The following is a 70,431-nucleotide window of genomic DNA, read 5'->3' as shown; positions in this document are numbered from 1 at the left end:
TATTTACAAAAGCAGAAACTTTAGAAATCAAGGTAGAGGGAACGGAGCAGGAACTAAAATCTAGGCTGGTGGTCGGGGAGGGTCTGTGGAGATGGGAGAGACATGGTTAGAGAGGGTGGATGGACAGGGGCCATATGGATAGGTGTGGGTTGAGTGGATGTCTTACTTGCAGTCCAGGGAAAGGTACTTGAGAGAGGGGTGGTCAGAGGGCAGGCTGTTATCCGGTGGTACCTTGGAATGAGCAGGCAGGTTATAATCCAGAGAGAGGTGTTTACCAGAGTGAGGTGGCTGGCTGGGTGGACGAGTGGAGTTGGATCCATCTCAGCATAGAAACCAGAAAAAACCCACAGCCTGCCCGGACCCTGACAAAATCCTTTGCTTGGACTTTTGCAGGTCTTTGTGACTGCGTCCATGTAATTGTTCCTTTATGCTGCAGACTCTTAGTATTGTGTAGCTAATAGATATTCATTGTTCACTCAGTGAATATACAGACAAGCTTTAAATGTTATCATACTCTGGCTGATGATAAAGTACCTGCAAAAATGACTTTCCAGTCAATCTCAGCTAAACTTTAGTGTTAGTGCGCAGCAATTAGCAAGCAAGCCTTTAACTCAAAGAGCCCCACAGCCTCGTCAAGCTGCTAGCATGGCTTCAAACTCTTTAGCCCTTTTTCCATCTGGATATATTTTTTTTCCTTTTCATAGCCTGCAAAGTATTTTAAATAAATTATTTGGCACAAAAGAGAGCTTTCTTTGCACGGGGTTCGTCAGGCTGAAATTGTGGAGTTCATTGTTTTGGGTTTTTTTCCCTTTTTTTTTTTTGCTCTAGCTTCAAAGAGCGGAGCAGAAGAAAGCCGGGCTTCTAACTGCTAGAGGTTCCCTATCTGTGGACTGCAGATAATGAGGTGGTTGGTATCTGTTAGCTTGAAGAGAGCAGCCTAGCCGGACCGGAGCATCTGTCCGCAGAGAATTGACTTCTCGTCCGGTCACAACGGTAGCGCGAGGTTTTGTTAGGTATATCCTGAATTCCTCCAGGTTTAATGTCTCCATCAAAAGGAGATCAAAAGGATGGGATTAGAGCTGCATAACAGAGGTAAGTGCGGAGAGGAGTCTTCACTAAACTCCGGCGCGCTTTTGATACCACTCATCCCTGCCAAAACCGTAGCCATGGCAACAGTGGAGAGGGAAAGTGTGCAGCATTGATAAGAGTGCGACAGGGGATGAAGGGGTTGACAGATCATTTTGGAGGAGTCTGACCCTTCCGCGGAAGGACCGTCGTCTTGTCTGGGAAATTAATACCATACGCAGATGGTGTGTAGAGATTGACAGTCTTGGACCCAGTTCTCTCTGTGAGAGCAATTTAACACATATCATACTACAAAGTGTTAACTTCAGACACTAGTGAGGGTATTTTCACACTGTAAATGCCTGTGACTGTGGGTCTCTTCTTCAAGTCCTTTAGGATTTATCTGCTGTGCCGAGCTTACTCTGCCTCTCATTGTTAGGAAAATATGCACATAACTCCGCTGCCATGCCTTTAGCTGGGCTTTAGCACGCTGCCACGGTAACGAACGTCACGTGGAAACGGATGTTCGGCTTCTAGTTTAAACGGGATCAGGTAAAGAGACAAATTAAACATCAACGCTTTTTCCTTTCACCTAATTTTTTTTCCTTTTAAACTTACTAAGTTTGAGTTTGTGTCAACAAGGCCGGTACATGTATATGTGTATGTACCAGCTCTGGAAAACCGCGGGGAATTCTTCATTTCTTCTCTTCTTCTCTGAACACATGAAGACAGATAAAAAAGAAAAAACAAGAAGAAGAGAAAGAGCAATGTACAGTATAAGGGCCTCCAGCCTGCCTCAGGGGCAGCAAGCCGGATACAGCCTATGATTTGACAAACAACGTTTTTGCACCACTGATTCAGACGGAGTGTACTTAATTAGCAAAAATGGACACTAATTGAGCCCCAGCTGTATGTGTGGGGGGAGAAAAAGGAAAAAAAAAAGATGTGAATCTCTAAGCACACACCAACCCAAGAGCTCCAAGTCTCTCTGATCCTCTTCTCCCCCCCTGAGCTCCGTCTGTTCACTCACTGAGCGTAGCGGCTTGTTAGCACACTGGGAGATTTGTAAGGATAATGAAAAGTCGAGAGAAAAGCATGAAGAAGAGGGACTTCAGGATTTGTTCTTTGCTAAACAACACCTTGTCCTGCAAGTCTTGACGAAGCGCTAAAGAAAGAAAGAAAGAAAGAAAGAAAGAAAGGCTTCATTTTTCACTACCACTCTAGTGGATGATTTAATCCCAAATGTTTAGCCCTTTATATTGCAATAAAGCGTGGTATTGCATTGAGCATTTCATAACACGCGCAGAGATTGTTTTGCTGCATCATTTGCACAATTTTTTTTCCTCTGTGAAGGAGTGTCCGACTGTAAATGCGATTCCCGAATCTCAGCCAGACTGACTCGGGCGCTGCGGATAAATGAACGAGCACAACAAACTCAAAAGCAGACTTCACTAAAACATGTAAATGAGCTTTTCACTATGCTAATGAATATGTAAATTTCCCACCCTTAAAAAATAAACTATACAGCCAGAAGGCAAAGTGGAAAGAGTAAAATACAATAAATTTGTCCTTCTTCTTCTTGGGAATCCACAGGGGCAGGATTCATGTTTTTACACAAATCCCTGGAAATTATTTAAATCAGCTCCTGCTTCGCTCTAGCATGTAGTGCATGTTTGTTTTCACTTGACAGTGGGCTATACGTTTTAGGCTGGCAGATGTCGTCATGTTCACGCAGACTAATCATGATGATCTTTGCATTTGTGCCACAGCTGCTTGGTATTTTTCAGTCTTCTGTTTGTTGTGATCATGCACTACATAGCCTTATGTGTCCCTTTAGAGGCACAAACCAACAAGCAAATATATTATTACAGCATACACTTTGGACCAGGAAGAAAATACCAACAATACGACCTGTTCAAGACGTTTTGAGCCACCATTCATTTCTCCATATTTTCCTGCCAAGGAGCCAGACTTTCTTGTCTTGAGCAGTAGTTCTCCAGGATGCCTGAAGGTCTTTCAATGTTATTATTTGGACATTGGCTGCTTTTTCACTCATTTTCAGTGCACTCCTTCTGCCTGACCATGTTAAGAGGAATGTTTCGATATTTTTTAACCCATTTAACTCTGACCTATCACTCATCCAAGCATAAAAAGGCACCTAACTAAAAGTTTGAACCAGTTTTATGTACACACTTGGCAAAGAACCCGTTTTAAATGGTATCTTTAGGTGCTTTCTTAGCAGCCTGTTGTAAAAAGACATCATTTGTTCCCATTTGTTTTGTTGAATCTATGAGAAATGCCAAAGACAGCACAGTTTGACGGGCATAAAATGGCATTTTTGCACCAACAAGGTGATTCTCAAAGAGATGAAAACTCCTATACCTCTGCGTGGTGTGCAGTGTGTCCTAAAACAACATCTAGAGCTCATAAAAAGTCTCTGAAAGTCATAGTGGCTGTCAAGAAGATGTTCTTTAAGAAGGAAAGCAAAGAGAAAACGCTGAGGTATGCCAAATTACAGAAATAGTGGACTGCATTGTCAACATGTATGATGGAGGTCAAGAAACAGTACAACAGCGAGTGTCTAAAGCAGGGGTGGGGAACTCCAGGCCTCAAGGGCTGGTGTCCTGCAGGCTTTAGATACCATCCTGGGTCAGCACACCTGAATGAAATGATTAGTTCATTACCAGACCTCTGGAGAACTTCAAGACCTGTTGAGGACATAATTTAGTCATTTAAATGATCTATGTTCGATCAAGGACACATCTAAAACCTGCAGGACACCGGCCCTTGAGGCCTGGAGTTCCCCCATCCTTGGTCTACAGCAATCTGTAAAACACTGAGAAGCTTCTGGTTTGGATCTGCATTTCAGCCAGTGCTGCTGGAGAAACTCATGGAATTGTGAACATAAAATTCAATTCAATTCAATTTTATTTATATAGCACCAAATCACAACAACAGTTGCCTCAAGGCGCTTTATATTATAAGGTAGACCCTACAATAATACATACAGAGAAAAACCCAACAATCATATGACCCCCTATGAGCAAGCACTTCGGCGACAGTGGGAAGGAAAAACTCTCTTTTAACAGGAAGAAACCTCCGGCAGAACCAGGCTCAGGGAGGGGCGGGGCCATCTGCTGTGACCGGTTGGGGTGAGAGAAGGAAGACAGGATAGAAGACTTGCTGTGGAAGAGAGACAGGGGTTAATAACAGGTATGATTCAATGCATAAAAAAGTACCATCAAAATTTTGATTGACCATGTAATACATCTGGTCCAGATGAACAGAATCAACCTTTTGGGACTTACTTACCTGGATGATTGAACATGCATCAAGACCTAGTCATAGATTGGCCTCCCCAAAACCCAAACCTCAACAATACTGAAGCAGTGTGAGATCATCTTCACAGAGAACAGAACAAAAAGCAGCCAACGTCCAAAGAAGAGCTTTAAATGTCCTTGAAGAAGCCTGGAGGAGTATTCCTGAAGACTACTGGAAGAAATGACAAGAAAGCTGCCTGAGAGAGTTCAGGCTGTGTTGAAGTATAAAGGTGATGATACCAAATATTGACTCTCAAGTTTGTTGGAATGGCAAACTCTGTTTTTCTTTATATATTATATGTTTGCACAGATTTATTGCACCTCTTTCACATTCTTTTAGCGAAACACAGAGGAATGAGGAGCGGCTCGAGACTTTTGCACAGACGCCGTAGTCTTAAAAGAGCCATCTCTTTAAAAATCATCGTACAGATGTGTGCGTGTATAGGTCAACTAACTAATCTAATCAGTCCTAATAAGTTAAAAAGCATAATGCAAGACATGCTCACAGTTAATGATGTATTTTTTTGTTATTAAAGGAAAGTCCAATTAGTAATATCCCAGAAAACCTGTTAAATCTGTCTCAGTGAACCCAATTAAACTAATTCACATCTTTAAAATGAAATATTTATGGCAGATATTCAGTCCAGTAGCAGCGCCTGCTGTTTATTCTTTCAGTTTACTGAATGAAATATATCAGCGATGGCCAGTCTGGAGGACATCTTGATGCTAACTGTTGATAGCTTACAAGTTTCTCTCAACAATGCTGCAAAAGCAGACACTGTCTGTTCCCCCCCCCCCCCCCCCATAAGAGTCTAAAAAAACCATGTTTTCTTGTGAGTTTTCTTGTCTTCCTGTCATCAAAGTATTGGCAGGAATACAGACTCTGTAATCAGATTTTAGGAGGCCAGGAGAAGCGGAGACTTTCCTGCTGGTTTTGGTATAAACAATCAGAAGGAGAAACAGTAACTGAGACAACACAAGCCAGACTGTGCGTACAGACATGTGTTGGAGGAGGTAAAGATGCTTTTCATATGTGAAGATTTTGAGAAATTGTGAACATTTGGAGCTCTGTAGACACATGGTGTGTACATTTTTTTAAATACCTTGTTATATTCATCTTGATAAATGGTAAATGCTGATTAGGAACTAGGCAAGATTTCTATTTTAACTTCAACTTTATGTAGTAAATGTCACTCGACGGTGTAGTGGCTATAAATTAATAACATCTATAAGCCTCCTTTTAACTATTCACTTGTCTTTCTAACGGGCACTGAAGTCTCCTGAGATAGTGAAGGCTTTATTGTGCTACCTGAACAGGAAGAGGAAAGCGCTTCTGTTTTGCCCAGCAGCCATTTATATCTTTCCCCAGGTAGCTGAAACCGTGGACAGCAAAACAACTGGGGTACCCGTGGAAACACTGCCTGGAAAAAAAAAAAAGAAATCCATTGTCGGTGTGCCAAAAAAGGTGAGAGAAACTGAAGGTAAAACAAGAGTGAACTTCAGAGAGCTCAAGGACCTGTGAGGGCTCAGAAGCAGCTTTCAGTCAGCAATATTCCTCTCAGTAACAACACAAAGCTTTGTAGTCTTTGCAACAGGGTCAGTGGGGGGAACGATGTCAATCTACTAATCACAGAACAAGCCGGTGCCACTGATCTTGGAGGTCACTGCAAGTAACTGTACGCTGGAATCTGCCACTTGTATCTACATCATCTGGTTGGACATTAAGCTTTTCATATTTGATTCAGTGGGCTGATGCTTTTATCCAGACCAAGAGACAAGAACTGAAAAATAAACCCAAAGCTTGAGGCTGTCTCCTAAAAAAGAGTCACTCCCAATAGACTCCCATGTTAAAATGTCCAACTTTTAACCATTAAAAGCATTTTTACAGCGTAGATCTCCATGGATAGCTTCCCCTTCATAACAACTATGAGTGCGGTGATTTTCTTTCTTTTATTCTTCTTTTTAACTCCTCCACCTGGATTATTGATTTAGTGGGCGTGGCTGCATTGACCGACAGAACACAGGCAGCGGGAATCGACTGGTGTGCTCCACCACATCCATTAAAATAGATCGCTTCACTGAGCGACTAATGTTGTAGCTCGTTGGGTTGTGCTTCAGTTTTGGGGGGTAAAATTCTAATATCTTATCAGTCTTAGCACTAATAGCTGATATGTGTGTTTGTGTGTGTGTGCATTGCACCCATGCAGTTCATGGACGTATATCGCTAACCATGCAGGAGCGCGTTGGCTGATGAGTCACGACTAAAAACTTCGAGCTCTAAAAAGCATCACGTTGGTGGTCAAAAATGTGAAGTTCAAAACCAGTTAGGTGGCATCATAGTGGCTACATCTGTCTTTCTAAATCATCAATTTTAGAGTAAAACATACTGTAGTGTTTAAGATGACTCAGGATTGCACTTCTCCTTATTCGTCTCCAAATGTATGAGGTTAAATATGTGCCAAAATTATGTTCCCATGGACACTGGACCGTCTCACTGCAGCATTAAAAGCTACATTTTAGCTATTAGCAGTGGCTCATGGTCAAAGTAGCCATTCGTTTTACCTAAATCCCCTCTCTTCCTTATGATATCACTCCATCTATTATCCTACCCCCATCTCTTCCTTGCAGCTAACTGTAACAACAGCAGCCTCCTGTGACTGCAGGGCCTGTTTCTAGTTGTTTCTGGTAGTACTGTTGACGGCGCAGCAGCTGCAGCCCCAACAGCTATCAATGCAGGTTCATTCGAAACATTTTGCTGCATCTATTTTTAGTTTAGTTTATCTCTTTGCTTTTCAGCTCCACCTTTTTTGCTGTTGTTTGTCTATATTTATCAACCACCTCTTCTACTCTGTTCCATTAGGTGCATGAGTGCGGTAAAGGTAGGGGAGGGGCCAGCTCGTTAAGAGATTTGATTGGCCAATCCAGTGCCAGTAATGAAAATGAACGAATGGGCTATTATCAGTGCATACAAGGCCAGCGCATAGTGGCCCTTCAATTGATCAATGGTCCTAAAAGTGCATCGGCCCACCAGGCAAATGCCAGATCACCAGTCCAGCCCTGTCCCCATGTATCACCTGACTTATGTTTGCATTGGTCTCGATATTCGGCACTTATTCTTGAGTAGTTGATGTAATCGACTGTACCGTAGCAGTTGTACTAATTTGTGAATGATACCTGGCATCATGTTCATTCTATTGATCATTTCATACTATTTGTAAGATGTTATAACTAATCTAATATTCTTATTTCTGCCTGATCCATTGTGAGGTGTTGATTTTTGCGATGATGGTTTTTGTAGTTATGAAGAAGATTTTTAAACTTGTATAAATGTGACTCACAATTACTCACATTGATGTTTCTGCTAATATCATCACCCGACTAATCACATCACATGATGTTTATTGGGTTTATTAGGCAGTAACCTCTAACTGGATGATTGAAGGTTTTCCGGTGGATGTGTGGGAATACACAGATATTCCCATTATGCCCGATGAAGGTCAGTAGGAACAAAACATTTTAATTTAATAAATGTATTAGCAGGCTGTAGGAGTTACATTGAAATGCAGGGGTTTTTTCTGCAAATATGAGACACATGAGCACAACCTGCAGAGCAGCAAAGAAACAGTCAAACAACAGGAAGTGGAAGAAGACGACTCAAGTACTGACACAAAAGTGTTGTAAAGAATAGACAGTCTGGTAGTCATGAGTGAAAACGTACAGCTAAACATTAAAAATAAAAAGGTTTGACAAAATTAAGTAAATCAGAATCCCATTAAAAATTGTAACATTGTGTTCATTTATTCCCTGTCATCTTCTGTCTGGGTGTAAAATAACGTGAACTACATTTCCCACGTATAATCCAGCCTTGAACGCCGGGTTCGTCACTTTGAGCGCTAGAACTGTTTGACAGCTTACGTAGATGGTTGGAGACTTGATGAATGACTGACTTCCATATCCTCAGACTGAACACAAAGATAAACGCATGAGAAACACATGTTAAAGCAGCATTTCTGACTGTTATCAGAGATACATGATGAACACCTGCCACAGAGGGATGTTTTCTACAACCTGGAAACTTCTTCTCACTGATTGCCTGTAACAGATGGATAAATAATTAGTTAGTGTTTTAAATAAAACCAGGCTTTAGATGCTTAATTATAGCAACACTCCTCATAGGCAGATGTGCTGCTTATTAGAGGACAGAACTTTGATTAAATGCTCTAAATAACATTTTAATGTTCTCCTTTTAATGACTTTTCATAATGTGACGCTCTATATTTTCTAGAAGAGAATGAGGATCAATCTAGCATTTCCCTCCTTGCACAAAAAAGTGAAAACACGATTAATTAACTTGTTTTTAAGCCTTTCTGAGATTAGCTGGCTACGTTTATTTTATTTTATTTGAAGTCTGCATCTCATTGCCGCAGTTGCCAGTCTGAGGCCTCAGAGTAGTGGACCTTCTGTCTGCATCAAACCGAACCTTTCGCTCGAGTGATTTCCATTTAAGGACGCTGATGAAAACTGCGAGAAGCAGAGTTTAATCTAATTCAGGGACTTTATTTTTCAGACATCCTGTGCAGGTTACCAGCGGCCACCACGGGATCAAAACAAGATCTGGAAGTTTAGTGAAGTGAAGAGTACGCTTGATTTAATTAGAAGGGAGATTTTTTTTTTCTTCTGTTGCTGGCTTGTTTTTCCTCTGCTGCGCCTTCCCATTATTCGCCAACATACAGTAATGAAAGTCTGTGCTGATTGCAACCACATTGGTGGATCCTTTTGCTCGTTTTAACACATTAACATAGTTTGCAACAACTAGATGAGCTCTTGATGAAAGCGATTTGATTAGAAAATGCTGGATGGTTATGAAACGGAGGCCGAAACACCTCAGTTAATTCAGCTTTGAAGTGTTTTATTTGACAGTCACTGATTGCACTCATCTTAAAAAAAGGACCCTTTAACACAGACAAATTCTCTCTTATTATTCACATTACTCGCAAGTTACCTAAAAAAAAACACACACACATAGCAAATGTTGGTTTTAACAACATGAGCACCAAGCCAGATTTCCAGGAATTGTTTCTGATATAATTAGTGCCATTTCATGAGGAAAATAACATTTGGGTATTATCGCAGCAGAGTGGTCCATTAAATAGAGACCTGATAACTGTTCTGTCCTGAGCTTTTGTTTCTTATAGCACCCACTTGACCACACCACCAGAGGGTAATTGCAAATGTTCGAGGGAGGAATATCACCAGAAGTGGGAAAAGTAAACCTCAGGTGGGTTGACAACACCATAAATGTCACTTATGGCCAAATTTCTAAAATTTTGACACCAAGGGCAGAGTTTCTATAAACTGTTTGGCAGATGTCCACTTGAAACTGCCAGTCATAGGCAAAATACAGCAGTCCAGAAAGTTGAAATAGACGGTCCACATTAGACACTTTTAATCCTACACAGAATTCTCCAACATTTAGAGACAGAGAGGAGTTCTAGATAAATATAATTTAGCAAACCCCATAGGGATTGGGGGGGTTCGAATCTATAATATTTTGAAATAACACCCAATAAAAACGTTGACCATGTTGATTATGTTCATTCTAATCTGCAGAGATTGGCTAACCTGACCAGGGAGTGCAATAAACAGGACTGTCAGAACAGTCGGCGTTAAAGTCACTTTTGACAGTCCACAAATCCTTAATCACGGCAGCACATCAGTACATTTAGGCACGAGACAGGGTCAAGATGACCCGCTGAAGTTCAAATCTCACAAATCCCGATCTTGAAATCAAATCTTTAGAGGAAGAAAGGGGATTTAACTAATTTTGAACGCACAACTATCTCCACGGTTTAGAGAGAATAGTCCAAAAAAAGATCAGATACCCGTGAATGTAATGTTAATGTGGGAGCAGAATGGAAAGATGTTTTTGAGCTAACAGGAAGGCAGCAGTAACTCAAATAACTACTCGTTGCAACTAAGGTATGCAGAAGAGCATAGCAGATGGGCTACAGCAGCAGAAGACCACACAGAAATCTGAGGCTCTAATTCACAACTGGTCATTAAAGATTGGAAAACTGTTGCCTGGTTTGATGCGACTTGATTTCTTACACTTTTGGATGGCAGGTTCAAACTTTAGTCTAAACAACATGAAAGCATGCTGCTGGTGTGATAGTGTGGAGGATATCTTCTTGAGCATTGTTGCTGTCTGCAGTTTGTGTTTGTGGCCACAATTTACCCATCTTATGGGCACACTTGTGGGTACACTGAGTACTTCCAGCACGATAATGCACCATGTCAAAAAGTAATCATCTCAAACTGCTTTCTTGAACATGACAATGGGTTCACTGTAGTCAGATGGTCTTCACAGGAACCAGATATCAGAACAATAGAGCAGCTTTGGGATGTGACGAAACAGGAGATTCACTTCATGTTTCTCCAGCTGACAAATCTGCAGCAACTGTGTGATGGTATCAGGTCAATGTGAACCAAAATCTGTGAGGAGTGAAGTGACCTGTGAGTGGAAATGATCAGCATGGCCCACAAGGGATGCAGCTAATGTAAATTACAATTGCTTTTTCCACGCTTCCATTTTTCACACACTAAAACGTGCTTGTTATAAAGCCTTGTGTGAAGCGCTTTGGAAAACCGCTCTTAACTACATCTGCTGCTGCATAATTAATCCTGGTTAAAGTGCAGTTGGATCCTCGGAGAAAGACAGCCACGGCATTCAAAGTTCTTAAACATTCAGATTTTTTTACTGAAAGGTGATCAGAAAAGACACGGAACATTTTTCTTTTTACAAGTTGAGTCAAAATACTGAGCGTGACCTATAACCTCCCTGTGAAAGAGGGACAAGGATACCCTTGGGAGAGTATGGACACCAATAAAATTATCCACAGTGTAAATCAGCTGAAAGGGAACAAAACTATCAGTGTGTTGCTTCCAATTAAAATAAATTTTGTGGGGAGAATTCACTGCAGTCACTTAAACTAATAATCTAGTGATCAAAGTGGAAGATTTATATGAAATAATTGATTTTACAGTGATAAATAATCATCTCGAGGGCCTAGATGCTTGAACGGATCTTAAGTTTAACAAATAGTTTTTATTACTAGAAAATATCCCCTGATGAATGTTGTATTGTGCCCTAACACCGTTGTGTTGAAATTATTCAAGGACAAGGCAGCTGATACTCATTACTTTAGTCCAACATGTCCTTTAGTTTATGACCTGCAAATGTAATAGCATTCAGCGGTTTGTGCTTAGCATTAATTAACAAATGCTAACACGGTAGCACACTAAACCAAGCTGGTGAATCTGGAAAACATGATACCTGCAGCATGTTAGCGTTCTTCTTACTGTTTTTAGCATTTAGCTCAAAGCACCGTCTAATTACAACCTAACGGTGCCCCTAGCGCGCCTGCAGACACGTAGCTGCCAGTGTGCTACAATAAAAGCTAAGAGAAGGTCAGAAATTTGCTAAAGCGGCTGAGCGCTGAACTTTACAGGGTTTTATTTGAAGAGGCCACTTTTAATGAGTAACTTTTCACCTGTGGATTAACTTGTATTAGTGCAGTGGCTCTGTGGAACAACTAATTGCAAGTTTGCAGCTCCCACGAGAAGCAAAGGCGACAGGAACGAGGGACTGAAGTCGTTCACCTCAGCCTCCCGCCACCACAGCAGTCGACCTCCTTTGAGACTGAGCAGAGAAAAGAGTTACATTGTTTTTTATTTAAAGATTTCTTAAAAAAACACGACTTATCTGAGTATCTTTGGGATTAAACCTGGGTTTTCAGTGTTCACCTCTTACCAGGGTACATCGCCATGGTAACTTAAGCTCCAGGTTTAACCTTCTTGGCAGCAGGTTGTGTTCCAGATTAGAGATCAGTCAGCTGTCCAGAAAATAACATCACCAGTCCTGGAAGATTCCTGTGTCTGTGCACAGATAGCAACAGGATCTAGAGTTTTCTATTTCCAATTTATCAAGAAGAAATATCGATTCTTTGACACTAATCATTTCACTGCAGTTTTTTTTCTAAGCTTTAATATATTGTACTGTGCAAAAATCTTGAGCTGTTCCTCTATTCTTTATATAATATTTCCGGAGAGCCAGACTTTCTTCTAATTTTGCAAAAATAGTTCTTTCAGAGTTTTTCTTTGCAAATTGGCTGCTTTTTTACTCATTTTTATGGTGGCGTTAGATGTTGGATTTGTTATTGATCTAATTACAAACACAGAAACATACAGTCTGAATCTGATCTGATATGCAGAACCATGTGGAAAGCATATGATCCACGGTGGCTTCATTTTTCAGCATGAAGATGACCCCAAACACACTGCCAGTGCGTATCAATCATGCCTTCTCCTCCACAGAACCAGAGCACAACATTGCTGAAGCAGTGTGGGATCATGTTGACAGAGAACAGAACAAAAGGCAGAAACATCCAAAGAAGAGCTTCAAGAACTATTCCTGAAGACGACTTAAAGAAATGACAAGAAAGCTCTATCAAATGCACATTTCAAATGCTGTGACGACAGAGCATTGATCCTCAGACACTTACATGCACAGTCAGCGTTTTTGCTGGCTTTCCTTCCTGGTTTCAAAAAAAACTTTATTAGTGTAGTAGGTCTTGTCCAGTGTTACTGACCAAAGCACAAACATTCATATAGCTCTTTGAACACTAACACTTTCACTTTGTCAGTATGTATCATGTGTTTAAGCTCTTCATATTTTCCTCATATTATCTCCTTTAGTAAAATCAGCCGCTCGGCTGCCAGCACACTTATCCATGTTTGTGATTGGTCACATCCTGCCAGTGCCAACCCTTTTCATGTGAACGTGCTGCAGCTAGACTGATAAACCCTGGATTAGCCTGTTGAGTTTATAACCACCTTCGTGCGATGGCTTCATCTGATGGCTGATGTCAGGGAAAGTGAAGCCAGATTGTGTAAAGATACTTTGGGTGTACTCAAAACCCAACTTTTAGCCTAAATTTGAGAACAGCCCACCCAAATGACTTAAAACTCGACACTGCACTTACTGTGGCCTCCAGCAATATACCTGCCAAGGCTGAAGTAAATCATATCACCCGAACACACACGTTCAGAGATTCCTTCCTTTAGATTTAATGCCCTAGTGAGTATTTACAGCAGCATATGTGGGACCGACTTAAAATAAACAAAGGGTTCGTGGCGGTTATAATGAAGGAAAACGCGTCCCAGTGCAACAGCATGGCTCACTGGTGTGTTTTAATAGTTTTTGAACAACAATTAAGTTATGACACAGAGGAATAAGTAATATCAGGCTACTGCTACGCATACAGTACTTGCAAGGAGGCACAATTCTCCGTTGGTTTTCCTATTTTGGAAGGGATTTAATGACAATTAGAAAATATTTTTAATAATCTCAGAGCTTTTGAGGTTTCTGCACATGCATCCTTTTACTGATCGGGTTTGTGGGCAAAGGCCAGAGTATCTGCATTCTTTTCTGAGACTGAATTTATGCCTCACCATTCCTTTTCTATGAATCATAAGCAGAGCTAAAAAAAAAAAGAAGAAGAAGAATAAAAAAACGTTCTCAAGGCCCACAAACATGAAAACAGCAAGGTCAGTGTGTTTACTCTGCCGTTGGTAATATAAAGCTCATCTCAGCGCGAGTGTCTCCAATTACAACAAACCACTGGGCTCGCTGCTATTCCTTAATAGCTTCTTCCATATCTGACACTCTTCATTTCACGTAATGAGGGTCTTCAAGATGTGAATAAAGGTATGCATATGATTTGGTGCGAGGGCTGAAAATGAGACGTGCCTCGGGGTTCACTTCAAACAAGACAAAATTTGCAGCTCGAGAGAAACTCGGTGGCTTTAAAGCCGACATCTGTTCTTCGTCCCTCGTTTGGGGGCCAGAAAGGAAGCAGCCTGGGCTTCTGTGCCAAGGAGCCTCTTGTCTAAATCTCTGCCAACTTATTTGTCGCTGTGGCCTCATTGCCCGAAGAACCAGCCAGCCACTCCAGCCTAATGGTACGGTCATCTGTCGGTTCATCTCACAGCTCGCAGCTAAAACCTGGTGGCACAGAACATCAGAGAGCAGAAAGGAGGAGGAGGGAGGGAGGGATTGAGAAAGGGAGGGGAAAGTGAAACCAAATCCCCGAGACTGGAGTCGGTCCTCGCTGTTAACACCGTGAAGTCACCTAAAGTTTATTGCTTGTCCATTTGCCAGCAATCCAAAGAGAGGCTTAACTCTCCCAGGAAGCCACAGAAAGCTCTTTAACTGCCTGACCTTCCTGTGTTTTTATGGAGCCGGGGAGCAATTTAACATGTTTTAGTTAGTCTGCTTCACCTCAGCGGAGATGCTAGAAAGTGATACGATGCTCGGAAATCAGCATTAGCCGAGCCTGATAGGCCCAAAGCCCATATCTGCCTCGAACATCTCAACTGCATTCACATTTCCAGCAGGAATTCATCATTAGACTGGCCTTGAAGTGCATTATACCGCTACCTTGAAGTCTAATGGCCTGTAATAGAGACATGTAAGTATACAATGAAGTTAAGGCTGCGAGACAGAAGCTGAACGGATCCCCCCCAAAAAAGAAGAATAGACGGGGTGAAATTCTGCTACCTCTGGGATAAAGAAACTGTCACACAGGCACGGCTTCCAGTTTATCTTTTAATTAACGTCTCATACACCGAGACAAACACACCATCAATAATGCAGCGGCAACATGCTACAATATTAATGCCAGACGAAATGAGGTAATTAGACGGGGGGAACTATTTCCAGCGCATGTGTGCGCCCAGCTAGCTAGCATCACCGAGCGGGAATTACTCGGCGGGATACAAAAGGGATACCGCTACAATGGAGTCATGAGAAGAGGGGAGCAGCTGATCCCATGTGTGCCAGGGCCAAACGGGAGGGGACAGAGGGCCAACGTTTTGTTTGTCAGGATGAACAAATGGTGACAAACGATAGCAAATTGGAGTGAAGGCCCCCTGCTGAGCTATGGTCTGCCCACTGAGGTCTCAATAGAGCAGAGGTGCTATGGCTCGGGAGGATAAAGACACACATATATAAAGTTATCGAAATGTAATAAAGTTCTAAGGCGTGCCGCGCATACAGAAGCAGGCCCAGCCACGACAATAAGATGCCAGAGACAGGAGCCATTGGAAGCTTGGAGACGACACACAGAAACAAAGGGCTCCCCTGACTATCTAATCCAATGTTTCACATGAAAGGCTTGAGCCTCTGCCGAGGACTAAAACAGCATTTGGCCTAATCCTATAAATCTATATGATCGAGACAGATGGAAAGTAAGTTCTCTCAGTCTGTGCCACTGGGAAAGAAAGAGAAAAAGCCTCATACCTCTCACCCCCATAGCCCTTGTTTCCAGCCTCATCTGCGGCAAGCTGCATAGCATAGCAGGCGTATAACCACAACACGGTCTAAAATAGATTTCGGGGGCCAGCTCAAGCCACGTACAAAAAAAAAGTGTATTTCATTTAATTGGCTGGATAAGACAAAGATTTTTTAATTTCCCCTGAGATACGGGTTGCCAACTTGTGTTTTTACACTGAAAGAAGAAGAACTGTACTCAGAGCAGTGCCAAGAATTTACAATGTTCTCTCTCTGTTTCTTTTTTTTTTCCACGGGCGATGCTGCGTTTTTTTCTCTCTCCTCGGAGAGCTCTGCAGATATTGGATTAATTATGCAGATGTTTAAATATCAACCTCGATCAAAGACTCCTACTAGTCTGCGAACCTTAGTTTGTCTGCGCTCCGTCTCCTAAGACCTGTCGTGGCATATGCTCCGGCACGGAGGACACACTTTCAGCTTTTCCTCTCCGTTTCGTGATTCTCCTTCCCTTCCTCCCTCCTCAACACAGACAGGCCATTGTGTGCGGGCACAGATGAGATTTGCATGCATGTTAGACTGGATTACACATGCAGGCTCTGGGAACCCGGACCCCTGTGGTCTCCCTTCACCGTTTGGGCCCGAAAAACCGGCGAGTTCTCCTTTCAATCAGCAACTTCAAACAAATCTCACAGCTTAATTGGCTCAGGAAGATACAGAATCAAAGGTTACATTCCTTAAAATTTGAGAGAGTGGGAGAAGAAGAAAAAAGTTTTGCAGTCTCTCTGCAGCTGCCCGTTTAAATTTGTCTCAAAATCAACTGCAGTGAAGCGGGGCCCTCATCAAGTTTTACATCCATCAGCAGCCAGGTTCCTAACTCGGGGAGATAAGGGTTAATCCTCTAAGTGATACGTTTAATCCCCGATCTTAAGATGCTGTGTGTAAGAGGGTGGGAGATGCCAGATAAGAGAAGGCAAATCTCCTTAAAAATAGCTGAGAACGCAGCATCAATCTGCCAGGAGATGCAACAAACATTTGATGATTTGATTTTAATTTCATATTGCCTCTTTCGTCAATACATCCTTGATCATGCACGTGTGTGTGTGTGTGCATGCGCGCACGCTTTCCGGTCAAGCCTCTCCAGCCTCGTCAGTGTATTTATAGAGCATTTGTTGACACTGACACAGTATTAAAGTGGCTGCCAAACAGACAATGAAAACATCTCGTCTCCAAGCATTTGTGTGTCATTACATTTATTCATACGAACATTAAAGTAAATTGTCAGCGCTGTCTTCTTTAAGCAGCTAAGCCCCGCGGAGCGCCTCTCCTCAGCGGGATTATAAATGAGATAGGATTTAATATTGATCCTCCGCTGACCTCCTATGAAGTTCTCATCATTTCATAATATTCTCCACAAATGCTGCTGATGCGATCAATGAACTCCCACAGGTCCGCGCGCGTAAACCTTGACCTTAGCGCTTGAGCATGACCGGGCTGTGCGCGGCCACAGGAGAGAGAAGGCGAGGGACGACGCACGAGGATGCCTTGTTTACTTGATATGGCGACTCTCCGTGCGAGCCCCCATCACCCCCCCGGTTCTCATCATCTCTTCATGCTTGCATCTCTAGTTTGGACACTATTACATTTTTAGGCTCCACAGCACGCCGCTGAGTAACGCCACCTTCAAAGGGCTAGACCGTGAAGTATTGGATAATTTTTTACCTCGCACTGGAACGAAACTGGTTGATGAGCAAATTTACTGTCAGCTCTGAGGCTGTCTGATGCTGCTCCTCAGATGAAAAGAGGAAGGAAGGAGGAAAAAAAAGGAAAAAGAATCTGTCTCCTCACAAAACACGTGGCTCATAAGCAAGCCACATAAATAAATGAGCTTGATAATTATCGGAATATATTTCCATTCCTCTTACAATGGTCCCCAATCAATGAGCCTGCCTTTAAAAGTCAGAGCTCGCATATGTCCCAAAGGCATTCATTTCACTGACGCTCACATATGAGTTTGGGGGTGGATGCTTGGTGTGGGTGGAGGCAATTGATTCAATGTATCTGAGGCGATGCCAGCCGTACATAATACACAAAAAACAGCGACGGAGGAAGGGTGTGGGCGGCGGGGTGTGTGTGTTTGTGTGTGTGTCAGAGTAGGGAGGGCTACCTGAGTGACTGTAGCCTCTAATAAATCAAATCATTTGCCTTCCCGCCAGCTAGTCCTGTTTTGGAGTCTAAAGCTGCTTATGAGAAAAAAGACATGAGGAATTGTGATTTGTATTCATCGATACTGAGCCACAAGCACACGATGTCCCCTCTCCCACTCCCCTGTCAGCTCATTAGTCGCCCATCTCGATATTGCTATAAGGTGTAGATTCAAGCTCTCATCTAATTATGCCTGCACACACAGAGAATTAGATAAAGAAAACCTTTGCATAATTGGTCCAGAAATGTCCCTCCTTTAGTCCTGTGTGTATGGGTGTGTGTGTGTGTGTGTTGGGGGGGGACAGAGACACACACACATATTATTGGACAGGAGCCACACCCTGGCAATGACATCCAGAAGTTAGATTTTTAAGCCGGTAACAATAATGTGTGTGAAACTGTAAATCTTCGGCCAAGCTGGCAGGAGACCAACCGCCGACATCTATTTAAAAGATTTTTTTGATGGATAGTCTCCTCCGAGGAAACAGAATCACATCCTGGATATATACATTCCTGTATAATTAAACCTCTTAATAAATGATTTGCGAGGACAAATCTTTCTGCACAAAAATATGGATGGCAACCAGAAAAGGAAAAAGAAAGAAAGAAAGAAAGTTGTGGAATGAATATATCTGGCCTGATTCCTCCCCCCTCCCCCCACCTCCGTAGCTAATAACTCATTTATCATCTGCGACCTATTAATGACCATCTTCAGTAGAGCCGTAATACCATCAGGAAGAGGAGAGACACTCTTTGCCTTCCTGTTGCTGCTAACATAATTGTTACAGATCATCTCCATTCGAATGCGGGTGCAGGTGTTTGGTTTTTTTCTTTGCTTTGGGACCGAGTACCTTTATCTTTGTCAGATGACAGTGTCAATTTGGCTTCAAAGCCGGTCAATGCTAAAAACAGCCGTTTGTACATTTTTCCCTTGATAAAAGTGGAGTGGATGCATTTGATCAAATCTCTGTTGCATTTAAATTTCTATGGGGAGGAGGAAAAAAAGTCATCTTATGTTGACTAATGTGTTAATTAAAAAAGCACCCCAAACCAAATAAATTATAATACAAAAACACCACAAAATTTACATTCTTGCATATGGAAATGTGTGCATTAGAAAGGTGATAGAAGATACAGTTCATGTAATGCATGTAATTACATATTCTGTCTTCACTCTGTGGTTTCACATTACTATACTGCCCGAAGCTGGCACTTTTCAATCCATGAAATCCACAGACTGTATATTAAATATAGACATCCTTAAACCCCCAGACTCTAGCTTGATCATCCATGCTATCAGAAGTAACCAAGTATGCTAAGCTAACATCGAACTCCAGTAAGGATAGTTACCAAGCTTGTTCCATAGACTCCGTGTGTGCATCATATACAGATACCTGCTGAAGTAATGTGAAAATAAAACATTACCACACAGCAGTGAATATTATTCCCAGGAGGATATCTTTACAAACTAGTACAGAAAGAACCAACATCACAAACAGGTTATTGCAGTAAGTAAATAAGTAAGCTATAGAAAAATTAAAAACCTGTTTATTTCTGCTGTGAAGTTAGTTTTGGAGCATGGACGATGAAAAAAGATGGATTTAGCTTCTGCGCTGAAAATATGAAGCCAATTCTGAAGTGACTTAAATCTGCTTTCTATCTCAAGGCCACCAGATGGCGATAGCTGTGGTTAGCCTATTAGCCCCTTTCCACCAGTACTTATTCGGCTCGATCCGACTAAGTTTGTAGGGTTTTTGATTAGGTGGTAGTACCTGCACCACTAAAATTTTTAGTAACAGCTCAGCCGGTATGACACCAACAGACAGCATGCCACCGACTGGCAAGTCACTGCCGTCACTCAATGAGTGAAATGGCAACGAGACAATGGCAACACAAAAATCAGCACCCTGGTCTCAGAGCCTGACAAAAAGCCATACTTAGATATACCATCGCCTCGACATCCTCCGTTTTAGTGTTGTGTTCGTGTCACATAGATATGACCTCACAGGGTTTTCGGCCGCGTTGTTATAGCAACCTGATGCACATTAGGTGGCACTCAATTGTAATGGAAAAAGAGAGAAACCCAGTAGAGTTGAGTCAAAGCACGCCGAGTTGCACTATGTACAACTGGAAAACAGCTACATGTGAAATGGCTTTCTGCTCTGACCTCTGTAAACACTTTCCTGCTGAGTTATGGTCTCACTAACTCAATATGAATTATATTGAATTATAAAATTAAATCTATTTTGTTACTTGTGGTCGCACAATGTTTCAAACTGGAACCTTATCAGTGATATGAAACCGTCGTTATCCAATGAGTGTGTGGTTACACAGTCAGACCCGCTGCTCCCCACCAGCCTTCAAAACCAAAGGGTGATGTCATTATGCTACACATTATCAAGTCACTTTAACCTGTGGGTTATTGATGGGGTCAGTTAAGTAGCAGAGGGGATTGTTAATCAGTTTTAGCTACTTTGGTATTAATGAAATTAACAACTGTTGCACTAGAGGGGTAACAATGAGACAATCCACAAAGCAGGAATGTTTTTACAGCTGGAGGCCACGGACATTTTATCTGACTGGATTTACATTATTTTAGCATTTGGCTAAGATCAGTGTCGTTGCTGGTAGCACGAGGCGATACCTGGACCCTACAGAGGTTGCACAGGTAGTCCACCATCTCCAGGGTGGCACATCAATATGTGACATTGGCAGAAGGTTTGCTGAGTCTCCCAGCACAGTCTCAAGATCATGGAAGCGATTCAAGGGGACAGGCAGTTACTCTAGGAGAGCTGGACAGGGCCGTAGAAGGTCCGTAATCCAACAGCAGGATCAGTATCTGTTCCTTTGTCCAAGGATGGACAGGATGAGCACTGCCAGAAGTAGAGCCCTACAGAATGACCTCCATCAGGCCAATGGTGTGAATGTGTCTGACCAAACAATATGAAAAATGGGCTTCACGAGGGTGGCATGAGACCCCGAAGTCCTCTGGTGGACCTGTGCTCCCTGCAGAATTGGCAGGTCAATCACTGGTGACCTGTACTTTTCACAGATGAGAGTTTGGTGGTGGGTTGGTGATGGTCTGTGGATGCTTATCCATGGAGTGCTGCACTGCCCTCTATAGACTAGGCAACAGCACCCTGACTGCCATTAGGTATCTGGATGAAATCCTTGTGCTTGTTGTCAGACCCTACGCTGGTGCAGTGGGTCCTAGTGCATGACAATTCCCGGCCTCATGTGGGGAGAGTATGCGGCAGTTCCTGGACCCCACACTCGCCTGACCTAAATCCACCAAAACACCTCCGGGACGTTTTGTTTTGGTCCGACACCACAAAGTTGCTCCTCAGACAGCCCAGGAGCTCATTGATGCCCTGGTCCAGATCTGGGAGGAGATCCCCGAGGACACCATCTGTTGTCTCATTAAGAGCATCCCCGACGCTATCAGCCATGCATACAAGTATGCAGGGACCATACAAACTACCAAGTACCATTTCAAGTTGCTGCAAATTAATTTTCTGTCAAATGGACAAGCCTGCCGCATTGTTTTTCCACTTTGATTTTCAGGGATCTTTGAATTCAGCCCTCTGTAGGGTCCTGTCACTCCTAACACATTATCCAGTCCGTATCAGTCCAGATATCCAACATATTTTTTTTCCTCATTGAGATCTGGTGTATATTAAAAACTTTCTTTTAGCTTTTTATTCATGAGAAAAATGTCATGACAGTAAAACCACAAAGACCTGGCACGACTGGTTCAGACTGAGTGTAACACATTAAACTGTAGTTACTTCACTGTTCACAGCTCGGTTCACCACAGAGCAGCAGTAACATAAAAACCCGGAGTAATGGCTACATCCAGCAAGATATTTTTACACGATAGCTAAAATAACCGCACACAGCAGACTGATTGTTCCTCGACATGGCATGAAAACAGTTTGTACACAGAAAGCAGACTGAGTCATTTATAGTTATGTGGTACTACAACATGCAGATGCATTCACTAAAGCTCCACGGCACCTTCATCTGTTCCACAACCAGAATAGCCAGGGTTTCCGCTCTCCAATTACACAACATTACTTCATCTTTTGGCCTCTTTCTATCCCACTCACAAAAAAAATAAAAAATCCCATCTCCATAGCAACAAACTCTCATCCATAGTTCACAAAAATAATTGTTTGCTCCCGCATCAAACAGTTGTTCCGTGGAAGCTGTTAAATTTTGAGAACTTGTGCGTCTGTGCCCACCTTTGGTATATTTAACATAAAAGCCCAAGGCCTCTGACTTTTCTATTTATGTCCTTTGTGTGCTTCTGCCTCTATACGCTGCTGCAGAGGCTGAGGTGGAAGATAGTTGACTGCGCCGGTCCAGACGGTCTTAAAAGCAGGACTGTTCATTATTCACATGTCCTTGGGTTGAGTGGATGCATGTCTGTATTGCTTGTTATTGGTCAGCTCGGCTCTGATGCTATCACATAAAGGCACAGATGCTGGAAAAAAAAGCACTTAAATAAAAAAGATGTCAATGTTTCTCCTGCTTGTTGCCCCAGAAAGACAAAAGAACTTGTCGCCTGGTGATGCGATGACGCCACCATGTTTACCTGTTACAAAGGTGGTAAGACCACACTAAGCTAGCTTAGACTTCTGAAATTAGCAAGAGCACATTCGACTAATTTAAGTTTATTAAACCGCAGATATTTAACAGATTTAAATGTCTTTTGTTTATATTTATGTTGCAGTATAGGAATTTCTTTCAACCCACAGGATAGCAGGAATCATGCTGGAAAAAAGGAGAGTAAATTCAGGATTGACCTGATTCTACGCTCCCTCTTATCTCCCTTAAAATGTCAAGTACCTGAATGCGCTGATCAGGCCATGAAAGTACTTATATATATTATGTCCTTGAGTCCCAGAGATTAGAATTTCCATTTCAGGCAGAAAGCCTCTAGAAAAACCAAACATCACATGCTGAGTGAAGAAAACTGGAAAGGTTACTGAGCCTTATCTGCAATTATGCAAAAACAGAGAGATTGGCCAAACCCATGTTCATTGCTACAAAGGGAATCTACAATGCCTTGATGTTGCATTCTCGTCTCGTAGTGCAGATATGTAGCACGCAGCACATCCTAGAGGAGGCTATAGGCAAGAACAGCTGACTGTACACTACTCACACCTAGTCATGTTTTGAATTATGAACACAGGCAATTAAACTTTAAATCCCCCCTTAGTAAGAAGATAGAGCCGACTAATTAAGTAAGTCCTTTTTAAATTTGGTTTTAATTCAGAGCTCCTCGAATGCCAAGCCGGCGTAGAGGATCAGATCAAAACAAGCTTGGTTTACTTTCATTCAAAGCTTTGCATTTTTGTTTGTGTTACATTCAAGTACCTAGTTTATTCCAGCATTAGAAGGGAACAAAACAACAAATCTGAAAATCTTCACTCTGTCTGACCTTCTTCTATCAGCAGCACTGACATGGAGCTTCTCAGATGTTGACAACTCCACTTCTGGACTCATTGTGTCATCTGTTCTCCGTCTCTCTCTTTTTTTTTTCCAAAGGAAGAAAGACAAGAAACAAAGCTTTGCTACAAAGGTCACTCGGAAAAACCTGCTTCTTTCTCTCATTTATTTATTTTTTTCCAACAAACACCGGGGGAATAAAAATAGTTTGGTTTAAAAATAATGGCTTTCATCTTCATTTATGCCTCTGAATATTCAATATGAGAGCAATGGTGCCCCCTTGTGTAAAATATAATTAACAGTCTGATAGTAAATATGCACCTAAGGTCAATTATAATTGAATCTGATAGCACAGCTTAGAAACGAACAGTGTTATTTAACCGTGAAAGAGTGTGATCACCTTTACAGCAGCTTCTGAGGTCCAGCATGTGTTTTGAACATTTTTTATTCCACATTCATACAATTCCCTCTGCAGTAAACCTGTATTGATTCTCTCAGAGGTGAAGGGCGCTCCCTCTGTCCGTCTTTAGCCTCTCCTGCTCTTCACAAGGACTGCAGCTCTATCCTCCGCTGTCAGAGCTCTGTGCACTCTGCACCGCTCGCGGCTCAGTCAGGCGGTCGTAGGACAGCGCTGTCATAACCTGTGAAAATGTACAGTGTGATATGGCTTTGGAGAATAGAGAGAAGCAAGTAATAAGTAGAGGCTATCAAAGACATGCTGAGTTAAAGATTTTACTGGCTAGAACAGCCTGTGGCTACTGTTTTTCACACTGGATTGGTGAAAAAAAATTTTTTTAAGCAGTAGCTTCGGCTAGTTTCAAACAGGGAAGGTAGATGAAGGACAGAAAACAGAGCTCTTTCTCTCTGCTGACATTAAAATTAAAATAACCATTAAAGATTTTGTAAGCGTTAAATGATCAGTCTGAAGCCACACTCGTGTCTATGCTAAATGTGAAGCTACAGCTAACCACACAGCTTAACTTAGTTTAGCATGCAGAATAAACATAAATTCAAAAGAACTATTTGGAATTTTATCACCAAATTACTTTTTTTTTTAAAAACAACAGTAGAATGTAACATGTTATATTCCAGTGAGCTTTCCCACCTGCTAGTTTGTAGCGTCTGTTTTCAGTCTCAACGCTATGTGAAGCTAAAGTAAGCTATCCTTTAGCAGAAGGCGATTTTCTTAAAGCCATACACAGTCAGTCTGCCTAATGACCAAGACTATATTAGAGAGACACACTACCCAGACAATCACGAAATGAACTATGGGATAATCCAAAGCACAGATGGCTGTATTAAATATAAGTTTAAAGGGGAGAAAGGCGTTTTAAACCGTATTTTGAGCTTTTAACAGATTATGGAGTATATATATAATCTAGGGAAAACTAAAAGGAACATTTTTGGTTCAGTCGCACTATAGCAAAAATTGAGCAACAACCTTCTTGCAACTAGGAAAAATTGGTGATTGCAGGGTTTATGCACTGATGTTGTTTGTTGTGTTTTGTCTTTCTCCCCTCTCACCCTCAATCGGTCGTGGCAGATGGCCACCCTTCACTAAGCCCGTTTCTGCCGGAGGTTTCTTCCTGTTAAAAGGGAATTTTTCCTTCCCACTGTGACCAAAGCACTTGCTCATAAGGGGTCATCTGATTGTTGGATTTTTTTTTTCTGTATTCTATGTATTATTTTAGGACCTTTACTTAGGGCTTAAAATCTGGGACTGTCCACCAATTGCTCTTAGAACTGAAGAAGCTTCTCAGAGGAGAGATGAAACGTCTTCAAGAAACCTAAAGAAGTCCAGACGCTTTTCTTTTAAACCTCCTTAGACTATGATGACCTGGATGACTGAGAACCTTCACAGACATAGGTCTTAACCTTACAATCTGGTTGTTCAGTGATGACACGACGAATCCTACTTCCGGGCCTAAAGTAGTCTGCGTTTAATATGGCTTTTGTGTTGTTAACATGTTTAATGTTATGTATTTTCTTCTATTTGATCTCAAAAAGCTCCTAAAACAGTCAGTGATCACTGTTGACCTCCCTCGGCTTTTATTACCGCTAATCATTTATTTAAGCTCAGTTTTTAAAACCTTAGGATGTAACTACAGCCCAGCCCATGCAGCAGTATATGAATGACTAACCTCGTATTGTGAATGGATTATCTCAGTTGTTCTCCTGGCTGAAGTTTGGTCCTTTTACAGCATCCTGCCATGTGATTACATTTGTTCCTGACCACCGAGAACACTCACGTTAACTTTTATCGAGTGGGAAAAAAAGTTAGCTTGTTTATATTATGCTAACATAGCTGTGTCGCTAGCGGTCACGTAGCACATCATTATATACCAGCTAGCCCAACTTCAGTAACCCTTCAAACGTCACTGCTGTTTAGTTTTCTGTCTTCATTTATGCTGGAAGTGATAACAGAGCTGTACGTTTTAATTTCTTTCCAAAACCCAGCAGTCAGGACATGCTATATTGTATTTAGATAGAAGCTAGCGAGCTAACTCCCTGCTAACTTCTAACTCCGTTAAATGTCATAAATTCCGTTTTCATGGATGCCTGGATGTTAAACTCAATTGTTACACCTGGTAGAGCAGAACGCTGATCATTTTATTAAAGATGAAAGACTTTAGACAGTTTTTCAACTCTCAGTAATGCCATAGTGATGTTTGATATATGGACCTGCAGCGGAGTTTAGGTCCAGACACGGCTAGTGACGTCAGACTGAACAACCGGATAAAAAGTGCATGGAGGCAACTGTTGTTGTGATTTGGTGCTATATAAAAAGAATTGAGCTGAACAGAAAAGTTTGTGGCGCGCACTTTTAATACTAAGGCAACTGCACAGGTGGATGATCATGGTCCCCCTCAGACTGACTGCAATCACTCTCAGATACCTTGTAGAGGTTGCCAGCTCACTGCAATCAATCAATTATTCTGCACCAAAGAGTGCAACCTGTCTGCAATAGGTCTCCTTGCAACAGGGGACTTGACTCAAGTGATTGCAAAACAAAATTAATTCTCTATTTAAGCAAGCTTGCTGAACGCTTATGTCATTTTGCAGTTAAATCGCTGTCCTGCAGCAGCTACATCACTACTTCTGGAGGAATTTCAGGTCTGGATCCATGACGTAAACGCTACAAGCTATAGCTTAGCTTAGCACTCTATAAAGAATAAAAATTTGAACAACACAAAACTTTCCAGTTTCTCTTTTGTATCGGTTAAATAACTGTATATGGCATGTCTTATCCCGTTGGTTTATCAGTGATAGTAGATATGTGTTAGTACCACATAATAGATTACATGCTAAGCCAAGCTAAGCTAAACACCTGACAGAACACAGCCACATAGCCAGTCTGTGTAACACTACACTATTACTGAGCGCCTTGTTCTACTTACTGTGATCATAAGAAGTAGTGCCAGCATCATGCCCAACATTATGTACAAATTATTAGTCAATCCTCCAGCCCACAAGGGACCCAAGATTGTGGCCAGGCCCCCAACTGAGCGTCTGACACCTTGGCTGAATCCTTTTGGTGAGGGATCACAAAATATTAGGTTATTTATTTCAGATATAAACATAACAATATGGCTTTAAAGTTCGCTACGTGTAATTTTTTTTTCTATGCATCACATGCGCTGAGCAACAATCTGTTGTTTTAATGTGTTGAGCCAGCACACGGTGCCAAGGTAATATGAGCCAACCTTGTGTTTTCTCAGCAGTGACTTTGGAGAAGAGAGACACCTGAGACACGGCCACAAAGGGAAGCCCCAGCAGCTGCAGAAACACTCCGATGATGAAGGCCGACAGCTCCCATCCATAACCACCTGGCAGGGGTGGGAAGATGATATCACAGGATCGCTAAATTAAAGTAGTTTATCACAGAGTAAATGGAATACATAATTCAGCAATTACCTTTAGCGCAATCCAACATAAACCCTCGCATACCTATATTTGATAGACCTAGTGGCCAATAAATATGACAGTTCTGAAGCTTCTTATTTCTCATGTGGAGTCATGATCATTCAAAGAGTGTGGCAGATCATGCTTCGGTTGCCCAGCTCGTCCGTCCGTCAGTTTTTAAGTTTCTCCCACAAATGGGCTGGCAACACCAGAGACGGCTCAATCCGAAAAACGAAACCCCTGCCAAGCTGGCAACCACTTGATTTTTGTTCTCTGCTGCTTTGCATCATGCACATGCCTGTATGAATTTGTGCCGACTCTAATTGTTGGAAGTTCTTGCATGAGCTGAAAGTCTATCATTTTACGATCAAATTACAGTTTCACCAATCAAACATGCCTCTCGGTGGCCCCAAAGGATAAAATAGTTTTTCTTTAGGTGTCTTTCTTTCGGGTTTTATGTCTTTGTTCGGTTGCTTTAACCACAACGGTTAACAAATGGCAAACAAATGACAGCCACGCTTTAACAAATAGCATTTTTGCTAAATTTGATTACTCTAATCCTTTTATATGTACTCAGGCACTACCCAGCTCCAGCACCTGTCACTTGTAATCAGAGCGATAAACGTGACGAGCTGCAACAGACGCAGGCCAACATTAACATACAGGATCCGGTTTGCCTCTATGGTATCCTGCTGAATGATATCATTTACAGAGCACACTCAGTTCAGCCAGTGTGTAACCCAATATGGCTCTGCTGTGCTCTACACACCGACACTGGTGGAACAGAAAGGATTTGGCTCAGAAAAAGAGGCATTTTTGTGTCTGTGTGTGCCTGCATTTGTGTGTGTGTGTCTGTGGGTGTGGTTTTTCACAGGCAGGTTAGCACCTCGGGGGTTGCAGAGGAAGATGAGGCACCAGATACAGGCGGTGCAGCAGATGACCAGGCCCGCTGCCAGCACGGCGCGGTCCGCCACCTTCCTGCTCAGCCAGCGTACAAAGAAGAAGCCCAGGATGACCTCCACCCCGCACAGGCTGTACATGAGGCTGTTGCCCAGCTCGCCAAAGTTGAAGTGGCGCTGCGTAAGAGGGGTCACCATGGTCTGTGAATTTTTAGAAAGACACCAGTCATTTAGGCAAAGCGGTCCATTCAGAGGTAAAGAAAGGTAACCAGAGTATCCAGTTAGGTCAGTTTAATAAGAGGTGAGAATGGATCTTTACACAGAGGCTGATTATGTGCTTCAGCATTTAACTGATTATTTTCCCAAAAGTTTAGGTCTTAGAAGACTCAGTGTTATTCACTCTGGATGATAAACAGTGTGACATAGTGTGAAATGTTTGGAATCGCTGCCTGATGGATCTCGATGGTCGCTGCTCTCACCTCCAGCGCCGTCTGATTGAAGAGAGTGATGAACTGAGCCGTGAGGACAACAACTACCTCTTCTCTCAGGAACTCTGTGCAGAGAAGGACAGAGAGAGAGATACCAGAAGAAATAAAATAGGGAAGTCAGGGAGAAAAATCCCCAAAAATCTTCAACTGCTAGCTTCAAATCGAAAGTTTCAACTGGCAAGTTAATTCGAGATCAAGAAGTTTTAAGAGAAAAGAAAAGTTGGACGATCTCAAAGCGGTTGTAAGATAGAAGGAGGCGTGACAAATCCTGGCCGCCTGGTCGTGTTGATCATGTCGTCCAAGACGCTCTATATCTATTTCTTTTGATGGAGAGAAGTATGGATTCTGATATTTATCTTATATCCAAAACATGATTACACAGGAAAAAAGGGGGGGGAAGCTTTCAATAAATTCCAAATTTTGATACCAGCTTTTCCTGGAACAAATTCCTCCTTATGGGCTTGGAGAGGAGGAAAACGAGCTGGGCTTGCTGCTAAATTTGGATGCCAGATGGCTGGAGAATCGGCTTGATATTACACTGTGTGATCCACTACAGTTCAGTTCTCTGTGTTCAGCGTTTGCACTGCTATTGACATGGTTTGATTATTTTATGTCACTGGATGTGTATGTGTGCAGGTAAATACCTGATGTGGCTTTAAAATGATTTATTGTACCTCAGAAAGTTCTGAGACAGATTTTTTTCCCCAAGATTTCCCAGCTTTTATTCCAAAGTCTGAATCTACAGACTGATTATTAGAATCAAAAATGCTTAATAATGGACAAAAAAAGTTACAAAGTGGTTGCTAGGGTTGCCAGGTCTTTGGTATTAAAGCAAAGGGCAACCACTGGAGCTGAAAATTGCCTTGCTCTAAAAGAAGGTCAATCCTAATGTTAAAATATCCAGACAGTAGAAAGCATCGTTAAAGAACAAAAAATAGTTTGTGCATTTTTTCACTTATTACAAAATCTCTGAGCAGAGAGGGGTTTTTTAAGGACTCTGGATACTAGAAGCTGGGGGCGCGGCCAATTTGACCAACAGGCATCCAGACACAAGCAACTGTAAGCAGTTTGGGTCTTCTAGGTATCACCTCTGCTAATTCAAGCCACTGAGCTGGATCTTACCTCCATGCTTGTGCTGTTGGTGCCTTTTATGACAATTTTAATTGGCTAATATGATGTGTTTCTGCGTGGTACGAACTCTCCCAGAAGTTTGTGTTTCTGGTTTGGTGAGTAAAAGTCTAATATTTAATTATTATCTTTGTTAACACTAATTAGCTGATTTGTTTGTCTGTTCATTGATCCTATGAAGTTTATGGAAGCAGACTGGTAACCAAACCTGCTAGAGTGAGCTGAAAACCTGATTCTTCATCCAAACATCAACTCTGTCTTCAAACACCCCCCCCAAAAAAAAATGGTGACAGCAAAAACATCAAAGCATCAATTCAAACGGCAAACGACTCGGAAACTAGTTTTTATCCCATCTATGGATAAAAGCAGCTCAGCGGCCAATCCAAATTAGCCCAAGATTTATTTATACTTTTTTAAAAAATCCAGGTGGCCACTTTGATGCTTTTCCTTTGGACCTTAAAGACATGCTCTTGCTCAGCCGATACATTTTACATTTGATGCTGCACAGAAAATAAGTAATAAAAAGATCTATGAGGAAAATGCTTTGACCTAAAGATGGTTTTCTGGTGACGCCACAAGTAGACAAAGCAAAACAGCAAGTTCCACCGTTTTATTCATTGTATAGCTTAGCTTAGGAAAGAGACTAGCTAGCATGGCATTAAAATTAGCTTACCATTACTTCTAAACATTTCATCACTCGTGAGAGGAGGGGTACAACCTGAAAATATCAACCCAAAATTCAACCCTAAAACTAATCATACTTTCTTGATCTAACTGGAAAAACTAAGAAGCTATATAGCCTAGAACTGTTTTAAACCACATATTGACTTCATTGATATCATTGTTGTTAGTTATCCAGGAAGACATTTACTAGCAGAGGATCTAGCACAGAGTAAAACCTGCATTTCTTTTATTTCTATATTTTTATACATGTTAAACAAATGAAGGCATTCACTCCTGCATCTGGACTTTTTGCTCAGTATGAAAGTGGAATCTAACTCTTGATTACAAAATATCTCTTAAGTATATTTCAGATAATACATCTTTGAATGTTTCAGTCTTTTCAAGGGAGAAGAACTAGAGCGTGAAACAGAGCAGGCTACAAACCTGCAGTGCCGTGTAAGCATGTGTAAAATCTGATCCAGTTCAGATACAATACAAGTACATGGACTAAAAAAGGCAGTTGTGTAGTTTTCCTTGTTCCAAAAGCAAAGATTCACAGAGATTTTACTGGTGCTGTTATGTACTTTTTTCTTTCCACGACACCTACCAGAAAAATCAAGATTTGATGAAAGAAAGTGAAAGATCTGCCCTGATTTTCAAAGCTTCTCCACAAAAAGTCAGAAAAGATCAATAATTAAAGAGAGCGAATACCAGACACGCTGTAAGGGCTAACAGACACTCCTACTGCATGTGCCAGAGAAAACATCCTCCGCTCCTGCTGCGTTTCTGGTGTTGTAGCTTCTCTTCGTACAAAAAGGAATCAATAAGAGGAATGTTGGCCACATTACCAATTCTGTCTCCATTTCATCCACAAGTCAACCACAGCAAGTCAGTCAATAAAAAAGGAAGTCTTCCATCCTTCCCTCTACCACGTCTTCAAAGAGTGAGAGAATCAATACAGCACATACACACAAACACACGCACTCGCAGTTGTGTCTTTAGAGGACACAACACCGACTCGCATTTCCTGGAGAGTTACTTCAGTCTTAAACACAACTCTGACCCCAACACTCACCTCGACCGTAAGCTTTAAACACGTCTGCAGCTTAAATTTAACGACGTCCCCAAAAGAAAAATAAATCCCCAGAATGTGAGTGCGTAAATCTACGATCAAAGCTTTAGGTCCTCACAACATGGTTAAGACAAATGAGTAAGTACTCAACCCACTCACTCCCAAGACACACACACAGTCAAAGAAAGTACAGAAAGGATATTGAGTAGTGGCAAACAATCGCAATCGCCATGTAAACGTACTATGACACTAATCCAATAGTGCACCTGACATCATGTATATACATGCTCTGACATAAACCAGACATGTACACGCAAGTCCAATCAATACACCGGGAATCTGATCTGACATGCTGCAGAAAATTCCTCAGAGAGACCTGGAGAATGGAAAGTGTGTGCGAGACTGAGTGAGCAAATACAAGCAAAATCAATAGAGCAGATATGAAACATGTGCATTGGCAGTGACACCTCTTCCTACCTGAACGCTGCAAAATGGGGCAGAGGAAAGCTGACTGTAATTGCTCGAGACAGGCAGTCAAACCTGCCGGCTCACCTCTGCTGGCGCTGAAGTTTCGGAAGGGGTCCGAAGCTCTGTGGACGGGTTGCATGTCAGACGAGGTGGAGGTCTCCAGTTGGTCGGAGTTGAGGGCTCTGTAGGTGTGCACCGGCTCCTCGTCAGACCCCATCAGCGGCACCTCTTCCTCTACCTCCTCCTGTTTCATCTCCATCATCGTGGCTCCCCCCTCGCAGCTAACGGGTGGTACATCCCAGTACATAGCCAGGACGACAAACTGGAGCAGCATCCACAACAGGCACATGAAGATCTGACAGCATGGAGGAAAAACCCACATGTCTTCAAAGATCTTACAGTTTAAACACACAAAAAAAGATATTTTCACAGGACCAGAATCCCTGGAAGCTTTCAGGAGAGATAAAGTGGTTCAGCTATGGAAGCGCTGCCTGGCAGAGTGAACTCTAGAGAGGGATTCTGGGTCATATTATGCGGAAAAAAATGGAAGCAGGCATATAAGAGCTTTGTTAAGTCTCATTTAAGCTTCATCCACGCTACAGGTGTTTTATTGAGGCACACTTAGATAGAAACAGATCGATACAGGTTGTTACGGGACCGAGTACCGCTGCAGGTGTTTTGTATTCCTCTTACTCACAGGAGAACAAAGGAGGAAAAATATATATGTGAGCACAGAATGTAGAGCGACTATTTCTGAAGGTTATTTCTGTATTCATGAGCCTTTCACAGAACCTTAGATTACTGATTATCTGGATGCTGTTACCCCAGGAGACGTATACTTGTTCACAACAAAGGGCCCCAGTTTGAAATCACACAGCCGCAGGAACAGGTTGAACGCCGGCCCTGTAGAGACAGGAGGAAGTGCTTTAAAGATGAGATAAATGGAAGATGTGTGGAAACAGTAGCCTGCTCCTTAGTGATTTTATTGAATGTTTTTTTCTGCTCACAGTTTAAATGAAACATCAAAAAAGAAAAAAGGGGAAAAAAGGATCACGAAATCCTTCCCGTTGTCTGATATTTCCTCACAGGGCAGAAGGGGTGGTGAGAGGTGAAATAACACCTATTTCTCTGTGGATAAGTGGAAAGGGTAGAAACTGACCAACAAGAAGACCGGCTTGTCGACCAGCCATGATGGCGGCAAATATTCCAGCTCGCTCCTCCGGCTGAGTGCTCCGAGTCAAAAAGCCAAAGATGGAGGACCCAGCTCCTGCTCCGACACCTTAGGGCAAACATATCAAACTATGATATATTACATGCATTGAGTGTTAACCGTTTTACGTAATGCATGCGTGCATGTGTGTGCGCATTTGTCACCTGCTACAATCCGACTGCATAACAAAAGCCACTTTGAGTATCCAATGAAATACATAAAGTTACCTGAGAAGAAATTTAAAAAAAATAAAAAATTGTTGTGAAATGCATCTTCATCTGAGGCAAGATCTTTGTTTAAATGTTTCCAAAAAAGTACTGGCTTCACCCTGTAACAATTCCATTAACTTCTATACTATTCTATACTTTGGCTAGTTGGCTAATGTTAGCATGCTAACACGCCAACCAATGACTGTATAAAAAAAAACTTTTCTTTTACTAAAAAGGTCTACAGTCATTGATTCCAACACATTCGGTGACAATAGAAAAACACTGTATCTAGTAAAGTGCACATTAACAATAATAGACGATCATGTGGTACTGCTGTTTTAGTTAGTTGATTTTAGCTGATAGTAGCTAGGTTTTAGCTAGTATTTACTAATATTTAGCTACTATTTAGAATATACTGTTAGTCTAATAGCATTCAGGTGATTTTGTTGTTTGGTTGACAACATAAATTTCTTAACAATGACTCACATCATCCCTATAATGCTTTGCTTAAAGAACAAATAAATAGTTATTTTAGAAATTCCCATAATCCATTGTGTGCATCCTGTAGATAAAAATTTGAATCGCAGAGGCAGCTAGAGAGTTCTCATTTTGAAGCCTGTACCTTCACACAAGCCTAGAGACTAGTCAGTGGCTATCTGGTAACTATGGTCACTATGGAAACATGTGCATCAACTAACAGATTAGCCAGTGGCTGCAGGAGGTTAAAGGTCCACTGTTAATAGCCCTCTCACCACTCACCAACCACAACTGCTTGGAGAGTGGTTGCTAGAGGTTGGCACGCACTAGCATGAAATTGGTCACAAAGCGGTATGGAGGTATACCGTGCGCTACCAGGAACCTTCTTGCAGTTGCTTTGGTCTCTAGCAAGTTGCTGCTGTCACCAGTAGTTTGCATGGAAGACACGTGAACCTTCTCTGTTTCAAGTCTTATTTTAGTTTTACAACAGCAAGCTATGGGGCAACTGCAGCAATCTGCTATCAACAAAAGCAATCACAAGGACGTTGTTGGTACAGTACCCTCTTTGTGACTGATTTCACCTAGTAACCTCCAGCAAACACTGACCAACACAACCCAGCGGGTGGTTGCCATGGGGTTGCCAGCCAGTATAGGTCTACATAACTAAAGCCTTTTTTTTCTTTTTATGAAACCACACGTGATGAAGTGTGACTGACAATCACATGGCAGGAAATGGCCAAACACAATTTAGCAAGCACTTCCTGCTTAACTGTGTCTTTTATTCTAAATGAGACTCAGAACAGAATCAATATTTTGGGAAGGGACCAGTAGGGTGATTTCCTCTTTGACTTTTCTACAATCAGACTTCTTTTTGCAACTGCAGAAGCCACCCTCTGCTGGCCATTAGAAAGAAAGCAGGTTTAAATCAATTCTGCGCCTCTTTCACTATTCACTTGACTTTCTTCCTCCCGGAGGCTACGTTCAAAGAGAAATTTAGATTGCATTCAGATGAAAGGAATGACCTGATATCAGATTTTTTGTAAGCTCGGTCATCTATAAGGAATTCTCTGTGTTGCATGAGGTGAAAATAAATGCGTAAAAGATGACCCACAGAGTCTCTTCATACAGAAGCGTGACGCAGAGTCTAAATTAGTCATGTGATGTCTCGTGGCTTGACTACTTACCAACAATCTCGAAAACATTTGAGAAAAGGACAATGGACTTTGTAGTTTTGCTTCGATCTGACCAGATGCCAAATAGCGGGCCCGTGACCAGTGCACTCAAGCTGAAGGCAGACAGACCGAGACCTAGGAAGTAAGGTGGAGCCTCCAAAATCTGTAGATACCTCCATATTGTAGGAAGAATGACAGCTGAGGCCACCACAGAGGAACAACAGAGAAGGGTTGAGACGTGTGCATTAATATGCCAAAAACAACCCTGAAATGATATCCAGTTCGATATGAACTTACCGTACTCTATGCCACTCAGCATGAATATCAGTCCAATGGTGAGAAAAGTAAGATTCCTCTTTTGGTGATTATCCATTGTCCTCACTGACTTGCTTCTTTTTACATGCCAACCTCTATCTGCGCATGCTGCTCTGAAACATTCTTCAGAGCCATAATCAGATAACAAGAGACACCATGCATCCTATTACAGCTGCCGGCCCAGATAATCAGAGGAATCTGTTGCAGCGCTTTACAAGGTCACAGCAAAACTTCTTAGAGATGGACAACAAAGACGATGGGAGGCTTTTCTTACAGAAAAAGCTCAGGACGAACGAAGCCTGGACCACGTCACAGCAAACATGGAAACAATACAAACAAATATGAAATGATTGCAGTAGTCCAATTCCATTAGGCATTTATGTTAAAGATGAAATTCTGTTTGACTCCATTCCTCGGTGTAGCACCACGCTGCGAGATCGAGGCAAGTTCTCAGGTTGCCCGGTGAGGTAAAGTACCCTGAGGTTTATACATATTTAAACTTGTTTGCTTCAGTTTCATCAAAAGCACCTCACAACCTTGTGAAAAAATGTGCAAGGCCTATCTGCCCCTTTTGGTTACACAGTAATATGCAAAAGTCTTGAGACACTCCTCATTTCTTTATACTTTTCTTCCAAGGAGGCAGACTAAAGAAGAACATCTAAAGAAGAGCCAGGGCAATAGTTCTCCAGGCCTTCTGAAGGAGTTTCAGAGTTTAAATTCAAATTAAATTAAATTCAAATTTTATTTGTCACGTACACAGTCATACACAGTACGATATGTAGTGAAATGCTTGGACAACTGCTCGTGACCTAAAGAGAACAAAAAAGGAAAAGGCTATGAATAAGATAGGAAATAAATATGAAAAATTAAAAAGGGTAAATTTAACTAGGAAGGAATAAAATATAAATTAAGGTTAAAAATGAAATAACTGTACAACACAAATTAGAATGAAGGGTAAATTTAACTGGGAAGAATAAGATAAAGATAAATATATAAATTAAAGTTGAAAATAAAATAACTGTACAACAAAATACACAATACACAATATAGAACTATATAAGAATGTATGAAGAAATCTAAATATAAATAAATATATACACAATAACAGCAGCTGTACAAGTATTAACCGGAAATGAAGAATATAGTGACCAGTGTTGTGCAAAACCAAAGTCCAGAAAGTCCAGTGTGTGTGTAAGAACTGTATGTGTGGGTCAGTACTGTGTGGTGGTGTGATTGAGAGACCGTATCGCCTGCGGGAAGAAGCTCCTCCTCAGTCTCTCTGTGTTGGTCTTCAGGGAGCGGAATCGCTTTCCTGACCTCAACAGAGAGAACAGTCTGTTGTTGGGATGGCTGAGGTCCTTCACGATCTTCCTGGCCTTGGTCCGGCACCGCCTGCTGTAGATTGAGTGCAGGTCAGGGAGCTCGGAGCGGATGGTGCGCTCAGCTGACCGCACAACCCTCTGTAGAGCTCGTCTGTCCTGCATGGTGCTGTTCCCGAACCAGGTTAAGATGTTTCCCGCCAGGATGCTCTCTATGGTGCACGAGTAAAAGTTCCTGAGCACCTTGGAGGGCAGTTGGAAGTCTCTCAAGCGTCTGAGGTGGTAGAGACGCTGTCGGGCCTTTTTCACCACGGTGTTGATGTGACAGGACCATGACAGGTCCTGCGTGATGTGAACTCCGAGGTATTTGAAGCTGTCCACTCTCTCCACTGGGCACTCGTTGATGACGGGGGTCTGGTAGTTCCTCTCCTGCTTAGTGCTGAAGTCCACTATCAGCTCCTTTGTCTTACTGACGTTTAGAAGACGTTTTTCTTGGAACTGACCGTTTTCATAGTAAATCTTTTTTTTGTTGTTGCTTTGCTTTGTTTTGTTTTTTCTGTTAAGCCACTTAACACTGACCCATGAATCATTCAAGCATAATAAAAGCTCCTACACATAACAGAGAATAGGACAAATTGTATCTTTAAGGCACTTTGTTACTTGAAGCCTGTTGCAAAAACACATCTTCTGTTCAATTTCTGTAGTTAAATCTATGAAAAATGCCAATGATAACATAAAATAGTAGTTTTGGCGTAGTAATGTGATTCCCAAAGAGCTATTAGCTGAAAACTCGGCATATCCCGGCATGGTGTGCAGTTTGTCCTTAAGGATTTTAGGAAACTGCTGAAGAAATCCAGCAAAGACTTGACACAGGACCTGACAGATGCATCTGGTGCTTAAGTTGATCCATCTACTGTTCACTGAAGCCTAATGAGAAATGATCTCAATGAAAGGAAGAAGCCAAAGGAAGAGAAACAGGGACAAAAGGCTGAGGTTATCATGTAATGCCAGATTTTACAATAACTAAACTAAAAATGAGAAACAACAGATGGAGTGGTGAATCCAAATATGAAATACTTGGTTCAAGTATGTACAGAGGTCAGGAAAGAGGTACAACATAGAGTGTGTACAACATGGTGGAAGCTCTATCATGGTTTTGGGCTCCATTTCGGTCAGTGGTGTTGGAGATCTTGTCCAAATTGATGAACACAGAAAAGCACCATCAAATTTGGATCCATCATGTAGTACAATCTGGAAAGCTTCTGATAATGTTTTAGCATGACAACGATCCCAAACACACTGCCAATGCAGTAAACACACAGTGAAACACTACCAGTCATGAATTGGCCTCCCCAGAGCTCGGACCTCAACAAGCAGTGTGGGATCGTGTTGACAAAGAACAGAAGAAAAAAGGCAGCCAACATAAAGTCACACCAATTATTGCCGTTCATGTTTGTTAGAATTGTACAAACTCTGTTTTTGCCTCACATACTGTGTGTTTCCATGCATGTTTGGACATGCTTCAATAAATCCCTGCACCTGTTTCCTATTTCTATAGCACAATATAAAGAAATAAGAGGTGGTTTGAGTCTTTTGCACAGGTCTTTAAATAGGAATTGTGCTTTTTACAAGCATGGGACTAAATTTAGCTGTTCAAAAACACAATAAATCACACAGTGATAAAACAAAAAGTAATGAAATACATCAGATAAACAAGGACTATAGCTTATGGAGCTTTAACAGCAGAGCGGGCAACGGAGGAAACTATTCAGCTTAACGCTGCAATGTATTCAATACTGAATAAATTAGGTATGACACTGCTGTCTGTTGTGTTGAGCTGTAGCTCCTTTTTTCAAGCTGCTGTGGTGTTCCTAGCCTTGGGCTCGCTGTATTAAACAGAACTGTCACCAAGTTAATACCGCCATATGTTTTTCAGCAACCCATGAATAATACAAAACATTTGATTGTTTGAATAGCAGATATAAACTCGCTCAGCATCATGTGCTCATGCCAAATAACGTCCAGACAATCTGAGAGGTTTCGAGCTCACCAGGCCCCTGCAGTGATGAAAAGTCGCAGGACTCATGTATTTGGGTAGGAATCTACTATATATGTATGCGTGCATTTGTTGGCCATAGTGTTGACCTTTCTGTAATTTTTTTAATGAAAAATGATTTCATAGAGCATGTGTACTCACCAGTGTAGCGTCACTGCGTGTGTTTCATTCTGTGGAAACGGTAATCAAGGAGGGATTCATCCGGCTCGGCTTTTCCGTGACAAACGGCTGCTGCTGAGTGTCACAGGCCCGCTGAGAGGCCATTAGCATCCTACCTGCCTTACCTGTGGTGGTTTCTATAGAAACACATATGAGGGTGGAAGGTGTTTTTGCACTCACCTTTGAGCCTTGGTAAACAACAGGAAGTTCCCCGGTGACTAAACTGATATCGAGTCCACTCAGCCAGTCACAGCAGTGCCCCGGAGCCTGTTGGAGATATGAAATGATCAGCTGCTGGCAGAAGGACATTTGACTTTCAGATAGAGAGGAGCTTGTTAGGTGGATATACTGTACAGGAGGTAGCTCAGATAGGAGTGGGCATGTGGTTGAACACAGATTCTCCCCGGAGGTCATCCGGCATCCCCATTAACATTAACCTGCACGGTGCTCGCAGGCGGCAGACACGGTAAGAGCCGGCAATCGACTGGGCCAGGCAGCAACACTTTTGGGTTCATTATGAAGGAAAAGCACGGCTGAATTTAAACAGAGCTTCACATTATACACGCTATAGGTGCTCACTGGGTATGTATAAAAACCAGTTTGTGGTGACATCAGTCAGTTCATACTGCATTCCACTGATTGGGCATAGGATTACTACTATAAGCCTGGAAAATGTACATCTTCTGTTTGTAAAGTTTTAAAAAAAAGCCTATATTTTGTATCCTGTCCTGCCTCCAACAGGTTACAAAACCAGTAAGTTTCATGACATCCTGCTGGTCTGTTAATGGCGTCGGTTAAAAAGAAATATTGTATAAATATACAAACAACTGCAGCAGTCTGTAACAGATATGCACTGTTGTAAACAAAGGACTAGTCAAGATTTTAGAAAAAACGATTCAACATATATGCATGTGTGAGATTACAGCACATGCACAGCACAGAGTATTTCTAAATGTATGGCTTGAAGGGGAATGATATATCAGAAATAACCTGTATACACTCACCAGCCACTTGCTACACGTTGCTAGTACCAGATCAGCCCCACTTTTGTCTTCTTTCGTTTTAATTCCTCATGGCACAGATTCAACAAGGTGCAGGAAGCATTCCTCAGAGATTTTAGTTCATCGCACAGGTTGTCAGCTGCACATCCATGATGAGAATCTCCCATTCCACTGCATCCCAAAGGTGCACTGCAATGTTCAAGAAACCAGTTTGAGCTGATTTGAGTTTTCTGACACGGTGCATTATCCTGCTAGAAGGAGCCATCAGAAGACGGGGACACTGTGGGCATAAAGGGATGGATGTGGTCAGTAGCAAAACTGTGTTAACAAAATATCCCATGAAGCTGAACTGTTGATACAAGGCAGGCTAGATCCATGCTTTTGTGTTATTTATACCAAATTCTGATCCAACCATCTAAATGGTGCAGCAAAAATCAAGTCTTATCAGACCAGGCAACATTTTCCCAGTCTTCTGTTTTCCCATTGTAATGTAGCCTCAGTTTCCTGCTCTTAGATGACAGGAGCAGCACCCAGTGTTGTCTTCTGCTGTTGCTGTAACAAATCTGCTTCAAGATTCAACCTGTCCTGATCTTCTGCTTACATTTGGTGTAACGAGTGGTTATTTGAGATACTGTTGTTTTTCCATCTCACAGCAGTCTGGCTAGCCTATGTTTATATGGCTAGATGCATTGCTTGCTGCTGTGTGATAGGCATGAACAAGCAGCGAACAGGTGCAGCTAACAAACTGCCGATTAAAGGAAATACTAAGGCCCACATTATTAACACAGGACTAATTAAAATGATTCCTCCAGCTTGACCTCTAATCACTGATTTATTGTTTATGGGCAGTGTTTTTCTCTTACAGTGTTCATGTCTAGCTAAATAAGCTAGTTCCTAAACTAATGACCTTCCCATGAGCCTCTGCTGCGCTTCCTGTTTATTGCTAATTAGCAAGTGGTACAATGGCATGCTACCATGCTAAGTGGCGTTTAGCTCAAACCACCCGTATTTTCAAACACAGCCTTACAGAGCTGCTAGCATGGCTCATTTTTTTGAAGTATTGGTTACATTTTGTTGTATTTCATTTCATTTTTATCACTTACATTACTTTAAATACATTTTGTATGTAAGTCATTTATTGTTTTAAAGAGTGTAAAATTAACCAAACGTGAAATCATTTAAGTTTGAATCACTTCTGAATTAAATCCCTGTATGTGTGTGTGTCTGTGTGTGTGAGGCCCGGGGAATTCTGCCACACTATGGTGGCTCAGGACCGCGATCGAAGCCGAGGAGCTGACGGGCACGGAGAACAGGGGATTCGGACACAGGTGCCAGGTGCAAGCGTCGGGGAGGACCGCGCCATCCTGCTGGGCTGCACCATGATGGCCTTCTCTGTGCTCATGTTCTTTGTAGTCGGCATCACAATGATCAAACCCTTTGTTAACAGGTACACTGGGGAGTGTTGTCTCGTTTCCAGGCTCAGTTACAAATGCAAAGGCTTGTTCTCCCCGTGTGTGTTAAGACGTGTGTGTTAAGAGTGAATGCGAGTGTGAATGGTTGCCTGTCTCTCTGCGTGTTAGTCCTGAGATAGAGTGGTGACCTGCCTCTTGCCCTGTGACAGCTGGTGTATATTTTTCCTTCTGCTGAGCTTTCTTAATCATTTTGAAAGATTTCTCCGCAACAAACTGATAAAAGGCACTTAAAAACACATGACATGTGATTGTTGTTGCACCCTATTCTCCTGCAATAGCTTTTACAAGTTTTATTGGCATTCACCATCAGTTGTGTCACATAATCTCCTGTCAGAATAACAAAGCCGGTATAACAGGAATCACTGATGATGCTTATGCTCTGTATTCCTGCATGGGATTTTTATTCCAGTAGTTTTTCTTGCCTGTCTGAGAGTTCCCAGAAGAATTCAGCACAACAATGGACAATGACCGACAGACCAATGACAGACGATGCTGAGCAAGTCTAAAGCTTCCACGTTCAGGATCTTAATTTAACTGTTAACATGCTAAATATTGGCTAACTGCACTGAACCACATAGATGAAGTAAGAAATTATAAAAACTTGGGCAGGAACCCTGCTTCTGTGGAAAAGTTGATGGGTCAGTCTATCCCACACTAATTTTGCTACTACAAATTGCAGTAGCAATCCTTTATGCAGCTGTTTTAATTAGTGCCATTGAGGTGTGCATGTGAATTATGTAAGTCTGAAGGCTTCTCTGAAGCTTCCCTGCTGGTTGTCTTCCAGTGGCTGGGATGATGGTAATGCCAGCTGTGTGCTGCAGAAGAGTGAGATACTGGAGGAGTGGGTGGACTGCAGAGGTGTGAGCACAGTGCCGTGCCTCAAGGCGACGGTGACGGTTTACTTCAATGGCTCCACCGAGGAGGCCGTGCTCCACTTAAATGAGGATTCTGTTCTCCTCGCGACCGAGGTGTGGATTTAAAACACAAAATTCCAGGTTTTAGGAATTGTTACATGAACTGCTCAGGAGGAGGACATCAGCTCTGGAGCATTAAATCTGAATATTAGGTCTTTATATCTATATAGCACAGCATGTAAGATTACTTTGTTTAGTAATTCTTAATTTTAATTCTCAGGTGTTTTATTATCCATCTAAGCATGGACCTGGGAATGCATGTGAGAAAGCGATGAAGGCTGAAGTAGCTGACAGGATGGAAAAGCAGCAACACTTTTAATGCCTGTGCCCTTGTGAATAAGCCAGTAGATATTATTAGGAGATGCTCTCACACTGCACTTCTGCTCCATTCAGAGAGATGCTATGAAGTATTTTTCGGCACCGGTGCAGAAAACGGAGGCTTGTAAATTCCCTTTGCTTTTTTTAACAGACACCAAAAAAAAAAGACCCTTGCAGCTCGTCGCACTGATTGCAATCAGTCCTGCCAACTGTAAGGGGTAGGTCACTTGATAAAAAATTACACTTGAATCTTATCTTTTTCTCTCTCAGTGTTTCTACATGCCCAAATGCCAAATGGACAGAAAAGCACTTCAGGATCAAGTCCAGAAAGTGAACGGCAGCCTGGACAGTCTGCTCGGGAACAACACCGCATGTTTAACTGATCAGACGAGGTACCCCAACCACGCCATCTTACGCAGGAAGTACACTTTGCAGATGGTCCTGTTTGCACTGCTGTGGCCCTGTATACTTCTGGGCGGTGGAGCTCTGCTGGTGGGCCTTGTGAAACTGACTCAGTGTCTAGCCCATCTGTCCACAGAGGTGATCAGTGAAGCTGCAGGGGGCCGGCTGACTTCAAGATACACTCAGGGCAAACTGTACAGGCTGCTCCGTAGGTCCAGCGCACAATCTCCCTCATGACATGTCCAGAGCTTAAGCTGTAATATGCCAAAAAATGCCATTTTTGTAAGCCTTTTAACTGGTACATAAAGTTATCTAGTGTTGATTTGTAAAAGGTTAGTCAAAGTAAAATGTTGGTCTGAAGTGTGAGAATTGAAAATCTATACAGTTTTTGCCTCCTTATTAAAAAGTGCCTTCCTCTGTTATTAAATAGACACTGATGTCCAAATGTTGGCAGAAAGAAACAAAGTCTGCTTGACCAGCCACACCATTCATGATGTTTCACACTCAGTCAGCACCAATTAGTACCTCTCATGTTTAATTAGGCATATATTCAATATTTGTTAAGTGTCGAGCAGGTAGCGCTCCAACTTTCTCGGGCCAGGGATCACTTACAGGAGAGAAGCATTCCAATGCTCTCCTGATAATCCAAACACTGATTTATCTAGCCTGGGCTCTGGGTCACTGACTAATACTTTTTAATGTTTTCCAGATAGCAAGCTGGCTAATAAGTCAGTTTATGAGGGATGATTATTTGCACCCTGAGAGAAGTGAGGAAATTCGTGACAGATTGATGTTATGTGTCACAGTTGGATGAGAGTTTCTATTGGTCCAATGATAATATGCGAGGGAGTACTGGACACAATATATTTAGAATAATAACAGACTCTGCTTGAATGTCTTTGCATGATTCATGGTTAAAAATAATTCTCATCCTGGAGTTTTGTGTAAAACTCAATGCACTTCCCGTGTCTTTATGTTTCACTTCAAAGAATTCAGACTCTCTTGTTATTTTTAAAGTGCTTTTGAGAGATAGATCTACAGGTTTTTTGAAGCTTTTTCACAGTATCTCTTTTTGGACACTTGTTGTTCTTCATTCATTTTCAGTGCAATCCTTGAATAACTGAACATGTCCAGAGGATTTCTTCTTTGTTTGGTGTTTGTTTTTAAGCCACTTAACACTGGCCTATAAATCAGTCAAGCATAAAAAAGCAACTAACTCAACGGATGAACCAGTGTTGTGTCTACATGCAACAGACAACTTGACAAAGACCATTTTAAATTGTATCTTTAGGCACTCTGTTAACTTGTACCCATTTGCTTAGATGAAAAATTCTAAGAAAGATGTATAAAATAACAGAGACAAACATGAAGTAGTATTTTTACACCAACAAGGTGATTCCCAAAGCGCCAGTAGCAGAAAACATGACCTAACTCAGCACGGTGTGCAGTGTGCCCTTAAAAAACCATCTATAGCAGATGAACTGTATCTGAAAGTCATGTCTGTAAGAGATAATATCCAGAAAAGACCTGACACAGGACCTAAAGATACATCTGGCACTACTGTTCACTGAAGCCTAATAAGAAACAACCTAAGTGGAAGGGTGGGTGTTAAGATGCCTCTCTTAATGAGTGGACTGGACTTAAAATCAGTGGCAACTGACATTTTTTGTTAAAATCATTGTCAGTATGTATGGAGGAGTGGAGGAGAGAGGTACAACAGTGGGTGTCTACAGCCTTCTGTAAAACACGGTGGAGGCTGTGTCGTGGTTTGGGGCAGCGTTTCAGCCATTGGTGTTGGTGATCTTAACAAAATTTGTAGAACAGATCAGCATGAATGATCCCGAACACACTGCCAATGCAGTGAAAGTATACCGGGATAGAAAAATGCAGAATGCAACATTATCGCTCCCTAGATCCTGGACCTCACAAAAAACAGTAAACATCCAAAGATACGCTTTGAATGTCCTTCAAGAAGCCTGGAGAACTATTCCTGAGGACTACGCGATCGTGGCTCAAAAGTTGGCAGTTCGTCTTGTAATCGGAAGGTTGCCGGTTCGAGCCCCGGCTCGGACAGTCTCGGTCGTTGTGTCCTTGGGCAAGACACTTCACCCGTTGCCCACTGGTGGTGGTCAGAGGGCCCGGCAGCCTCGCCGCTATTGCCCCGGGCAATGTAGCTTGCCGTCACCAGTGTGTGAATGGGTGGATGACTGAACGTGTAAAGCGCTTCGTGGTCCTTAGGGTAAGGCTAAGTAAAGCGCTATACAAATACAGACCATTTACTTAACAAAATGACAAGAAAGCTGCCCAAAAGGGTTCAGGCTGTGATGAAGAATAAAGGTAGTCATATAAAGTACTCACTGCCAACCTTCACCTTGTATACAGTTTCCATGTTTTTACTTTTCAATAAATGTATGCACTTATTTCTCAATTCTGAGCAACATATAAAAACATGAGGAATGACTCAAGACTTTTGCACAGTAGTATCAATTACGGTACTCTTACCGTAATCATTTAATGTTAGATAATGTTAATGGGAGTCATTTCACAAGTGTGCCATATTGCACAGACCCTTCTAATAAGTCTTTTTTTGTATTTTTCTATGGAAACCTTTATAATGCTTCTCTTCATGGCTTTGGCTCACTGTGTAAATATTATTCTGGAGTTGTTTTTTTGTAAGCATGGAAATGAAAAAGTGGCTTGTAAATGACCTAAATTTTTAAACGAGTAAAATAAACCGACAGACTTATTCACGAGGAGAAATGTTTTTATTCAACAGCACAATAAATGAATGCATACAGACATGGTGATATGAGGATGACTAAAAAGAAGTATTTGAGGTGTTTTTTTTCTGACATATACAGGTGGAAAGATAACTAGCATGGGTCTGGATCATTTTAAAACATGCAGGGTAGTTTCTTTGTACGCGTTGTGCTTAGAGACTTCCACTTGGGGCAAAAATTCCCTCCACTTGATGTGAGAATGGTACTCCAACTGCAGCACCAAGTCCTTGTCCTTCAGTCACATCCTTTTCGATGACAAGAGGCTGTTTGCTGGATTTTGCGTGAGGATGGTGAATGTTACACGTGACTCCTCCTTTTTTTTTTTAAACTTTTTTTTTTGCCTTTTTCCTGGTTAGCCGTTACTCATGAGATTGCTTACATTTAAAAAATACAAAAATATATTACCTCTGTAGTTATTCAAGGAAAGCATTTGCACACGTATCAGTATCTGTTAACTTCACTGTGACTTTGTTGTACCTTAAACAAGTAACAAGGTCATTTCTATACATGAAATTCAAGTAGACAACATCAGGTCGAAGAAAAAAAAAAAGTAGATAGTCATGCATAATGCAGTGTGAGAAACAAAACAAGTACAAAGGGAGAGAGCGTGGTTTAGATAGGGCTTCTATAAAGTATATGTGAGGGTTAGTTCTGTCAGTTCGGGTCCGGCCCGTACAGAAGTGCGTGCATGTCAGTCGACAGTTTCCTGAGCAGTTTTAAGTCCTCGCTCAAACTTCGCTTACTTTAACAGACTTAACGTTTCCAGGAAACCGCCCTGTTAGGCATCACTTTAGTAAAGCTACAACACTTATGGACGCGTACGAGAGTCTGTGCAGCGATAACGCCGGCCACGCTTCCACGCACAGGGCAACAATCACAGGTATGGAAGAAGACACTTGGAAGGTTTCAAAAATATAACTTCGGATACTTTTCTTTCTTTGCTCTCTGTGATTGAGAGCAAAAAAGTTTTGTTTTTTGTTTTATTTTTTAAACACATGGCTTAGACCGAAGCTCCAAAGTTTCTCAAGGACAAGTAAAAGGCAGGGTGCAGAGGTGTTTTGCACAGCTCTTTCTGCTGGGAAGTAGACGATACTGTTACACGGCAACTTAAGTGAGTTTTTTTGGGTTTTTTCCTTCTTCCATGCACTTTCTATACAAAGTCCACCGACGGTTCTCTGTGCGAGCACGCCAGGGGGAAGATGCGCTTCCCTCTGTGCCCGACATCAGTATACAGTACATGTTATAGTATTATGACTTGCATAGAGTAACTGCACAGCACACGAAATGAACACCGCACATCCTTTGTTTCCCACCCGTGTTAGCTAAACGACAATAAAACCACCAAACAGGAAAAAACAGGGATCTGCTGATATCGAGTTATCGAGCCTGACGTTTATCGACCTGTCAGTGTCGTCCAACATGAATCTGGTGCTGGCTAAATGTTCCGAGACTCTGTGATGAGGATGACCTTAAAAAATGTTTTTTCTAACTAACGTATTGAGCAAAAACTTTGTTTTCCTGAAACAAACTAGCGCAATACAAAAACAAACAAAAAAGGGGGAAAAAAAAACAAAAAACGCTTTTGGCCAAATTCATATTTTGGGGCATCCAAAAAAGAAAAGAAAAAGAAAGACGAACCCTAACCAGCTGGTCATCAGAAAGGTTTTCTCGGGTCCATGTGCACTGAATAGATGACACGTTTGTGCCTCTACATGTGACACAAACTAATACTGACAGACAAGAAAAAAAACAAATACTGCAGACATCAGTGCTAAGAGTACACACAAGACTTGGAATAGTAGTGATTATTTGGGGGGGGGGGGTTTGTTTGTTTTTAACAATAAGACTGCTGACTAGTGGAGTTATGCATGTAGTACTTTGGCTCAGTAGAGAATAGATTCAAAAAGGAATATGTGCACCAAATGCATACAAGTATATGGATATACTGCTGTACAAAAAGTCACTTATATGACGGGACATGATTTGTACACGGGTAGGTTACAAATAGGTCATCATTGCAATTTCTTCAAATAGTGTTAAATGCTTAGTTGAGGTTTTCCCAAAAAACTTTGAGGTTTGTTCAGTGTTTATATAATCTTATTGGAAAATTCTGAGAGTACCTGGCAGGTGAGCTGCCCGCTGCAACAACAGCCCCATCTTCACCTGGCCCCGCCTTCATCAGTTCAAAAATAGGTAGTTGAAATCATTCGGTTTCAATCTCTCTTTATAAAAAGCTAGCTGTGCTCATCGTGTATCACTTCATGAAGTTCCTCTCTTAATGTTGATGGTTGTAGAAGCTTTGAAAATAAAAAGATAAAATGTAACCTGTCTATACTTGGTTCACATAAAGGCCAATGCTGTCCAGGTCCACGCTAGCTTAGCTCCTATGAAGACAACAGGTGAAATTTAACTCCACCTTCTTAAGTTCATAATGCAGGGAGAGAAATTTCAGAAGGAAAAGGAGCATTTAGGCATTTCTTCTGAGCGTGCTCGTTTTGAGTCTCGCTGGCAGGCAAAGTTTCAGAGTCAAGCACTGGCAGAAATATTCACCAGGCCTTAGTGTGTTAGGGGAAACAACTTGCTTATTTTTTATTGTTCTTGTGGTTCTTCGTGTCCTGCTGCTGCCACCATTCTTTCCTCAGTTCATGGCATGCTGGCGAATCGTGTGGAAGATCCAGTCCATCTTGGTAGTCCAGCCGCCGTGGTGAGCGTCGTTCATCTGCTTCATGAAGTAGTCCAGGGCCTCCTGCTCCGACTTGTCCAGGGCCAGGGTCTTCCTGATGTAAGCGATGTCGTCGAACGACTGCAGCTCAGGCATTCCCGAGCCCAGCATCATGGAGAAGAGGTTGATGAAGAGGTTGGCGTGCTGCCGGATTGCCAGGTACGCTTTGTAGCACATCTCCTGGAATCTGAAGAGGGAAGCAAAACGAGCAGGGTCAAGTTCTGTTACCCACCCCAGTTACCCACCAGAGACTGCTGCTATTTTAAATCTGGCACTGTGTGCAGTCAAAGACAACAGAAGAATCATCGACTTTCTTACATTTGAAGTGCAAGACCTCAATTAGAACCTATTCACACTGTGATTGGCTGTGTCCAAAAATTCATTCCCTAGACATTTTTGCAGGAGGTGCAAAAGATACTGGGAGAGTCTTTGAACATGGACCCCTTTATCTCTTTCGGGACATCCAATTTGGAACAATATTGCGGACATCAGCTTCATTAGACTACATCCTTGCATACGCTGCAAGGAAAAACATTTCCATGTCTTGGATAAATGACAAACCTGATCCAGAATTTCTATGGAACATTTGAGCAGCTTGCGTCATTCCGCCAGGAAACAGTTTATGAGAATCTGGGCTCCGGATCTTTGTTTCACAAACTCTTCAGTCACTTTGTTGCTCTCAGATCTCATCAGTGACAGAAAACCTTTGGTGTGTGTTTACAATAAGATCACTAGCGGCCACATCTGTCACGGCTTGACTGTCTGATCTTTTGTCTTTGCTACAAGCCTGTGGTGCCTACCATTTGATTTATATTTATTTACTTCTTCCGTTTCTCTCCTAACACCTTCAGATTTTTATTTTTACACAGACTAGTTACTGTGCTGAGTCATTTGTTGTAACAAAAAAGTTTAAAAAGAGGACTCAAAAAGCACCTCATCCACCCTTTCAGCGTCGCTGTGGGTGAAGCATTACCTTTCAAACTCCCTCGTTTTGGTGCACTCTTGCGTTCCTTTGCTAATAACAATCAAAAAGTCCTGTGTGAGCACAAAGGGGACGCGCTCCCTCTTGTACCCAAACTTCTTCTTTTTGTGGTCAAGGAAGTGACCAAAATCTATGTGGAACAGCTGAGAACACAGAAAATATGACACATTAAATTATAAAGGATAAACCAAAAAATCTAAAGTATAGAGATGAAGTTTAACTCAGAAAGAGAAGCGGCTGTAATCATTACCTGCCCATCATCTTTAACCATGATGTTGCTGTTGTGCCTATCTCCTATGCCCAGGATAAATGTGGCTACACAGTAGCCTGCGCACGACCGTGTGAACAGATCGATGGCCTGGTCGTACCTGAGACGGCAAAAAAAAAAAAAAAAAAGGCAAAATCATTTGAGGCAGTCTAGGAAATTTATGCAGATGTCGTCACAAAGGAAGTAGAAATAGAAAAAAAAGGCTTGGCATTAATAATTAACATTAATTAACATCTCTACTGAGCTCACATCTCTCCCTTGTTCTTATCCTTGAGCCACTGATGTAGAGTGTGGCTGTTGAACTGCAGCGCCCCCTTTAGGCCTCCTTTGCACTGGATCTGCATGATGGTGTGAGAGTTCCTCACCACCTCGATCAAACCCACGCAGTCGCCGATAGACAAACAGCCATAGGGCAGCATCCTGGAAGAGGAAGCGTAGAAAACATGAGAGGCAAGGCGATAAAGAAAAAAAAAATATATATATATATATCAAGACAGCACTGATGGACTTTATATTAAATGACGTGAGGTGGCTGGCAGGGTCTGCCTGCTAATCTGCATTCAAGTATGGCTCGCAGAACATGAAAGGTCCGGTGCCTGTTAATGGATACCTGCATCCCTGCTGTCATGACGAAGTGAGGAGCCTACCTGAGATCAAGGCCTTGGTTCTGCCAGATGTTCTCCATTATCCTAATGATCTGTAGCGTCAGCATGTCCTGCCTCAGATCTGCAGAGGCAAAGAGAGACAAGGAGGTGGATAACGGTGAGGTGAATATGAGCTGCTGAGCTGCTTTGATCAACTCCATGATGCATTATGGAGCAGAGCTTTCAAAGTCATGTTGGTCACAGACGCTGCAGCAAAAAAGCACAACCTGCTGCCGTGAAGCGGGGGTCAAATACGAGCAATGCTCCTTCTGAGTTCTGCGTTAAGAGCGCAGTTATAGTTGTATTTATGTAGCATGAAACGACGCAGCGCAGGCTGAACTGTGCGCATGCTCGGCAGGTCTGTGTGTGTGTGTGTGCTGAGAGTGTCAGCGCTGAGGAGAGGACAGACAGGCGGAGGTAGAGGCACAACTCACCATCTCCATTTTTGAAGATGATTTCATTGTTCTGAAAGAGCAGCTCCGACATCATATCTGGGTTTTCCCAGTTAAGCCACAGAGGTCTCTTTGCTGACGACATCATCCTGCATTCCTCCAGGCTAAAGTAAAGACATGGATATGTTTTAGCAGGAAAAATACACATACATGTATATAAAAGGAAAGGAGGAAAGCCCTCTGTAATTGTGGTTGTGTTCATCACAGCAACAGAGCTCTACAAGCATTCAGTTCATAATGGTCCTAATGTGCTTGATATGAACCAAACTGTTCAGCTCTTATCACATCTGGTAATACTTCAAGCCTCGGAGAGGAGAGGGCGAAAGCATCACCTGCAGGGGGAATAAAAATCAAATGCCAACCATTTGAGCGGACTGCGTTAGATAAGAGTGCTGAAGTACCGGAGGTTTCCCAGCTGATGTGCCGGATTCAGCGGAGAGGTGAAGCTTTGCAGTGCATCCATGTAGTCAGGTCTTTTCATCTGCTCCACCAGAAACTTCATTTGAACCTTAGAGGGGATTAAACAAATGTGACAGTTAGTTTCCTCAGGTGCTGAGCAACTGGATAAACGGGCTGGCCTAAGTTCATATGCAGCAATCACAGTCAACTTTCTGCTGCTTCTCTTCAGCAAAATCTCTCACAATGAGGTAATGCTCCTTCACTGAGGGCTTTCAGGCAATGACATACACCCTCTGGTGGCCATGCTGAACCATCTAAGAAGCACCAGGTAGATTTAGATTGGATGGGCACTTCATACTGGTTTAATACATGACCAAGCCATCCAAGCTAACCCCTGTGACTGGCATAGCAACTAGTAGCAAAACATTTTTATAGCCTGTAGCTACATATTAAGTTCACTAACTACTAACGACTGCTAACCTTAAGTTCCATATTTAACTGGAACTAGTACTATAAGGATAAGAGACCCATTGTTCTCATTTCAATGAAATATTTTCATTTGACTCTTCTGGGTTTGCTCTGCATGAGTCACAGTTTAAAATAATCCTTGTTTATTTCATGCTGAGCCTTTGTGGAGTCCCTCGGGTCATCCTCTGTCTTAAACGAGGAGGTTGCTGATTAAGTCCAGCATCCCTTCTTCTGATTGGCTACCCCTCACAAACAGAAAATTGGAACAGCAGGTGGGTGGGGCTTCTGTTATCTATGTTTCTGAGATGATTGAGGTTTTTCACTCTCACTGATGTCATAAAGACCCAAAAGCAAAATAATAATAATAATAATAATAATAATAATAATGATAACAAAAAATACACTGAATGAGTGATTACAAAAAGCTTTTTAAAAAGATGAAATATCTTATGCCAGTGTGGCTGAATATTTTACTACAAGCAATTAAGAGGGAAAAAAAAAAGAGAGAAAAAGCAAAGCTCCAAATTCTATCACTGCACTCTAATGTGGTGTCCCTGCGGCCAGGCCGGTCCAGATGTTGTCAAGATTAAACCAAACGATTCAGTGGATCACATTCAAAACAGCTGCCAGCTGTCAGATTACCTTCTGAGCCTCATCTTTTTTCTCCTGTTTGAGGAGGTCAGTGAGATTGATGAGCTTCTCCATGGCCTCCACCTGTCTGCTCAAGTGCTTCAGATACATGCCACAGGCCCGGCAGTAGGACTCCAGAAGCAGACCAAACCGCTGGCTCACTGTCTTGTTGTGCATCTCTGACCTTCACGCATAAAAACAAGGAAAGAAAAAAAGTTTAAGAGGTTCTGTCCCAAAGAAAATACACTCTGCCTCCCTGGAAATCCTAAAACATAAACCAATGTGAGGCATCTTCAAAGTATGTTTTTTAAATTCATCCGTACCCGAGGCCAAACACTCAAACAAGACTTTAACCTTTCGCTTACAAACAGTTCCAACTTCCTGAAAGAAAATCCTTTTAAATAAACTCACTTTAAATGCCAGAAGAAGAAATGTCCTATCCTCTGATTGGTTAACGCCTTTTTCAGCAGGAACCGTGCGAGTGGGTTATCAAGGTACTGCTCGTACTTCAGAACCTAAGACACGGCCACAGAGAATATATTGAAAATACCTTCAGTCCATCAAGCAAAACATGTGACTCATCAGCAAAACATGGCTTAGTTTGATCTAAACACACCTGAACCAGCTGAATGAGATACTGGGAGAGTTTGTCATCAGTTAGGTATTTCTCAAGGCACTTCACAGCAAACTCTCTGACCATAGGATCGGGGAAGTTGCAATCCAACAACTCCATGGCTTGTTCTGGTTTGATAGCAGGCCAGTCCTTTAGAAGGCAATACATCTGAAATGAGAAAAGGCAGCTAAATACAGAACACAGATTTTGAACAACCCTGTAATACACAGCTGTATAAGGACTATGAGAAGTTGCCCCTTCATACATGTTGCAGACAACAGATTCTCTGTGTCAGAGTTGTATTCTCACCACTGCAAAGTTCTCCTATAGATTTAGGTGTGTAGTGTTCCCTAGGTAGCTGCTGAAGGAGGCAGGACACATTACACTCACTCACTCCCCGTGAAATCTCCAGCCTGCCTGCTCTATTCTCACACTGGCTCAATCTGACATCACACAGACTTTGTACTAGGGAGCTGGCAGGGTGAAGACTGCTCGAGTTCAATCCATCTGAGTATGACATTTAGGTTCTCGCATCAAGCCCTGCTGGGTCTAGAAAAGTCATGCTGTGGCTCATGTGCAAAAACAGGTCGAGAACTTGAGTAAGCATATTCAATCACTGTTAAAAAGTGATATCAAGGTGTATGAGCTGTAGAAACCCCGCACTCACCTGTGCAACCTCATCTCTGGAGTTCCACTTCACAGCCAGGAGGATCTTGGGAAGGATCTCTGGCATATTGATGCAGTCATGTCTAAAATAAAATTGGTGACAAAACAAATAAGTTATAACTTTTTCCACCATCAGCATTAAAGACTTCTGTGTACAAATCTAGCAGCTACTCGTCCTACTGCTCATTTTGTCATTAGAGTTTTCCATTAGGTGGTACTGGTGGTGTATTGTATTGCCTACTCTTCCAGGGATCCAAGCGAACTGAGTCAATCTGAAAACGTGACATCAACAGGCTGCATGCCACTGATTAGACTGGACAGTGGCGTCGTGAGAGCCGGCAACGGCTACACAAAAAACAAAATCGTGCTACCCCAGTCTGAGAAAAAGCCATACACTGAGCTTCAGGTGTACCCTCTCCTCTACATCCTCCATTGTTGTGTTGCATACAAATGATGTCGGCACATTAGGTGCTATTCAATTGTAATGGAAAAAGACTGAAGCAGAGTAAAGACGAATCGCCCCGAGTGGGTACTAGCTCAAAAGCCCTTTATAAAAGCATACCAGCACACATCATTACCTGTGTCTCCACAGGAAGTCCTTCTCCTGCTCAGTGATTTCAGAAAGCGGGTCTCTGTTACACACTTGCCGTAGCTGCTCATTGTCGCCGTCAGTCAGGGGGTTGTCCCGTGCCAGTCTGTTACTCTATGACACCAAAATAACACAGTTTAGCAAAACAAACCAAGGAGGTCAGAGTCGGTTCTAGAGCCACTTGTCATATAACAGCGGGATGATTATTCTCATTTCCAGCTCCACATTTGCTATAGTGACTGCATGATTCACAGTTCAAAATAGTCTAAGTCTATCTTGTACTGAGCCTTGGTGAGGCCCATCGGTTCATCCTTTGTCTAAAACGATCCGTTTCAGCTCCTCTCCCTTTAAGGAAAACCTTTCTTCTGATTGGCTGCACCTGATTGAGTCCCTGAGATGACATTATTAGGGATATCCACTCTCAATCACATCACAGAGCCAAGAGGCGAAGAAAATGACCTTATTATATAACTGTGTATATATTTAACAGAAAGATAAACCTTATAGGCCCCCATACTTTCTGTGTAGAGTGCACATGAACTATGATGTGGCAGCTCTTCAATGAAAATCACGTCAGATAATGTGTTCATGTATCTGACCAGCAAAGCAAAACAGAAACCAACAAACACGTGTTTACTCTTACCAAACCAGTGTGGCAGTAATTAAAGCCAAGCTCTCTGGATATGTTCCAGTTTGCATGATCCTCAATGGTAGACATATCAGGAAACTTGACAGGGGAGCTGTAATGGTCAAACTCCAGCTCCAGACATGGGGTTTCCTGTATGTTTAGAAAACGGTAAAGAGGGGAAAAGGTCATTCAAGGTGTTTATTGTAATCAAATTAAGGCGCCCGTGTCAATGAGTAATTAATTAATTGGGATAAGGAGCTAGGTTGCTTAAATCGAGCAGCTTAAGCAGCAGCTGCTGCATTACTGAAACTGTACAAGGTGTCGCCAGCTTTGCTATAACTGGGTCACGAGGCTTAAAAGTTATTATTATGCATAATGCGTGTATGTGAAAAGCTTCAGATGCTGGCAAAAACTCAAGTGTTTATAAACTGCATCCTGATCCATTCAGGTTTATGCAAATTAAAGATACAATGCTACTATTATCAACATGTTTGTATATACAGAACAGAGAAACACTGGAAGTGCAAACAACAAAGAAAGTTTTGCCACTTGCCTTGTTAGGGTTGGAGCCCGTGACACCGATAGGGTTGAGCAGGTCTTCCAGGCCATGTGGGACAGGCCACAGGTTGAGAGCCATCTTCCCTGCTACTAGTGTGTGGGTGTAGTCAAACAGGTTAATGTTGCCCCAGGCGAGGGGACAGTGTTCCTACAGGAAACGAGTAAAAAGGATCCATGTGAAAATCATCAGCAAGGCAACATCTGGTGGATACGGAGCAGACAGGTGCAGTGGAATAAAAACAAACAGGGAAGTTGGTGATAATAAAGTAAGAACAGGTAAGACGATAATGAAATGTCCAAAGTACATGTGCATCATTGGTTTGGCTGATCATAACTGTTAATAGAAACATGGTTTTTAAACAAAAAACCGCAAGAAGAGAAAAAATAGCTGCAGCAGGCAGACTGCACAGCTCCAACTGCTGCCCTGCTCCTGTATGGAAATCCATTTAAACCACGCGCACCATGAAACTTAATCGCATCTGCTGCTGGTCTGCTGGGAAAAGGGCCAATTACTGATTGACTTCTTAATTAAAACCATGCTAGTTTGTTTGGCTGTCGGGCAGATACACCACTTGTGCTTTTGATACATTTCTGACAGAATAATTTCTCCACGAGTGCTTGCTGTAATATTAAAACACACTTGTTGGCCAAAATCAACAAGGTGTTAAATCGTGGCCTCTTTCACCCCGGAGGGGGCAAACAAAACAAACCAACCACTCTGTGGCTAATGAGATGGTACAAGAAAAACACAATAGCTAAGATTAATGTGCTTCATTTCTGTTGCACCAAATTCAGTGGAGGTGCAGAGAATAATTTTGAGAACAGTTTCGATAACATCTGAGGCACTGATTGGTTTATATTAGGCTGTTATTCACTCTCCATATTAAAGGTTTGATTCAAGAGGAGCAAAGACCATTTTTGAGGCTGTTTTTCAACCCTTGTAAGTCACACGATGAGACACGGATAGAATAAACCAGTCGAGTTCGATGCATGAGGTTGCGTGATTGACAATGCCTACTGAATCACAGGCTATGACACACCAACGCAACATCGACGCTGTTTCTTTCTCTGCTACACCCTCCTTGGCACAGACACGATCATAGTTAAAGAGCATGTCATTTTAAAAGATCAGCTACATTTTTTTCTTGGTTGGCATCCCAAACATTTTTTTTGGCACATTTTACTTCCATCAATTCGGTTTGTGTTTTTTAACAAGTGCCCGTGTCGAGTAGATCGGGGCATGAGTTGTAGTTGCATTCCAGTTGGCTGACTGGCGAACACAGGTCCCAGAAGCAGTTGATGAAAGATTAATTTCTAACAATGCCTTACTGTCAACAACCATCTTTGGCTACTGGACCATTATAAGGGCCAACTTCACTTACTGTGCCGTGACTGATTCAATTTCGGGATTTTTTAAAAAGAAAATATGCGAATTTTACGACAATACCTTGAAGATTTTAATATAAAATGCTGACATTTCAGTGCTAACCTCTTTAGCTCCCTTCCGTCCTTTGACAGAGCAAATGGAGAGGCAGAGTCGGGCAGCTCGGGGGACTTCTGGAATGTACATGTCGTAAGTCAGCCACTCGTTCCACCTGCCACAAACAGGAACATAACCACAGATATGAATCAGTCACATTAGTGCCACAAAGCTCAGTAAAATCATAGAGTACAAAACACTTTGATTATGCACAACCTGGGGTTTGAGCACGGCACACGTAGCGTGTTGACATTGTCGCACAGCTGCTCTCCACCATGGTATATCCCAGTCCTGACATAGATCTAGATCAGCAACAAATCAAAAGATTTATAAAGTAATCTAAGCGATAACGATTTCTTTCAGCACATTTCTGACTGAGAGAGACGGCTAGATGCAGTGCAACATCTTTTAATAATCTCCAAGCTACTGAGATGGAATATTACAGTCAGAATAAATTTTACTCAAATGAGAAACAAGCCAGATGAGCTTTAAAGAAAAACAAGATGACAACAATGTACTGCAGTTGTACCTTGTCAATGTCTCTGATGTTGACATTGACATAAGTGGCGCACAGTATCTTAATCCTTAGCGTTCCGTTGATAGTCCACAGATTCTTGGTGGCTGTTTCCCCATTCATGTAGGGTGTTGCTGTGGATATTCGCCTTGCATATGACGGCATGGTGAAGAAATCCATGGGCAGTTGGGAATACAGGCTGTCTTTTGACATTAGCATCAGGTTAGGCATTCTTCCCAGCATGATACAGCTGCGCACATACTGTTGAGGACAGATAAAAGTGACATTTTGAAGTAGATGCGATTGTGACATTTTGACGCCGCTCGTGTCATTTTGACATTTTGAAGCCATTCGTACACATCTGGGCCTATCAAAATGTAAATTCCAAGAATTTATAATTGCAGCTCAGCAATAACTGACGCACTCAGCACTTTGTACTTGTGTGATGTGTGTGGGGCTTTTCTCGAACGTGCACACTTGACTGGCCGAACATTTCCTCAGAAATTTAATTTCATGCCCTAAGTGTCGAACACATTTGTGTTGGATGATAATTTGATGTGAGGTGGATCTGTCTCTCCCCCTCTAAGTACAATAGAATCAGCTGCAGCTAAGCTAAGATTTAATTAGATTACCTTGTACTGACTCAGAGGGTATTTCTCCAGTAAGTACTCATCACAGCCGCAGACTTTGAGGATGTACTTTCCCTGATACTCCTGCACACACATCTTTAACTGCTCCTGGGAGAGCAGCATGCTGCGCGTCTTCTTCCGAATGGCTTCTGCAATCACTTGCTCTGGTACATAATCATGATTGATCTTCAGGGTGTACTTCTGTTTGTCATTGGTGGGCGAAACAATGACCCAAATGACCACAATGATTTGACCTGAGGGAAATAAAGTAACAGATGAAACGGAGGGCAAAAGCATTGGCAAAACAGCTCCAGCACAGTGAGGGGTGCTGCCCACCTCGGAGTAAAATGCCTCACCTTTGTCTAGCTTGCTATAGATGTGCCTGGGAAGCTCTGCTGAGGATTCAACATTGGGAGGGTAGACGTACAATGCTCTGCTGTGGGGTCCGTTGCTGTCTCTGAGGTCCACGGCTTCTTTGCAAACGTTTAAAATGTTCCTTCTGAAGTCCTGCACCTCAGGGTCTTTCACCAAATCAAACTCACATATAGGCATACCAATAGCAAAACCTGAAAGGGGAAAAAAGCAATTGCGTTTTGTTATTATGTATTAAAAAGGAGAGCCAACGACAACACAATACAGTGTATATAACACACAGTATAACCAAATAAATACGGGCTGTTTTTAACTGCATAGTAACTCAGGAACTGTACCTATCTCTCTGTTGAGAATCTTCTCTTCTCTGTTGCCTACTGGCTCAATAACCTTGAGGAAGGCCTGGAAAAGCCTAAGATCACATAACCTCCTGGTCTCATCATAAAACTCCTCCCGCTCTGCTTCCTGGGTGACACTAACAAAGATGTAGGAGCTCTCCTCCTGCAGCAGATGGTAGAGAGGGTACTTCCTGGCCTCTTTGAAAAGCTCATGCTTGACTGTAGTAAGTGTGGCCTCCCGGAGGCACTCCAACGTGAGAATCATGCCATTTGGCAGAAGGCAGTCCACTAGAATGCTGGGGGGCATCAAGTGCATCCCCCATAGTTCTCCCGATGATGGTCTGGGAGCCATGGCTTCGCCAGCAGATCCTCTCTATTCTGAGCCCAGTAATTACCAGATGAGCAATTTCGACCAACTGAGAAACAGAAAGGAGCAGAATTACGCCTGTGGTAAATATTTCACTACAGTTATGGCAGCTGCTTCTCAGTGACAGGATATACAAAAATGTAACTATATCCAAGGGAGTTGGAAACATCAAACTTTAACTGATTATGAAGAATTTTAGAAGAATTGCGAACAAAAATAATTGTAGAATACCTGTAGTGTCACTCTTTAGTATTTGTGTGCTACTTATATAACAGATGTTTCTTTGGCTCGGTTAGCACAAGAGCGGCAGCACAACATATGCCAACAACTTGACGTTACAAACTGATCCAATGATAACAAAAATTGTCAACTCATCAGATGCGCAAAATCGACCACATGTGTCAGCTGGTGTTGAATTAGCTCAAGTTAAAGTGGACAGAAATGAACTGATGCAGGGCTGTGGACTCAAAAGGTCTTTGAGAATCATGTAAACAAACTTGTTAGCTAGCAAATTTCCCCGTATATTGGTTTATCACGGCTAACACAGCTAAGCCTTGAACTTGACATACACATTGACTGGTTGGATGTGTACTGCTGTCTGGTGGTTTAACTTTAGATAATGTTTCTTTGACGAGCTAGCTAGCCACGCTAGCCAAGTTCACCAAGAAGATCAATGTCATATACAGTATGAAGACCTCTCCTCATGCACACGCTATTTTCACGCTGGCCCTAATGTAATTAAAGGGTAAGAGTGAACAGTGTTGTGTGAGTAACTGGATAGCTTTATCGATCAACAGCAAAACCAAACACACTGCAAAAAAACAAAACAACAACAAAATTAACATGTTAGGTTTACCTGTGTCAGCTAACGGCAACCGGTTAGCCGTAAAGCTAGTCGGACTGCTCAATCATTAGCCGCGGCTAGCTGAGTAAATCCCATCCGCTCCAGAACTCCCAAGCAGCCGCGCTACTTTAGTCCATCCGAAGAGTGACACGGGGTGGTCGGGACAGTGCCGCTTTTCAGAAGGAAACACGTCCCTAGCTCCCACCGAGGTTGTCAATATTCTGTAGTGGAGTAAGTCTATAACACTTCTTGTTGTTCGTCATCGTGCCGTCCCGAAAATATACTGCACTGCTTGGTAACACGCTAGCTCCACACAGCTAGCCTGTTCGAGGGATGCTAACAGGCTCATCGTCTCGGACCGCCTTCCCACACTGACCGAGCTGGTGGAGGAGTTTGTCATGAGATAAGACTGGGGAATTAACGGGAAACTGCCTGCTCGCTGTTTTCTTGAAATGAAATGTCTCCAAAGAAAAGCTATCAGATTGCACATGCAGAGTCCAAACCCTTTATAGAAACGTGAAGTGAACAAGCCTACAAAATACGATTGCAGCACTATTTTATTTAATTATATATGTACACTCAGGGCATTATATTTCCACACATTTCTCGAGTATCTGTAAAACAAACAGTCTATATTCAATAAGCAAAGGAATAGATTAAATGGTCAAGATTACTGAGTGATTAGAGTGTGAGCAGCTTAAAACTTTGAAAAATTGATAATTGAAGAAGCCATATTCAAGCATATGGATATGCAGTCAGGCAGCCGCCTGTGTTTGTGATGCAGGTTTTAAAAATCAGGTTCTCTTTCATTATAAAAAAGCTGTGAACATTTAGCAGAGGTGCATCTGTATTTGTTTTCTACCTTGTAAATGCTGAGGGATTGATCATTTGTTACAGTTACAAGCCAGACACAGCCAGCGAACTACCACAATGTAAGATGTAATTTCAAATAGAAAATTATTATAGAGATGTAATCAATAAAAATTGTGATCCTGGAATACAAAATCAATTTATTTAGTCTGGTAGGCTGAGTCAGCGCACATGTACACTGTGTCATGATGTCTCTGATTTTTCACTCATTTTCAGTCCAGTCCTTGTACATGAACATTTTCAAAACAATGTTCTATTTGTTTGTTAAGCCACATAACATCTATGAATCATTCACCACAGAACAGACAACCTGGCAGCGCTGCCATGTTGTTACTAGTAGTCTGTCACAAAAACACACAATTTGCTCCCATTTCTTTAGTTGCCAAACACAGTTTGACAGGCATAAAACAATACAACCAACAAAAAAGCTATTAGCTGAAAACTTCACTTATCATGGCATGCTGTGGAGTGTAGCCTTAAAAATTCTGAAGAAACTGGACAACTGATGAACAAAAGAAGAAGCGGCACATGTTTATCAAAATGCTTTCCTATCATTGTCACATTGTTCGACATCATCAGCCACAGACACTTCTGCTCAGACAGCGATGTTTTTCTCCATCGGTTCAAATATTGATTCGTTTTCGTCGGGTATGTAACACTTGTAAACAAGCACTCTCAGACATTTTTACCATGCTTTAACATCTTCCCAACCGCGCTCAGATCTTTATACAGCTGACAGTTCATTCACATTTATACACTTGCTCTGAGGTGAAAATCAGCTGCTCTGAGTGTCTCAGCTGAAGAGAACGGTTTGCGAGATGCAACAAAACATTCATTTGGTTCCCAGCAATTCCTTTATGTCGTGCGTCCCTCACAAACCATCAATTTCTTGGTTTATTTTGATTTTTTCATGTCTTGAGCTTCCCTATCTCTTCACACAGTCTGGAGAGGTACTGCGTTAGCTTCACCATCATGATGATTAGGGCCCCTCCTGCGAGCGTGCAAGACGGCCAGAGCAGCGAGTGGAAGACGGCGCTGTGATCGTACAGGCGAATCAAGAGAGTCATCTCCTGCTGCTCGCTGGGGTCGTAGTAACACGGGACCTGCTGGTTCGCCTTCAGTCGCTCAGAAATGTTCAAAATCATGGCGTGCATGGCTGTGCTGTCCTTCTGACACCTGGGCACATAGAAACACTGCAAGGACAGGAGTGAGGGACACAGAGGTCATCCAGAGGGCAATCAGCCAGTCATACTTTTTTGTTTTTTGGCACTCAGAGCTACTTTTGTTTTATTTCACAACACGCTATCTGACATTTCTGAATTGGGCATCTATCGCCGGGCCAACATCTGACAGCCATTGTCAACATTTGAAACAGTTCAGTAATTCCCAGTATTTTCTCTCTGGCACCGTACTCACTTCAGAGCTGGCATCACGGGTCTCTTCATTGTGAGATAAACGGCTGACACGGCCTGTGTTATTGACGCTCACATAGACCTGCAGGCAAGGGTATCTGGATATCCTCCAGCAGTCTGACCCACAGCTGTAGGAACAGTTCATGTCTGCTGTGACCGTGGAGTTGAGAACAATACACACACCCTCCTCCGTCCACACGCTGTGTTGACATTTAAAGGAAGATCCAATTTATTACGACAACAAAAAAGAAGAAGAGGAAAGAAAGACAGCATTCGGGATGTTATGCCATGAAACGAGCTCAGTTTGGAAAGTGTAATCTGCTCCTGGAGATCTGGTTTCATAAAGTATTCATTTTTGCATTTTTCCCGCTTGAACGAGCAAAGAAACAGTTTGCCAACAAGCACATCTGATGAATAAAACATGTTTCTGAAAGAAATATCAGAGCCGCCTCCTCCAAACACTAGCAGGCCTGTACCTGTCTGCATAGGACCGCAATATGGTGATACCCAGGACAAAGTACATCATGACTGAAGAGAGGATCATCCCAAGTCCCAGAAGAATGGCCCGATCTTCTCCGGGCTTCAGAGCGGTCACCGTCTTCTTCTTGTCCAATATATCTACCTCTCGAAATTTCTGGTAAATTGTCCTGATGATGGAAAATTAGAAGGAGTTAATTTTTTTTTTTTAAAGCTGTAGCTGAAATACTTTTGGCAATCGAAGTCCTCTTGACATTTCATACTTTTTCAAGCCTGAAATGATGAGAATCTGTTACCTCCTTTCATTTCCTCTTCCCGATCCTGCTGTATTTCTGGCCCCTGCCACAAAGAACATCTTTCCTGGCGACGACAATGATGGTGATGCACGTCCGCCTGTGTCTGATGAAGCAGAATGGAAAGGCTGCTGGAAAGACCTGTGAAAGAGTGCAGCCGGTTTTATTTTTAAGATCCTAAACCAGTGGTTCTTAACCTTGTTGGAGGTACCGAACCCCACCAGTTTCATATGCGCATTCACTGAACCCCTCTTTAGTGAAAAATAAAATATGATTTTTTTCAAATTCAAGACATAGATTTGTTTTTTATTGGTGCACAAAATGAGCCGTGCATGTCACGGTGGAGGCTCTGCCAAACCCCTGAGACCGACTCACCGAACCCCTAGGGTTCAATCGAACCCAGGTTAAGAACCGCTGTCCTAAACAGAGCACAAATCCCGAGTCGGTGGTTCCAAGGGAGATTTGTAAGACGTGAGAATCGCAAATCACGCTTTACCTCTGGTGCATATTGGCTGTCAAAACGCACTACGTTCCGGATAAAGTAAACACTACTTCAAATAGCCCTCGAACAACAGTTCCTCATTATGCTGCACTTGATATGGCACGCCCCGCCAGGTAAACATCTCATTTTGAACACAAAGAATTCTACAAGATGACGGACTGCCACTGATGAAAGGCGTTCATGCTGACGTGGCACACGTGAAAAGAAAAAAAGAAAAAACCTACCTGCTGTTTTCTGAACACTGTCAACACAAAGTCATTTGCACCTATTGAGACACAAGAGCAACACCTTGCATGGGCCTCCTCCACAGGTCCTACCACTGCAAGAAAACATGCAGCATTCAGTGCCGCTGTACGTACAGCTTCTTTAATATCATAAGCACCTGAGACATTAGGAGTAATTGGTCATCTTTAAGTTCTTAAAACACTATTAAGACTGCATGTGCACGCTGTAACTTGGGGTGAATTTCCCATATTGTCACTGCTTTTATTTGAAAATCAAAAATCAGTTCCTCCGCAGGCTGGAATTTATTTAGAAAAAGCTTCTATTTACGCCCCAACAGCCCTCCAAAGAAAACATTAGCTTCATTCAAGGCTCAAAATGGAAGCAGAATGAACACGGCCTCTTTCTTTTCTTTCTTTTTTTTTCTTTTTTGTTTGTGAGGGGATAACAACCCTGCCAGAATGCTGGGACCAGAATAGTTAGAAAACAAGCCAGCAAGTTCCTCTTAGATGAGTAATTTCCTTATTGTATCACATTCCCAGCTGCTTAGGGGAAATGTAGCTGAGAGACAGCTCCAGTGTGACACAAGACATCTGAAGGAAACCATTAATGTTATCAACAAAATGCGCTTCTCTCCAAACACTCCACACGAATTTGCATGCATCCCCACAACAAAGGGAGTCACTCACACAAATTTTACGCTGTGTCTTATTACTTTTAACCAGCCCCCCACACACACACACCCTGCCGTTGCCCCTCGAGGGCCTCAAGCTCGGTGCATAACTGTATTGATTTCAGCTAAACGTGGACACCCGCACACACAATTTCAGAGAGAGACCCCCTAACTCCATGTGTCTACTTAACTGTCAAGCAAAACATTTTAAAGGCTTTGAAAGCTGTAAACGTGTTGGCAGCTGAGCCTTGTGCTCAGTGCAGGTTTGATTTACACTGGCAGCACAACAGCCTGTGAGGAATGGGCCTCGACTGTTCTCGCTGGTAAGTGAGGCTAACCAAAAATGCAGCTGATGAGGTTTATTTAAAAGTGATGTTAACTCAAATATATTTCTAGAGATGTCTGGAAATGTGCTATTTATGTGAAATGTCTCAAACTGCAGTGAAATAGTGTTAGAGGCTCAAAGAGCCTGTCGACAGTTTCGAAAAACACGAATTTCTTCATGTCTCTGCTTTTTTTTTTTTTAAAGTCTACTTGGTCTGCATACTGTCCAACCCCACAAAGCTCTGCAGGGTGACAGTTTTTGCGTGCTTGAAGAGATTTTCCAGCACCGAGTGCTGGTGTGGAAATGCTTACAGCAGCAGGAACGTATTGTTCACACTTTCCTGTTATCATTTTAATGAACATCCTGAGCCAGAGGCCGATACGATCAGCCAGCGTCCCCTCATGTTTTCACGGGTGTGTCCTTAGTTCATGTTTCATCCAGCTGCCTCGCTTCAATCTCGTGAGCGCGAGCGAGACTGAATGATAGTGAACAGAGCTGGCACGTGGTAGCTCGCGTAATTGTGGAGCCACAAAAAAGAAACACAAGTGACCAAAAAATAAAAAATGAGAAAAGAGAGATTTAGAAAGATTGCAAAGGTGCACAAAACGGAGGCAGTGAAGAGATGACAACAAAGGTATGTTCATGTTGTCCTTCCAGTGATTATTGCTTTCCCATCATGTGTCCCAGTGCTGGTCCTGCCCCTCAGCAGCCCACATAGGTACAGTATAAGCGCTTTACAGAGGGCCACAGAGTAATGCTGTATAATATGCAGGGGAAAGTGAGCTGCATGTTAACTAAATCAGCTATTTATTATTGCAGCAGTTGTGAAGGTTGCAGCGCTGTTCCTCCGACTGAGTAAAAAACATATGATTCATTAGGCCACTCCAGGAGGAAAATCACAGTGTGCTCCATTCAACAGGTCAATGCACTGCATCTAAATCTGATCGCTTAGAAATAAATAGCACATGCACCAGATCTGTAAAAGATTCAAACTCTTTTGTATCCGTTTTGTGCTAAATGTCAGCTTTCCGCTGTGTGCCGGTTCTTTTTTTAAGCACACATGGCCTGTGTTTCTCCCCCGGTGTCCGTGATAATCTCTTTCTTTTCACAGCCGAAGTGAAGTAAGCCCCAGCTTTTGAATTAGCTTATGCTGAATTGAAACCGCAGCGATAACATGTCAATTCTGTGAAGTCCTACCTTTTGTCGCTCGTGGTGGGGGGGCTTGTTGTGATAATCCAGTCTTTGGTGTACAACTGTCAGCAGAAGCTCTTCCAAATGCTGCCCAGGCTCCTGGGGACAGCAGCTGGCTACGTCTTATTTAAACTCTTACCCCCAAGTGAACAGGATGCCTGCCATACCTGGGTCAGTAATTTGAGTTCCCTTTACAATGCCTTAAAATGTGTTGGGCAGCACAATGATCAGACCTCTGACTGGGCCTGTTACTATGTTTGTGCGCAGCAGTTACTTCAAACGCTTCTGGCCTTATATTGTACATATGTCTATATCCATTTACTTTCCTTTATCCAGTTCAGGGGCAGGCTACACCCTGGAGAGGTCACTAGTCTGTTACATGGCTAACGCTCAGAGACAGACAACCACTCACACTCACATTCACACCTATTACAATCACAGTTAACCACTGACTGCATGTCTTTGTGACTGTGGGAGGAAGCTGGAGCGCCTGGATAAAAACCACACAGATACGGGTTGGATATGCAAAAACCACACAGATGGTGGATTTGAACCCTTGCTGTAAGACAACAGTGCTACACACTGCACCATAGTGCTTCCCCATTTACAGGACGTTTAGGCAAATTCAAAGTCAAATGCTGTGACAAGACAAAAAAAGAAGTTGCAGCTACATTGTGGCCACAAGGTGTCTCTGCAACCTCAAAAAGTGGAAAAAGATAAACGTGGAGGGTGGCTCTCCATCCACTGATTGAACATTAAACGTGTAACTCAATTCATTATGAGGGGTGATGCTTTCACTCTGGTGGAGACATGGGTGTTAAAGTGTGATTTATTTATTTTTTGTAGGGATATATTTATTATTACGTGTGTGAAAAGATCATGCTGATCAGGCAAACCACATCGCTGGGATATCCCTGCTTTTATTCTATACGGGGGAATCTTATTGCTTTTTAAACTTCTGGCTCTCTTCATTAAAAGCAAAAATGACAATTAAATCCACTTAAAAAATAAAGACTAAAGATAGCAAGAAAGAAAGAGTGAGAGCAAACATTCGCTCAGAATTTAATCTGCGAAATTTCTAAATCTTGAGTGATGTAATCACATGTGATGTATTTTATAAGGCTTTTACTGTTTCAAGTAACCATGAGTAGAGATTTTGTACACAAATGCTTTTTTAAGCTTGAAAATAAAACACAATTTGCAGATTAAATCTGTAGAGTTTTTTGGGAGGGTTTTTAACCTGTTTTTACCACTTCCCTTTAAACAGTAATTTCCTCAACAGCCTGACCAGATGGTGGATTTTACTTCACCGACCCTAGCTGATGAGCCATCTTGACTGCAATCTCTCCTCATCCCGTTTGGTTTTGAGCGATTGAGCGAACGTCTGCCCTTTTCAGTTATAGCACAAGATCTGATACTGTCACTGCTCACTACTTGACTTTCTCTGCATCGTCCAGCTGATTAACAGTGTACACTGTACAGTGTAACACAAGACAACCTCCCAGAAGAACCACAGAGCTCCTTCCTGCCACTCAGCTCACATGCTTGCTGCTGTAATTATACCCTGGCCTTGGATTTGGTCCTTAAAAATAATGGTCCCTTCTGCGTGTACAGTAAGACAGCAGGAAGAATTTGTGCATAGATATAGCAGGATGAGGGGGAAAAATGCTCAAGGGCAGATGGAAAGGCGTTTGTATTTATTTGAGGTTATATCTAAACTTAGCTACAAAGTGCAGGCTGTCTTCAAGCACCACATTTGGAGGTGAAATAACATGCTAACAGGGGGGTGGATGGGTGGGTGTGTGTGTGTGGGGGGGGGGGGATGAAAGGCGATTCTGCGTCTTTGTTTCTCTGGATCTAAAAATAGCTCATGCTGAGCAGGCAGTGAAGCTGAGCTGCAGTCCCTTCTCTTGCTCCCTTTTTTCATTCTTATTCCATCTCTCACTTTCTCACACACAACAATGCATCACCCTAACGGTGCACGGGAGGTGGCTTGGAGAGCCAGCGCGGAGCGGCGTTTTGGGCCAAGCTGTTCCACCCCTGTCTTTAAATTGCTGTCAACACAGAGCACCTTTGGACGCAGGGCCCGGTTTTAATATTTATGTGCTGACTGGCGTGTCACCTGTGCATCCATCCGCTGAAAGAAATGGCAACATGAGACTCCAGTCTAAAGGTTGGGATCCTCCAATGTACACGTTAACATCAGCTGCTCAAAGTTCTGCATGTGAACTCTTCAGAAAGCGGTCAGAAGCAGGCGTTGCTTGTTCTGACAGGTTTGCAAACACCAAAAAACAGAAGAAACAAAGAAAGAAAAACTGACCCACTAGTGTCAAATTATTTGTCCTTATCTAAAATATACCCACTAATCTTCTGTTCATGATCTTTCACACACACACAAGAAAAAGACATACTGCAGTTGCTAAGGCACTTGATAAAGCCTGGTCTTGTTATTGTCCTGCAGATTAGTTTCCCGCCCACACACACACTCCTAGTCTCACAATTATAGAGGGAAGCTGTGCTAACCCTGTTTTAAGGGGTAACAGCTGAAACACAAGCAGACTTTGTAAACCAGGGGTTTCTGCACACATGCATGCAGAAATACCGTACATATATATCTATATATTCACATACAGTATAGAGTATGTGCACGTGGGTCAGGTGAAAATGGGTGAGCAGGATTTACACTTGCAGAAAAAGGTGAGTCGATTCACAATATTTGCCTCTGGAGTGAATCATGTATTGCGTAAAGGCTGGCGCTGGAGATGAGGAATTTGCTTCACATTTCTTCACTTGGCAGCCAAAACACCCTCACACAGTGGGAGTGATGGAGCACATATTTCTGTTTCTCATGGCTCGAGGAGAGAGCACCAGAGGCAGAACGTGGGAAATCACTCGGAAATTAACTAATGGAGACAAACAGCACTGGTGCCATGTTTTGTGAGATTTTATAGCAAAGTTTTGTGTTGTGGTCCTTTGTTTTTCCTCGTGGAGCTCCATCTCGACTGGGGATGCATCAGCTCTGGGCTGATACTGTCCATCCATCAGTTTTCTTCTGCTTAGGTGTGAAGAAAATGGGTTTGATCCTGGAAGCTTATATTGTGAAGTGGCAGTGCTAACCACAACACCAACCATCACCCGGAACCTCGGGTGATGGTGATATTTGCATTTTTATTGCAAGCAAACAATAGGTTTTTCTGCTTGGCCTCCCCTCTACACCAATCAGTCACGACAAATGCCTACTGCTTCTGCTGGAGCTTTCTTCCTGTTAATAGAGAGTTTTTCTTTTCCACTGTCACCAAGTGCTCGCTTGTAGATAGTCGTCTGACTCTTGAGGTTTTCTCTCCATTACCTTGCAAGATAAAGAAGCATGAGGTGATTATTGTTGGGATTTGGGAGCTATATAAACAAAAATGTATTTATTGTTTGTTTGTTTTTTACATTTTTTTCTCCACATACCCAGTAACACAACACAACAATAAATATTGGCCACCGACATATCAATATCAGTCTATTTGGCTAATAGTGGATCCGTAGCGTAGTGATTTGTATGATTGCTCTGCCAAGCAAACAACCCCTGGTTTAATCATGAGGGGACACACAAATCCCTTAGGGGTTGTGACAGGAAGGGCACACAGTGTTAAAATCTACCAAATCAAATGTGCATCGCTATCTGCTCTGGGGACCTCTTGTGAAGAAGGATAGGTGAAAATAGCTTCAGTCAATCTGGCCACTATCTGTCGCTATCAGTATTAAGTTGCTATATCAGTGCATCTCGAATCTAATATCTTCTGCACTTAAAAGTCTTGTTACATATTATCAACCCATACATACATGTGAATGCATGGCATAAGGTATTGGAAAGGAATTTTCAAATGGACAAGACGAGCTCTGAGATTATTGAGTGGGAGGATCAAACTGCTCAGAGGCTGGGGAGTAAAAAAAAAAAAAAAAGCACTGCACTATCATACTTTATCTGCTACAGGCAAATCCATCTCTCAGCTACACAGTTAATAAGATACAAATGAATGCCCGTTTCACACGGCTTCCTTCTGATTACATGCAAATACTACACTACTGCTGTATTATCAGCGCTGCTTTGGTTACAGATGATGCGGCAGCTTTGGCAGAACTCTATTTAGCTGTGACTAATGACCAGTCGCTGGTAATTACCCACACATTACTGTGTTGTGGCGGTCGGGTTACGAACACGTGTGAGAATTAAAGTGTTCCACTCAAACACCATTGTTAGTGGTAACCGGGAAATGCAGTGTAACAAAGGCAGTACTAAATACTGTGTAATAGACATCTCACCTGGTGTCGTCACCCCGGTGTGTAAGACTTAAATGGGGGCATTCGTTTGTCACATTCAAACAATTCACTTTGTAATACAGCACACATTAGATTGCATTATGAAGATGGATTTGTTTTTAAAGCAGTGTTTTTTAAAGACACTATAAATCTTAAATGATTACAGTACAGCGTGACTG

The 70,431-nt window shown here is 42.2% G+C and overlaps 4 protein-coding genes and 1 long non-coding RNA gene across 9 annotated transcripts; 1 reads left to right on the top strand and 4 right to left on the bottom strand.

Moving 5' to 3' along the window:
- Positions 1-3,975: 3,975 nt before the first annotated feature.
- Positions 3,976-5,830, bottom strand: LOC145421665 (uncharacterized). Its single transcript, XR_013903020.1, has 2 exons — positions 5,695-5,830; positions 3,976-4,557 (listed from the first exon to the last, which is right to left on the bottom strand). It is a non-coding gene; the product is annotated as an uncharacterized LOC145421665 (long non-coding RNA).
- Positions 5,831-23,543: 17,713 nt separating this feature from the next.
- On the bottom strand, positions 23,544-40,074 carry mfsd8l2 (major facilitator superfamily domain containing 8-like 2). Of its 3 annotated transcripts, XM_026149759.2 has the most exons (13): positions 39,934-40,074; positions 39,110-39,196; positions 35,378-35,694; positions 35,093-35,278; positions 33,387-33,449; positions 33,172-33,291; positions 32,836-32,915; positions 32,097-32,367; positions 28,673-28,746; positions 28,181-28,394; positions 27,096-27,218; positions 26,790-26,920; positions 23,544-24,032 (listed from the first exon to the last, which is right to left on the bottom strand). In XM_026149759.2, exons 3-13 carry the CDS (start codon positions 35,451-35,453, stop codon positions 23,952-23,954), a joined length of 1,419 nt encoding a protein of 472 aa, XP_026005544.1. In that variant the 5' UTR covers positions 35,454-35,694; positions 39,110-39,196; positions 39,934-40,074; the 3' UTR covers positions 23,544-23,951. The 3 variants fall into 3 exon arrangements, with proteins under 3 accessions (XP_026005544.1, XP_026005547.1, XP_026005548.1); XM_026149762.2 differs by lacking the exons at positions 35,093-35,278; positions 35,378-35,694; XM_026149763.2 differs by lacking the exons at positions 35,093-35,278; positions 35,378-35,694; positions 39,110-39,196; positions 39,934-40,074 and adding an exon at positions 33,918-34,069.
- An 18-nt stretch (positions 40,075-40,092) lies between these two features.
- On the top strand, positions 40,093-45,978 carry kcnmb3 (potassium calcium-activated channel subfamily M regulatory beta subunit 3). 2 transcript variants are annotated; one of them, XM_026149804.2, is made up of 4 exons: positions 40,093-40,235; positions 41,168-41,377; positions 42,187-42,370; positions 42,905-45,978. In XM_026149804.2, exons 1-4 carry the CDS (start codon positions 40,231-40,233, stop codon positions 43,271-43,273), a joined length of 768 nt encoding a protein of 255 aa, XP_026005589.2. In that variant the 5' UTR covers positions 40,093-40,230; the 3' UTR covers positions 43,274-45,978. The 2 variants fall into 2 exon arrangements, with proteins under 2 accessions (XP_026005589.2, XP_026005588.2); XM_026149803.2 differs by lacking the exon at positions 40,093-40,235 and adding an exon at positions 40,880-41,056.
- Positions 45,783-60,356, bottom strand: LOC113010568 (phosphatidylinositol 4,5-bisphosphate 3-kinase catalytic subunit alpha isoform). The gene is made up of 21 exons (XM_026149686.2): positions 59,992-60,356; positions 58,769-59,184; positions 58,415-58,624; positions 58,062-58,312; positions 57,445-57,690; positions 57,132-57,217; positions 56,925-57,030; positions 55,431-55,583; positions 54,893-55,027; positions 54,239-54,363; positions 53,662-53,743; positions 52,998-53,162; positions 52,793-52,896; positions 52,394-52,565; positions 51,286-51,392; positions 50,867-50,988; positions 50,436-50,514; positions 50,038-50,208; positions 49,771-49,888; positions 49,512-49,663; positions 45,783-48,725 (listed from the first exon to the last, which is right to left on the bottom strand). The coding sequence occupies exons 2-21, from the start codon at positions 59,118-59,120 to the stop codon at positions 48,455-48,457; spliced, it is 3,207 nt and encodes a 1,068-aa protein (XP_026005471.1). The 5' UTR covers positions 59,121-59,184; positions 59,992-60,356; the 3' UTR covers positions 45,783-48,454.
- Positions 60,357-60,969: 613 nt separating this feature from the next.
- On the bottom strand, positions 60,970-66,107 carry kcnmb2a (potassium large conductance calcium-activated channel, subfamily M, beta member 2a). 2 transcript variants are annotated; one of them, XM_026149829.2, is made up of 5 exons: positions 65,951-66,107; positions 63,035-63,172; positions 62,738-62,908; positions 62,266-62,461; positions 60,970-62,042 (listed from the first exon to the last, which is right to left on the bottom strand). In XM_026149829.2, exons 2-5 carry the CDS (start codon positions 63,091-63,093, stop codon positions 61,758-61,760), a joined length of 711 nt encoding a protein of 236 aa, XP_026005614.1. In that variant the 5' UTR covers positions 63,094-63,172; positions 65,951-66,107; the 3' UTR covers positions 60,970-61,757. The 2 variants fall into 2 exon arrangements, with proteins under 2 accessions (XP_026005614.1, XP_080148323.1); XM_080292197.1 differs by lacking the exon at positions 65,951-66,107 and having other exon boundaries at positions 63,035-64,433.
- Between the last annotated feature and the right edge of the window lie 4,324 nt (positions 66,108-70,431).

The sequence above is a fragment of the Astatotilapia calliptera genome, chromosome 18 (genome assembly GCF_964374335.1).
Source record: "Astatotilapia calliptera chromosome 18, fAstCal68.1, whole genome shotgun sequence".
In the NCBI taxonomy this organism is placed as follows: Eukaryota; Metazoa; Chordata; class Actinopteri; order Cichliformes; family Cichlidae; genus Astatotilapia; species Astatotilapia calliptera.
This window is presented reverse-complemented; position numbering and strand designations above follow the sequence as displayed.

Coding starts and splice junctions, on each gene's coding strand:
- mfsd8l2 (XM_026149759.2), bottom strand. CDS start 35,453: ATGGATAATCACCAAAAGAGGAATCTTACTTTTCTCACCATTGGACTG. Junction 32,368..32,835: donor ACAAGTATACGTCTCCTGGG/GTAACAGCATCC, acceptor CCATGCTGTCAG/ATCTTCATGTGCCTGTTGTG. Junction 27,219..28,180: donor CTTCCTCTGCAACCCCCGAG/GTGCTAACCTGC, acceptor CACCCCTGCCAG/GTGGTTATGGATGGGAGCTG.
- kcnmb2a (XM_080292197.1), bottom strand. CDS start 63,261: ATGAAACTGGTGGGGTTCGGTACCTCCAACAAGGTTAAGAACCACTGG. Junction 62,909..63,034: donor GGAAGAGGAAATGAAAGGAG/GTAACAGATTCT, acceptor TTCCATCATCAG/GACAATTTACCAGAAATTTC. Junction 62,043..62,265: donor CCCGTGATGCCAGCTCTGAA/GTGAGTACGGTG, acceptor CTGTCCTTGCAG/TGTTTCTATGTGCCCAGGTG.
- LOC113010568 (XM_026149686.2), bottom strand. CDS start 59,120: ATGGCTCCCAGACCATCATCGGGAGAACTATGGGGGATGCACTTGATG. Junction 58,625..58,768: donor GATTCTCAACAGAGAGATAG/GTACAGTTCCTG, acceptor TTCCCCTTTCAG/GTTTTGCTATTGGTATGCCT. Junction 51,393..52,393: donor AAAAAGATGAGGCTCAGAAG/GTAATCTGACAG, acceptor ATCCCCTCTAAG/GTTCAAATGAAGTTTCTGGT.
- kcnmb3 (XM_026149803.2), top strand. CDS start 40,893: ATGGCATGCTACCATGCTAAGTGGCGTTTAGCTCAAACCACCCGTATT. Junction 41,057..41,167: donor ACTTTAAATACATTTTGTAT/GTAAGTCATTTA, acceptor TGTGTGTGTGAG/GCCCGGGGAATTCTGCCACA. Junction 41,378..42,186: donor ATCAAACCCTTTGTTAACAG/GTACACTGGGGA, acceptor GTTGTCTTCCAG/TGGCTGGGATGATGGTAATG.